The sequence below is a fragment of the Phyllobates terribilis genome, unplaced genomic scaffold (assembly GCF_046119375.1).
Source record: "Phyllobates terribilis strain yellow unplaced genomic scaffold, ASM4611937v1 Scaffold_11__3_contigs__length_659146591, whole genome shotgun sequence".
In the NCBI taxonomy this organism is placed as follows: domain Eukaryota; kingdom Metazoa; phylum Chordata; class Amphibia; order Anura; family Dendrobatidae; genus Phyllobates; species Phyllobates terribilis.
In genome coordinates, this window is record NW_027362771.1 from 227,206,376 (window position 1) to 227,278,464 (window position 72,089).

Sequence of the window (72,089 nt, forward strand, 5' to 3'; positions counted from 1 at the left end):
TTTGGGGCTATTGGCAGAGTCTTTAAAAAACAACCAGACTCGGGAAGACCTAACAGTTGTACTGGCAACTTCCTTCTTGTTGGTGTTATTGGGAACAGTTGCCTGCCTTCTGTCTGCGGCAACCACACTGCTTCTTCCTGCCTGTTGGGGTGCTCTGCCTCTCTCCCCCTGTGTGCTGATGTCCTCACTCTGCATGTCCTCCTGCCAGGTGGGGTCAGTTACTATATCATCCACCACCTCGTCTTCCACTTCCGCACCCTGGTCCTCCTCCTGACTTTCTGGCAATTGTGTCTCATCATTGTCCACCTCTTGTGACACTTTCCCACCGTTGCCTTCATGTGACCGTGGCTGCTCAAAAATTTAGGCATCGCTACAAGCGATCTCCTCTTGCCCCGCTTCAAGTGGACCGGGCGAGAGGCCCGAATCTATAAATGGAAAAGTGAACAGCTCTTCAGAGTGTCCAAGTGTGGGATCAGTTGTCTCTGGGCACTCGGCATGGTGGGAGGAAGGAGGATCAGGGTGAGGAATATGCGGTCCAGACTCACAGCTACTGAGACTTGACCGTGTGGAAGACAGGGTGGTGGTGATGGTGGCTAAGTGACTGGTAGCATTATCCGCTATCCAACCAACAACCTTTTGACACTGCTCTGGGTTCAATAGTGGTGTGCTGTGGTCCCCTAGAAATTGGGACAGGAAGGTCAGGCAAGAAGATGTGGGAGTTTGTTGTGGCACAATTTCGGCTTGCCCACGGCTTGTCCTCGGTCTCTGCATGCACCATTACCATCACGTCCAGTTCCCCGTCCCTTGCCATGTGCCTTGCCCATTTTAAATGGAGGACAGTATCTTCCACGCTCACTACAAATGACTGAGTTTGGAGTGAATTTATATGTGATCTGTGTGATGGAGAAAACAGAGTTTTAAATACCTGGCCTGTAGGTAAGTAGTTTGAACAGCAAACTGCTGTAAATTACTTTAATGACACACTAAAGGAAATTTTTAACGGAGGCCAGAAATGGCAGTATTTTCTGACAACATATATGTGATCCGTTTGACAGAGAAAACACAGTTTTAAATAGCTGGATTTCTAGCGCTCTAATATGGAAAGGAACTGGCTGTATTCTGCAGTGCCAACAAGCCAACGGCGCAGAAAAAATGGTGTTCTCTGGATTGCTTTTTAAGCAAATAATGAGGATAAAGATTCAAAGAAAAGTACAGTACAGACGAAAAGTTTGGACACACCTTCTCATTTAAAGATTTTTCTGTGTTTTCATGACTAGGAAAATTGTACATTCACACTGAAGGCATCAAAACTATGAATTAACACATATGGAATTATACACTTTGCAAAAAAGTATGAAACAACTGAAAATATGTCTTATATTCTAGGTTCTTCAAAGTAGCCACCTTTTGCTTTGATGACTGCTTTGCACACTCTTGGCATTCTCTTGATGAGCTTCAAGAGGTAATCACCGGAAATGGTCTTCCAGCAATCTTGAAGGAGTTCCCAGAGATGCTTAGCACTTGTTGGCTCTTTTGCCTTCACTCTGCGGTCCAGCTCACCCCAAACCATCTCGATTAGGTTCAGGTCTTGTGACTGTGGAGGCCAGGTCAACTGGCGTAGCACTCCATCACTCTCCTCTTTGGTCAAATAGCCCTTACACAGCCTGGAGGTGTGTTTCGGGTCATTGTCCTGTTGAAAAATAAATGATGGTCCAACTAAACGCAAATCGGATGGAATAGCATGCCGCTGCAAGATGCTGTGGTAGCCATGCTGGTTCAGTATGCCTTCGATTTTGAATAAATCCCCAACAGTGTCACCAGCAAAGCACCCCCACACATCACACCTCCTCCTCCATGCTTCACAGTGGGAACCAGGCATGTAGAGTCAATCCGTTCACCTTTTCTGCGTCGCACAAAGACACGGTGGTTGGTACCAAAGATCTCAAATTTGGACTCATCAGACCAAAGCACAGATTTCCACTGGTCTAATGTCCATTCCTTGTGTTCTTTAGCCCAAACAAGTCTCTTCTGCTTGCTGCCTGTCCTTAGCAGTGGTTTCGTAGCAGCTATTTTACCATGAAGGCCTGCTGCACAAAGTCTCCTCTTAACAGTTGTTGTAGAGATGTGTCTGCTGCTAGAACTCTGTGTGGCATTGACCTGGTCTCTAATCTGAGCTGCTGTTAACCTGCAATTTCTGAGGCTGGTGACTCGGATAAACTTATCCTCAGAAGCAGAGGTAACTCTTGGTCTTCCTTTCCTGGGGCGGTCCTCATGTGAGCCAGTTTCTTTGTAGCGCTTGATGGTTTTTGCAACTGCACTTGGGGACACTTTTAAAGTTTGCCCAATTTTTCGGACTGACTGACCTTCATTTCTTAAAGTAATGATGGCCACTCGTTTTTCTTTACTTAGCTGCTTTTTTCTTGCCATAATACAAATTCTAACAGTCTATTCAGTAGGACTATCAGCTGTGTATCCACCTGACTTTTGCACAACACAACTGATGGTAACAACCCCATTTATAAGGCAAGAAATCCCACTTATTAAACCTGACAGGGCACACCTGTGAAGTGAAAACCATTTCCGGTGACTACCTCTTGAAGCTCATCAAGAGAATGCCAAGAGTGTGCAAAGCAGTCATCAAAGCAAAAGGTGGCTACTTTGAAGAACCTAGAATATAAGACATATTTTCAGTTGTTTCACACTTTTTTGTTAAGTATATAATTCCACATGTGTTAATTCATAGTTTTGATGCCTTCAGTGTGAATGTACAATTTTCCTAGTCATGAAAATACAGAAAAATATTTAAATGAGAAGGTGTGTCCAAACTTTTGGTCTGTACTGTATTCCTAGCCCATGGACCTTTGTATAGAAATATCTAACAGCAGCAGAAGGCAGAATTGGAATGGAGCCTCTTGTGCTATATGCTCTGCAGTCTGCTATATACACTGCCTGCCTATGCACCCTGCCTGCCTGATATCTCTGCACATGGATTAGTCCTCAGAAGGACTGTTTGTTAAGATGGATATGTGTAATGTACGGTTTTTCTCCCTACACTACCTAATACACAAGCAAATCTTTCCCTGATGCAGCAGCAGCTCTCCTTGCACTGTCTGATCCAGAGTGACTGTGACGAGCATGGCGGCGCCAGGTCTGATATAGATCTGATGATGCTGTGCGGCCAGTCAATCACTGTAATGCCCACAACCAACATGGCTACGGCATTACAGTGCATGGCAGGCAATCCCTGCATGTTCATTGGCTCTCTAAAGAACGCCAAACATGCAGGGAGGGGACCCGAATTCCCGCCCGAGCAACACGGAAATACTCGGCGATCGCCGAGCATCTCAAGCAGTGAGATGCTCGGGCGAGCACCGAGCAGTAGCGAGCATGCTCGCTCATCACTACTCACCTCCTATGCTGGCACTGTTCCCGCAGTGTTTGCGCTAGCTTTCACGCAGCTAATGTGAAGATTTTATGTCATGTGAGCCCTATGCCCAATCAGCGACAGCTTCACTGTCCCCACTTTGGGATGTATAAGTAATCAACAGACAGTGTGAGCTGTGGATGGCCGCTCGCTTCCTGTGAATACTTCTATGTCCAAAGGCAGGGACAGTGAACCCGGCGCTGATAGAGTACAGGGTTGCTTTATAATGCTTGTACACATACCTCCAAGGTAACAACCTCACATGAGCCGTGGAAGAGCAAGTGTCGACACCGCTGGAACAGCGCTGGCACTAGTGAGTATCAACTTTTTTATTTTAATGGGGTCAAACATAGGGGATGATAAGGGGTAGGCCAAGTAGTGGACAACCAACCCTTTAAGTTCTTTAATGCAAACACAGCTTTAGTAATGTTAAAGAGAACTCAACCTTTATGACTGTGGATAAATGGATGGTAACTGGAAGGTTTAAAAATGTAAAAAGAGAAAAAAATCATAGAAATTCAAATCACTTACCTTTTTCCCCTAATAAAAATAAAGAAGACGTAATCTTAACAGTGATACCGAATACTTGGCAGGTGTTCAGCAGCAAGGAACACATGACTTGGGAGAGCGAGTTCAGCAACATGGAACACAAGATTGGGAACAGATTCCGCATCAGGAAGCACATGACCGGAGAGAGCGAACAGCAGCAGGGAAAATTCTCATCCAGCTGAAAGGTATTTTGGGAAATCCCATAGAATCCTTGGGTGACTAATACAATCATACAATATGTATACTTGTGATGGCCGTTTTTGATCAATTCGGGCAAATAGAAATTGCACACTATTAGAATTCACCAGGAACTGCTTATTTTAGGTAAGCAATCCAATGTGACATTTTCTACTTGATCCAAAAGATCAACTTTTCCCATATATTTCTATATAGTGCTATCATATTCCACAGTGGTTTAGAGACATCCTCATCATCTGTATGCATTTGGAGTATGGGAGGAAACACAAACACAAGGAGAACATACAAACTTCTTGCAGATGTTGTCCTTGTTGGTATTTGTACTCAATACCCCCATGCTGCAAGGTTGCAGTGCTAACCACTGAGCCACCATGCAGCCCACTATAGTTTTGTTGGTTATGCTCATAAGCTGGAAAACATCTTGGCAGCGCTTAAGCTCACAAGAACGAAGACTGATGGTGAGTTGTAGATGCAACATTCTGTCCCATTGCAGTCCAAATGCTGACTTTTCTCATACAACATCAATTGGAATAAGATGCAAAAAATCATATTTTGCACCTGGAGTGATGTTGCTTAGGGGATTAGACATCCTAAAAATCAGAGATCTCATAAACGGAATTGAAAATCTACAACCAAAAATATTAACTGTTATGGCAGTGGTGGAATGTGCAGATCACTGGCTCAATTGGACAGGATAGAGGATCAGAGCAAAAGGTTTAGACAAACGAATGGTCAGAATGAGGTTCAAGGTTAGGCAGCGATTAGTGTTGAGCGAGTATGTTCTGTTTGTTTTCCCTGTGCCTAATGCCTTGCTTATTGATCTATCACTGCTAGTGTTGAGCGAGTATGTTCTGTTAACCCTTTCGCCGAGTATACTTGGGCGAGCACCGAGTAGTTACAGCTGCTCGGTGTTATGTTTGAATCACTCCCGCATGCATGATTTGCGACAGTTTGACAGCTTTATTACATGTGAGGAATGATTGTTTCTTTTGCATTCCTCACATGTAATAAAGCTGTCAAACAGTCGCAAATCATGCACACGGGAGTGATTTAAACATAACACCGAGCAGCTGTAACTACTCGGTGCTCGCCCAAGTATACTCGGCGAAAGGGTTAACAGAACATACTCGCTCAACACTAGCAGTGATAGATCAATAAGCAAGGCATTAGGCACAGGGAAAACAAACCACACAGAGCTGAAGCTATGTCTGGCAGCTATTTGGGACTGCCAGCTCAGTTACCTCCCAGAGAGCTCAGCACCTCCCAGTCTCAAATTGGACAGCCGAGCTGTCAATAAAAACAAAGACAGCTCAGTTTGCCCCTGCACCAGACTGGACAACTGAGTTGTCAATCGCTGCACAGACAGCTCAGCATGGCCCTGCACCAGACTGGAAGACTGAGCTGTCAATCACTGTGTCCTAAGACACACTGAGGAGTGGAGTCCTTACAGTGTGTATGTACATATATCTCTATGGCTAAGCTGTAATGTTTCATTATCCAAAATCAGAACAAAATGGCTGATGCATTCCCTGCTTCTGTTTTTATACAGCCTGTGATAGTCCCATCTATTTGGCTGTGCTATACCATGTGATGTGAGAGAAATTTCACTGCACACTCTAGATACAGGGTGATGCAACATTTTTGTTCAATAATGCAAACAAAGGAAATTCATGGTGAAATTGTGACAAAATTTAAAAACGTTTCACCATTAAGAAACCAGCCAACAAAGCAGCCTCTCCATACCTTCTGAATCTTGTGACTCTCTATTGAAAGGGTTCCCCTTTTCCCCCATTACCAATGACATTATGATAAAGACCCTGATAAGGTCGAAACATTGTTAAATTTTGTCGCAATTTCACCATGAATTTCCTTTGCTTACATTATTGAAAGTAAGTTTTGCATCACCCTGTACCTAAAGTGTGCGGTGAAATTTTTCTTGCCTTGGTTTAGGGGTCACATACCCCATTCCACCAGCACCTCACTCAGTGACCGAGAGCACGCCCATATTTTAGTATCTGTATACCATGTGATGTGATGGCTGCAACCCATTATGGGGAAACCCACCCAGCTATGCCTGAGGTCATGTAAGCTTTCTCTCGCTAATGAAATTTGCAACGTGTTAGATGGAGGCATCCATTTTAGCTGATTCATGTGAAGTGAATTGCAAAATATTCAAATTTGGCAGGTTCAGATAATTCCTAAAACTGATGCATGCATTTTATTCATATCAATTCGATTCACTTATCTCTAATATCTTATGGTATGAAGTATAACATTAAATATGAACATCCAAAAACACTAACAATCTGCCAAGCAAGAAATCCTATCAACTGTGTATTATGAGCTGAGCCTGTAACCCTGATACCAGCATTTCACTTGGGTGTCAAATTCTTAAAAATAGTATCACATAGAGTATGTTATGCTTGGGACCAGCTAATGAATTGGATTTAAAGCAAATAATTTAGAATTGTGAGGAGCTGGCCTTGTTCTAAAGATTTATTGGACCAATGAACGTAGAGAGGAGTCCGCGGCTCTAAGGAATGCAGACATTTTCCAGCACGGAGCACTGGTTACGTCAATCCTATTGATGTTTTATTAGACGTTCGCTTGCGCGTCAGTTCAACTTCAGGAAATAAAGGTAGGTTTCCATTCAGTGACAGTAAGCAGAGGAAGACTTGGAGGCTAGATCTTATGCATAATTATGGCTAGACCCAAGATTGGTAATGAAGAAAGGCCATCATTCCATTAATTTCATTAGTATCTCAGGAGCCTCAAGCCATTGTTCTAACAGCCACTAGTCCCATTGTGTGGATGGGGAAAGTAAACCCAGAGGAGCCATCACCACAGGGGGTCTCAAATACAGTCCAAGGTGATGGACTTCTGGAATATTCTTCATTCTTTCAGCTAAAAGCAAATGTTTAAGGGGGAGGGTGTGGAACACTTTTGCCCATTCAGGGGGCTGATCCCAGGGAGGGAGGAAAAGAAGCCACATGTTTAGTGAGGGAGTTAGTGGAATGATACTGAAGGGATAGAATCTAGGCTGAGGTCCTGGAGCCCATGTATGGATGGCTTATGGAGTTTGGAGATCGGTTGCCGACTGGGCTGGATAAATGTGCTACAGTTGTGGGATCTGTTGTCTCGATTTGATGTCATGCAAGGTGTAGGAAAGACTAAGTGCAACACAAAGGGAAGGGGGGAGGGAGCCCAGACTCTAGGGAAAAGGGGGAGTGGAGGCTGATCTGATATCATCCTGTCTCCCCTGACAGTCCCTATATTGGTTCGTCACCAATCGCCACACAGGAACCTAGTGTTATGATCTGCAACATGTACTAAGGAAAGATAAGGGAAAACTGTCCCTACAGTAAGACTAAGCTGAATCCGTACGATGTAGTGGGCTGCCTGATCCTAGCGAACAGACCCGCCTTAGTCCTCGGCTTGTCTGAACGAAGACCTATAGAATAAGGGGAGGGGTCCCTAAAAGAACTAAGGACTGGGACAAAAATGGGACACCTCCTAAACAGAGAAGTTGTTGCAGAACACAAAAAGACAAACAGACAAAAAATTACTAGAGGTCCCAAAAGGACCAAACGAACTGACAGAGAAAGGCACAGAAGCACCTGGCTAGAGAAACAGTCAAACACTGAAGTCGAGCACAGCCAAAAGGGCGGAGCTGGAAAATAAAGGCAGATGGTCACGTGACCAGAAAACACAAGATGGAAAAAACCAACAGGAGGGTTCTAACAGAACCCCCTCTTTTATGAGGATCCTCCTGATCCTCCAGGCCCAGGCCTATCCAGAAACCTCTTGTGGAAAGCTTTAACAAGCCTAGGAGCAGAGACATCATCTGTACTTACCTAGGAGTTGTCTTCGGGACCAAAACCCTCCCAGGAGACAAGATACTGTAATCTCCCTCTATGCCATCTAGAATTCAAGATACGAGAAATTTCATATTCGCCGTCTTCCACCACAGGAGGAACTGAGACAGTGGCATCCCTATCTGATACATCAGCCTTTTTCAACAAGGAAGCATGAAACACAGGATTAATCTTCCAGGAAGTAGGGACATCCAACCTAACAGCAGATGGGTTAACAACCTGAAGCAATTTAAATGGACCCACAAACTTAGGACCTAGTTTTTTAGAGGGAATCCTCAACCACAGGTTCTTTGAGGATATCCAAACCATGTCACCCACAGTAAACAAAACCTCCTTACGTTTCCAGTCAAAATACTTCTTGGACTTCTTGTTAGCCTCTTGAAGGTTGCAACGTACATTAGTCCAAACTCTCTCCAAATCACCGGAAAAATTCTCCTCCTCCGGCACCGCCGACCCCAATTTGGAGAAAGAACCAAAAGACGGATGTCTCCCAGTACAACCAAAAAAAAAAGGAGAACACCCAGAAGAGGAGGATATATGATTGTTAAGAGCAAATTCTGCAAGAGGCAGAAACTCAGACCACACCTCTTGATTGTCTGCCACAAAACAACGCAAAAACTGTTCAACATCCTGGTTCTTTCAGTTTGTCCATTAGACTCAGGATGATACGCAGACGAAAATGACAAATGGACTCCCAACCTGTCACAAAAGCACGCCAAAAGCGAGCCACAAACTGAGTTCCTCTATCAGAAACAATATCCGTGGGAACGCCATGGAGCTTGACAATCTCCTTAACAAACGCCTTAGCGAGTGTCTTGGCGCAGGGCAACTTAATGAATGGAACCAAATGACACATCTTACTAAAATGGTCCACGACCACCCAGATGACAGTAAAAGCCTCGGACACAGGAAGATCAGTAATAAAATTCATTGTGAGATGCGTCCAAGGCGCACTAGGAACCTCCAGGGGGCAAAGCAACCCCGCAGCAGGAGTATGTGAAGCCTTTGACCTAGCACACACAGTACATTGACGCACCCACTTGATGACTTCCTTCTGGCATCCAGGCCACCAAAAACTGCGACTGATAAGTCTCTTAGTCTCAGAAATTCCTGGATGACCAGCCAACCGAGACTCATGACACTCCACAAACAAATCTCTCCTAAAGGCTCTAGGCACGAACAACCTCCCATGGGGAGTGTTAGATGGAGCATCATCTTGAGCTTTCAGAATCCCATTCTCCAAAATGGAGTCCAATGCCGCCACCACAACTCCTTTCTGTAAAATGCTCTCCTCCTCCTCTGCACCGACCGTAGGAGAGAAGCTGCGAGATAAAGCATCGGCTTTAACATTCTTAGTACCAGGGATATAGGTACCATAAAAATGAAATCGAGAAAAAAAATATGCCCACCTAGCTTGACGGGCATTCAAGCGCTTGGCAGCATCCAGATAGATCAAATTCTTATGATCTGTGAAAACCTGAATAGGAAATCTAGCGCCTTCCAAAAAATTACGCCAATGTGCAAACGCGAGTTTAGTAGCCAGCAACTCCTGATTTCCAACATCATAGTTCAGTTCGGTTTCCGAAATTTTTTTTTGAAAAGAAGGCACAAGGATGTACTCCACCCTTGATCTCCTGAGACAAAACTGCTCCGACCCCCACCGATGAAGCATCGACCTCGAACAAAAATGGCTTGGTCTCATCAGGCTGCATGAGGATAGGGGTAGAACTGAACCTCGATTTGAGATACTCAAACGCTTCAATGGCCTCAGTAGTCCACTTGTCCGTATTCGCACCTTTCCTGGTGAGATCGGTCAGAGGCTTAACAATTATAGAAAAATTCTTAATGAATTTCCTGTAATAATTGGCAAAACCCAAAAATCTCTGTATAGATTTCAAACCAATAGGCCTAGGCCATTCCTGCACAGCCTGAACCTTCACCGGGTCCATCTCAAAGCCCTCGCTGGAGACAATGTAGCCCAAAAAACTAATTTTCTGCACAGCGAACTCACATTTGTCCAGCTTAGCAAAGAGTGAATTATCATCACTCAATAACTGCAAAACTTCACGTACACTTTGCCAATGGGACTCTAGATCTGGTGAATAAATCAAAATGGCATCCAAATACACAACCACATTCTTACCAATCAAAGGTCTCAGGATGTCATTAATAAGGTTCTGAAAAAATGCAGGTGCATTGGTAAGACCAAAAGGCATCACCAGATTCTCAAAATGACCTACCGGAGTGTTAAAAGCAGTTTTCCATGCATCACCCTCCATCACTCGTAACAAATTGTATGCCCCCGGGAGATCATTTTTAGAGAACCACTTGGCCCCCACCAACTGGTTAAACAAGTCAGTAGTTATCGGCAATGGGTAGGAATTGCGTACGGTAATCTTATTAATTTCATGAAAATCCAGACATGGAGGTAAACCCCCATCCTTTTTTTTAACAAAGAAAAATCCAACTGCTACAGGCGACTTAGAAGGTCTAATATGACCAGCAGCCAGGCTAGTCTGTATGTACTCCTCCAAGGCCTTTCTTTCAGGGATAGTCAGATTAAACAAGCGACTCTTGGGAATAGTAGCTCCAGGAACAAACTCAATGGCGCAATCATAATCCCTATGAGGAGGTAAAACTTGCGACTCCTCCTCTGAAAAAACCCTCCAAAAATCTTGAATAGGTACAGGTAATTCCCCTTTTTCCACAGCCGCAATGTGACCATTACAACATTTATCATAGCACTTCGGACTCCAAGACTTAATCACATTAGTAGACCAGTCCAGCAAAGGATTGTGCAGTTTTAACCAAGGCAATCCTAGAACGACCGGAGAGGGTAAATTATCTAATACAACCAAGTCCAAAATTTCTTGGTGAACTCCATTGATAGTGAGGGGAAATGCAGCAACCTTGTGAGTAATACATTTCAAGGGAGTATTATCAATTGCAATCACAGAAATAGGTGAGGACAAAGGTTTGGATTTCAATTTAAGGCTTTCCAAAAACCCTTTATCAATCACATTAAGTGTTGAACCACAATCCACAAATACCTGAAATTCAATCAAATTTTCCTGCAAATAGTACTCCCAGAAAGAAATACTCCTGCAGAGCGTAAACAAGCTATACTGGCGTAACTGTCCTTTTTTTTTTTTCTTTACTTAAACGAACCTCAAAATACTTAATCAAATGGTCAGCTTTACGACAATAAAGACACAATCCCTCGGCGAACCTCCGGTCTTTTTCCTGAGAGGGGAGCGACTTCACCCCAACCTCCATCGGTTCTCTGCCGTCATAGCAGATTTTCTGGGGACTAGAACCTGGCATTACAGGAGACTTTACCTCATTCTGTCTAAATCTCAGTCTCCTATCCACACGAACAGCTAATTGCATGGGATCCTGCAGAGTCTCAGGTGCGGGGAATGCAATTAGCAAATCCTTAACCCTTTCACTCAGACCAGCAAGAAGTAGACATTTCAGAGCTGGATCATTCCATTTAACTTCTGAGGTCCATCTTCTGAAGTGTGTGCAATAATTTTCAACATCACCTGACCCCTGATTCAAATGCCTGAGTTCTAACTCAGCAGATGAGATTCGATCAGGATCATCATATAATAGCCCCATAGCAGAAAAACATTCTTCTACAGACCTTAAACATGGATCATTAGGTTGGAGAGAAAAGGCCCACCCCTGTGGTTCTTTGCGCAAAAGTGACATAATAAAACCAATGCGCTGCGATTCATTCCAAGAGGACATTGGTCTCAAACGAAAAATATAACAAACAAGCATTTTTAAAGGAAAAAAAAATCTTGCTGTTTACCATAAAAAACATCAGGCAGTCCTACCTTGGGTTCCACAAAATGTGCTTCAGAATAGCTACTCACGTGTTGCTAGAGCTCGGACCCCTCCAGAGACTCCCTGCAGGCGTTCAGCCAAATCCTGGATGGAAACCATACTGATCCCCGAATTTCTTTCCTTTTAGTTTTTTTTGGGCTGGACTTACTGTTATGATCTGCAACATGTACTAAGGAAAGATAAGGGAAAACTGTCCCTACAGTAAGACTAAGCTGAATCCCTTCGATGTAGCGGGCTGCCTGTTTCTAGCGAACAGACCCGCCTTAGTCCTAGGCATGTCTGAACGAAGACCTATAGCATAAGGGGAGGGGTCCCTAAACGAAATAAGGACTGGGACAAAAATGGGACACTTCCTAAACAGAGAAGTTGTTGCAGAACACAAAAAGACAAACAGACAAAAAAGTACTAGAGGTCCCAAAAGGAACAAAGAAACTGACAGAGAAAGGCACAGATGCACCTGGCTAGAGAAACAGTCAAACACTGAAGTTGAGCACAGCCAAAAGGGCAGAGCTGGAAAATAAAGCCAGATGGTCACGTGACCACAAAACACAAGATGAAAAAAACAAACAGGAGGGTTCTAACTCCTAGATCCTGTATCTCCCTAGCGCTTGTCCCTGGATAGGGAAGGGGGGATGAGCACTAGTCAATCCCCACTAATAACTAAAGACAACAAGGGAGACAAACATGGGGGAAAGTAACTTAGCTTTAGCCGACTTCAGAGAGATAACTCCAAAAGTCCTCCTAGCACCACAGAAGAAGCTAGCAGTCTGAGAGCTCCAAGCATTCACAAGGAAACATGTAAGTATCACCGACCTGTCCCTGCTGCAAAGTGAAACTATTTATACACCCATTCACCCAGACCTAGGTGTCAATTAGAGCAGGAGGGAGGTAGCCGCTGGGTCCTAGCATGAGACAGATTTAGGAAAGTGTCTGTAATGCCAAATGAAGAGATCTCCAACCAACTGCAGGGCGACTGTCTGTCACATCTGACATACCCATGACATTTGATGAACGTTCTTAAGGACTATTGCTACTGAATACCTGTGCTTCTATTGTTTTATCTGTCGTATGGAGGAGAGTGGACTGTGCCTACAGACTATACTGGCTGGAGATTTGAAATCTGTGAGCCAACCAAAAGTTGGGAGACAGTGAGTATCGCCTGGTACAAAAGCAGTAGAACTACCGCCCCCGGGGAGGGGATCTTGTGGACTAGAGGCAATGTATTTTGGCCATTTACCTGGAGTTGTTGTAAAACCTTGGATGTAAGGAATAAAATATTGTTGCATCGTTAACCTGCCTAGGTGATTATTACAACCCACAACTTTAGATCTTCACAAGAATCTTGAAATAAGAATCACAATTTTTCTAGTAAATTGTATTTAGGTCTCATACGAGTATGCATATTATGTTTAGTCCATGCTTTATGTGTCTTGTAATAAGAATCACTCTCGTTTCACCTTTGAGGTGTTTCCAAAAAATAAATCAAGGTTACAAGCACAAACGATAGAAACAGGTGCAATAATGCAAACTGTATGGAGTTCAGGTAGCTGTATGCTATGAAGCATAAGCAGTCTGCTTGCAACCATATAATGCCTCTGTACAGCACATATAATGCACTAAATCGACAATATGCCATTCAATGGGCATGCCACAGTTTATTCCTGTGCAATCATAGGCTGTGTTATCCCTAATATGCTTCAGGACTTGTGCATGAGGTATATTTCAATAAAAGCGTACCACACTTGTTCTATGCTCATTTTCATTTTCGAGTGCAATTTGATAAAATATAACAGTGATCCTGATGTTGCTCTTGGAAGGCCATTTTACAGGTTCTTATCATCTGTTTGATGTGTAGAATATGGATTTTGATGGTTTAATTTTATTTTAGGTCACACGATAAAATGATAAGAACATTCTAACTAATAACTGTTCCATTAGCTTGTTTCGAGTTGCAGTCTAGCAGCCTCCAACATGTTGCCGTACATGCTATACTGTTAGCATAGTGAAAAACAAAGCTGTACGCTATTTCAACGAGTCCAACATGCTGCACTATCTCTGTAGGATGATGCGACCATCTTGTTGACTGATGCTAAATCTGTAAAAGTAATGCTAAAGAAACTCCGTGTACTTCAAAAATACCACTGTAGGGTATAAAAACAGCTATACAACATGTAAGATTGTCATACATAAAACCTCTTTAGGTACTTATATAATCACAATATAGCGTTTGTGGTAGCCCAATAGTAAATATATATAAATAGCGAGGGGGTTAAAAATAAACTTTATTATAATTCACTAAAAACATAAGGGAAGCACCCAAAGTGCAATGTGCTAGCAAGTCATAACATGTTAAAAAAAACACATAAGTGTATATCATATGGTGGAGTATGATTCTTCACAGCAATGAAAAACACACATCCAATAAGAGTGTCCCCTGTCAAACAAGAGCACTCATACAAAAAAACGTGACCCTGTCTTCAAGTATATCTGTTATTCAACTAAGAAATACACGAGGGAAAATAGTTATGGGTTCACTACAACATAAATGATCCAACCGGGTCACATAAGACACACCTTTGATGATCATCCCATAGAAACCATGTCAAAAGAAATTTCTACACATAGTAAAACAAGGAAGGCACATACAGAACTATACCAAGAGAGCGTACTGGAATAATATGTACAGGGTCATAGCAATAATGGAACAATCATAATTAGCAAGTGATCCCAACACTGCAAATATGTATAGATAATATCATGACCGCTAGAGAACGAAATGTGATCATGAATAATATTTACTGAAGACAAATTATTCCATGATCTAGGTGCATAGAGGAAATATGGAATGATCTCACCTTTTTCATGGAGATAGTGTCTCTCACACTCAATTTCGCCCTACATTGGTGGCAGTGTTCCGACAAGAAGGCTCCTGGCTCCCGACGCCTTTCCCATTACTCATCAGGGGAGTATACAGCCATACGTCCTATGTCTCTCCCTCCTCTAAAGATTATAGAGGGCTCGTATGGTCACTGAGCGTGACCACTATGTCTTTATACACATGCCGCACGCTGAATACCGGCGTGCGGCGCACTTCCGGTTCCAGGTGTGATGCAGGGGCACCCTTTGGGGATGGGGTAGTTGCCCTGTTTTCCTTACACTAATGAACAAATAAAGTAGCACACTGTAACACTGAGTATATAGATATGAAATATGAAATATGAATAGCTTAACTGCTGTAGAAAATAGAAATAAATGAAAAAAATTTTTTGAAAAATTTTTTTGCGCATGTAAATATGAAGTATGGAAAATGAATAGCATTACTGCTGTAAATAAATGAGAAATCTTAGCGCATAAATTGGCCAATTCATGTGTACCTGACAGCCGCGGTAAGAAACGCCTTACCGCGGCTGTCAGGTACACATGAATTGGCCAATTTATGCGCTAAGATTTCTCATTTATTTACAGCAGTAATGCTATTCATTTTCCATACTTCATATTTACAAGCGCAAAAAAATTTTTCAAAAAATTTTTTTCATTTATTTCTATTTTCTACAGCAGTTAAGCTATTCATATTTCATATTTCATATCTATATACTCAGTGTTACAGTGTGCTACTTTATTTGTTCATTATATATGGAGGTAGCTGCTCTTAGTAAGCACCTGCTCACACCTAGTTTTTGTAGTGGAAGTGCCGTCATTTTCTTTGTTTCCTTACACTAATGTCGGCCCTGCATTGATGTGAACAAAGCCTAATTTACAATAAATTCTTTACTACTTTTTCTTAAACTTGCCTGCTTTATAGTTTCTTCACATCATTCCACATTTCCTCTGCACCTAGATCATGGTATAATTCGTCTTCAGTAAATATCATTCATGATCACATTTCGTTCTCTAGCGGTCATGATATTATCTATAAATATTTACAGTGTTGGGGTCACTTGCTAATTATGATTGTTCCATTATTGCTATGACCCTGTACATATTATTCCAGTACGCTCTCTTGGTATAGTTCTGTATGCGCCTTCCTTGTTTTACTATGTATAGAAATTTCTTTTGACATGGTTTCTATGGGATGATCATCAAGGGTGTGTCTTATGTGACCCGGTTGGATCATTTATGTTGTAGTGAATCCATAACTATTGCCCCTCGTGTATTTTTTAGTTGAATAACAGATATACTTGAAGACAGGGTTACTTTTTTTTTGTATGAGTGCTCCTGTTTGACAGGGGACACTCTTATTGGATGTGTGTTTTTCATTGCTGTGAAGAATCATACTCCTCCATATGATATACACTTATGTGTTTTTTTACACATGTTATGGCTTGCTAGCACATTGCACTTTGGGTGCTTCCCTTATGTTTTTAGTGAATTATAATAAAGTTCATTTTTAACCCCTTCGCTATTTATATGTATTCATATAATCCTTCTTTTGATATATTTACTGTAATGTAGGAAACATTAAAAACAAAACTCTTGCCTCTAATTCTTACTTTGCACTGAAGTTTCTTGTGCTGTATCAATCTTTAATAAGAATGATCATTATAAAGCATGTAATACTGGTGTGCTGTGTATATAATAAATAATTGAGTATACTGTGTCCATATCAGGCCATGCCAGAGATGTTAAAGGATAGTAAAATTGCAGGTTATATAAGCAGATTTGCATGATTAACAGGGCAGTCTAGAAGCGGTATCCTTATTTTGTATTTCTAGGACAGAAACAGGATACATTATAGCCCTTTGTCTATAGTGAGCACATCTATTAGTTCCTCAATAACCATTTTATAATGTCCATGATGTTCCTTTTTTTTGAGTTGACACTAACGTATGTTGAGAACTTTCTGAACAAAGTGGTATTGAAAACACAAGCTGCATTTCATATGGATGTTTCTTGACCCTGAAGTGTTGTTTCCCGATGGACGTAGAGGATAGCTGATGACATTAGATTGTACCTTGTATCAAACATAAAGAAAGTGGAATATCTGGTTAATTCCTATTAAATGCTATAAGGCATTCACAGAAAGCATTGCACTAAGAGACATTTTCTATATTTTAAATTCAGTTCTGTCTGCTGTGTGATGCAAGTAAACACATCAAATTGACAGAAGATATAAAGTAAAAGCTTCTGCACACATCTATTTTTAAATTGTATCTGGAAGGAGCATGAAAATGACTAGAATGATGTGAAGAAATTATAAAGCAAGCACGTTTGAGAAAAAGTAGTAATGAATTTATTGTAAATTAGGCTTTGTTCACATCCACGCAGGGCCAATATTAGTGTAAGGAAAACTGGGCAACTACCCCATCCCCAAAGGATGCCCCTGAATATGTGAGCAGCTAGGTAGTTGAACACCGCAAGAATAGATTGTGATGCAGTCTGTGTGTCGCTTTCCAAGACAAAAGATGCAGCCGAAGTCATGAGTCATGACTTGTTTGGCAGGTGGGGGGACATAGAGTGGACAGTAGTTCAGACATATGCATAGATGATAGCTATTCAGCTGCCAGCTAGCTTGCTCAATCCTATGAGATGTTTACTTGTGTTCCATCACAGTGACTGAGCAAATGCAGGGTTATTCTGGCTGATGTTTCCTGTAGTAGAGGGTGGCTGAGCCATGGTCTTAAGAAATCTCCTGCCCACCCTAAGGCTATGAGGTAATGAGGTAAGTGAGTCAGGGTCACACTTGACACAGACTGTAGGGGTTGTATTACTGCCAATGCAATTGCTTCACAGGAGTAAGAAGAAAGAGGTTGAACACATGGTGACTGTGTGTGTTCATTCAACCATTCAATGTGAATGTGGTTACCAGAATGGGGTGCATTTTACCGGAATAGGGGGCATTATACCAACATGGGGAGCATTTTATCAGGATGGGGGGCATTATACCAGGATGAAAGATATTATACCAGAATGGGGACATTATACCAGAATGGGGACAGTTTACAAGAGTGGGGACATTATACCAGAATGGGGAAACATTATACCAGAATGGGGGGACATTATACCAGAATGGTATACCAGAACGGGGATAGGATACCAGAATGGGAGACATTATATCAGAATGGGAAACATAATACCAGGATGGGGGACATTATATCTAAATGAGGACATTATATCAGAATGGGGATAGTATACCAGAGTCGGGACATTATACCAGAATGGGGGGCATTATACCAGGATGAAGGACATTGTACCAGAAAGAGGACATTATACCGGAATGGCGATAGTATACCAGAATGGGGGACATTATACCAGAATCGGGGACATTATACCAGAATGGGGGACATTATACGAAGATGGGGGACATTATACCAAAATGAGGACATTAACCCAGACTGAGGATATTATACCAGGATGTGGGGCATTATACCAGGATGGGGGGCATTATGACAGGATGAAGGACACTATACCAGAATATGGACATTATACCAGAATACGGATAGTATACCAGAGTGGGGACATTATACCAGAATGGGAAACATAACACCAGGATGGGGGATATTATATCAGAATGGCAACTTTATACCAGGATGGGGAACATTATATCAAAATAAGGACATTAACCCAGAGTGAGGATATTATACCAGAAAGTGGGGCATTATACCAGGATGGGGGACATTATACAAGGATGGGGGATATTATACCAGAATGGCAACATTATACCAGGATGGGGGACATTATACCAAAATGAGAACATTATACCAGAATGGGAATAGTTTACAAGAGTGGGGACATTATACCAGAGTGGGGAAACATTATATCAGAATGGGGGGACATTATAGCAGAATGAAGGACATTATACCAGAACAGGGATAGTATACTAGAATGGGAGACATTATATCAGAATGGAAAACACAATACCAGGATGGGGGACATTATACCAAAATGAGGACATTATGCCACAGTGGTAACATTATATTAGAATGGGGGGCATTATACCAGGATGGGGGACATTATATCAAAATGAGCACATTATATCAGAATGGGGATAGTATACCAGAGTCGGGACATTATAGCAGAATGGGGGACATTAAACCTGGATGAAGGACATTGTACCAGAATGGGGATAGTATACCAGAATAGGGATATTATATCAGAATGGGACGCATAATACCAAAATGAGGACATTAACCCAGACTGAGGATATTATACCAGGATGGGGGACATTATACCAGGATGGGGGACATTATACCAGGATGGGGAGCATTATACCAGGATGGGGAGCATTATACCAGGATGGGGGGCATTATACCAGAGTGGCAACTTTATACCAGGATGGGGAACATTATACCTGGACAGGGGACATTATACCAAAATGAGGACATTAACCCAGAGTGAGGATATTATACCAGAATGTGGGGCACTATACCAGGATGGGGGACATTATACCAGGATGGGTGCAACATCCCTGGCGGAGTGCTAGCATGGCTTACCGCCTCCCACCATGCAAGACCGCCATCCTACCTATCATTCCACGCTGCACACTTTGCTCCAGAACCTGCTGTGTGCATGTCTCTTGTCTGATCGCTTAGGGCGGTGGCGCGGTTACTGCCTGATTCTTATAGTTACTGTGTGCGCACTCCTAATGCGTCCCCAGCCTATTGTTGGGAGTCACTCGATACTTAAACCCCCTCCACCCAGTAGGAGGTGCCAGAGCAACACTTTCTTTCAGTGTGTTCTGTGCAACTGAGTTGCCAGGTCCTGTCCTGTATCTTGTCTGTTTCCGCCATCCTGGGGGCTGAGTACCCAGGCCTGTTACCTGTATCTGTGACTTCTAGTCTGTACCGCCACCCTGGGGGCTGTATACCCAGGCCCGTTACCTGTATCTGTGACTTCTAGTCTGTTTCCGCCATCCTAAGGGCTGAGTACCCAGGCTCATTCCTGTATCTTGTTCCTGTCTGAACAGTGTCCTAGCTCGTTACTTGTTTGTCTCTATGTTTGTATCTTCCCTTTTCCTGCAGTGTCTGAACCCGCACCTAACGCCAACTCGTTGTCTCTGTACTTCTGTTTGTGAGTTTAGTATCCACTCGATACTTTATTGTAAGTACCTTCTGTGTATCTGCCTACCGCACTTGTGGGTTTTGCTCTGCTCTGCTTGTCTACCGCACCTGCGGGTTTTGCTCTGCTCTGCTTGTCTACCGCACCTGCGGGTTTGCTCTGCTCTGCTTGTCTACCGCACCTGCGGGTTTTGCTCTGCTCTACTTGTCTACCGCACCTGCGGGTTTTGCTCTGCTCTGCTTGTCTACCGCACCTGCGTGTTTTGCTCTGCTTGTCTACCGCACTTGCGAGTTTTGCTCTGCTCTGCTTGTCTACCGCATCTGCGGGTTTTGCTCTGCTCTGCTTGTCTACCGCATTTGCTGGTTTTGCTCTGCTCTGCTTGTCTACTGCACCTGCATGTTTTGCTCTGCTCTGCTTGTCTGCCGAAACTGCAACTTTGTTCCTGTATTCCAGTCTGTACTGGTCCCTATCCTGCCTGCGTTTCTACCTGCCAGTATCCACCTGTCTGTATACCAGCCATGCCTGCCAGTACCCACCTGTCTGTATACCAGCCGTGCCTGCCAGTACCTACCTGTCAGTATGCCAGCCTAACCTGCCTGTTCCTGCATTCCCCGGTGTGGGTCAACAGCTGTGACCGGGGTCTGACCTGGAGTAGCACCTGGTCCCTCTGCTCGGTTCCTCCCTGGTTCATGGAGTCGACTGAGCCGCCGTGCGACCTTGGTCGGACTGAGTTGATACTTAGTCACGCCCCTCCAGGCACTCCTCGGTTCATGGTCCAGTGAGATCACTAACCACGCTCACGCCAGTCAGCCCAGGCATGTGCATAACAATGGGGGCATTATGCCAGTATGGTGGGCATTATGCCAGGATGGGGGGCATTATACCAGGATGGGGGACATTATACCAGGATGGGGGACATTATGCCAGGATGAAAGACATTATACTAGAATAAGGACATTATGCCAGAATGGGGATACTATACCAGAATGGGGATAGGGATAGTATACCAGAATGGGGTCATTATAGCAGAATGGGAAACATAATACCAGTATGGTGGACATTATACCAGGATGGGGAACATTATACCAGGATGGGGAACATTATACCAGGATGGGGAACATTATACCAGACTGCGGGACAGGGGACATTATACCAAAATGAGGACATTAACCCAGAGTGAGGATATTATACCAGAATGTGGGGCACTATACCAGGATGGGGGACATTATACCAGGATGGGTGCAACATCCCTGGCGTAGTGCTAGCATGGCTTACCGCCTCCCACCATGCAAGACCGCCATCCTACCTATCATTCCACGCTGCACACTTTGCTCCAGAACCTGCTGTGTGCATGTCTCTTGTCTGATCGCTTAAGGCGGTGGCGCGGTTACTGCCTGATTCTTATAGTTACTGTGTGCGCACTCCTAATGCGTCCCCAGCCTATTGTTGGGAGTCACTCGATACTTAAACCCCCTCCACCCAGTAGGAGGTGCCAGAGCAACACTTTCTTTCAGTGTGTTCTGTGCAACTGAGTTGCCAGGTCCTGTCCTGTATCTTGTCTGTTTCCGCCATCCTGGGGGCTGAGTACCCAGGCCTGTTACCTGTATCTGTGACTTCTAGTCTGTACCGCCACTCTGGGGGCTGTATACCCAGGCCCGTTACCTGTATCTGTGACTTCTAGTCTGTTTCTGCCATCCTAAGGGCTGAGTACCCAGGCTCATTCCTGTATCTTGTTCCTGGTTCAGTTCCTGTCTGAACAGTGTCCTAGCCCATTACTTGTTTGTCTCTATGTTTGTATCTTCCATTTTCCTGCAGTGTCTGAACCTGGTCCCTCTGCTCGGTTCCTGCCTGGTTCATGGAGTCGACTGAGCCGCCGTGCGACCTTGGTCGGACCGAGTTGATACTTAGTCATGCCCCTCCAGGCAATCCTCGGTTCATGGTCCAGTGAGATCACTAACCAGGCTCACGCCAGTCAGCCCAGGCGTGTGTATAAAAATGGGGGCATTATGCCAGTATGGTGGGCATTATGCCAGGATGGGGGACATTATACCAGGATGGGGGACATTATGCCAGGATGAAAGACATTATACTAGAATAAGGACATTATGCCAGAATGGGGATACTATACCAGAATGGGGATAGGGATAGTATACCAGAATGGGGTCATTATAGCAGAATGGGAAACATAATACCAGTATGGTGGACATTATACCAGGATGGGGAACATTATACCAGGATGGGGAACATTATAGCAGGATGGGGAACATTATACCAGACTGCGGGACAGGGGACATTATACCAAAATGAGGACATTAACCCAGAGTGAGGATATTATACCAGAATGTGGGGCACTATACCAGGATGGGGGACATTATACCAGGATGGGTGTAACATCCCTGGCGGAGTGCTAGCATGGCTTACCGCCTCCCACCATGCAAGACCGCCATCCTACCTATCATTCCACGCTGCACACTTTGCTCCAGAACCTGCTGTGTGCATGTCTCTTGTCTGATCGCTTAGGGCGGTGGCGCGGTTACTGCCTGATTCTTATAGTTACTGTGTGCGCACTCCTAATGCGTCCCCAGCCTATTGTTGGGAGTCACTCGATACTTAAACCCCCTCCACCCAGTAGGAGGTGCCAGAGCAACACTTTCTTTCAGTGTGTTCTGTGCAACTGAGTTGCCAGGTCCTGTCCTGTATCTTGTCTGTTTCCGCCATCCTGGGGGCTGAGTACCCAGGCCTGTTACCTGTATCTGTGACTTCTAGTCTGTACCGCCACCCTGGGGGCTGTATACCAAGGCCCGTTACCTGTATCTGTGACTTCTAGTCTGTTTCCGCCATCCTAAGGGCTGAGTACCCAGGCTCATTCCTGTATCTTGTTCCTGGTTCAGTTCCTGTCTGAACAGTGTCCTAGCCCGTTACTTGTTTGTCTCTATGTTTGTATCTTCCCTTTTCCTGCAGTGTCTGAACCTGGTCCCTCTGCTCGGTTCCTGCCTGGTTCATGGAGTCGACTGAACCGCCGTGCAACCTTGGTCGGACCGAGTTGATACTTAGTCACGCCCCTCCAGGCAATCCTCGGTTCATGGTCCAGTGAGATCACTAACCACGCTCACGCCAGTCAGCCCAGGCGTGTGCATAACAATGGGGGCATTATGCCAGTATGGTGGGCATTATGCCAGGATGGGGGGCATTATACCAGGATGGGGGACATTATACCAGGATGGGGGACATTATGCCAGGATGAAAGACATTATACTAGAATAAGGACATTATGCCAGAATGGGGATACTATACCAGAATGGGGATAGGGATAGTATACCAGAATGGGGTCATTATAGCAGAATGGGAAACATAATACCAGTATGGTGGACATTATACCAGGATGGGGAACATTATACCAGGATGGGGAACATTATACCAGACTGCGGGACAGGGGACATTATACCAAAATGAGGACATTAACCCAGAGTGAGGATATTATACCAGAATGTGGGGCACTATACCAGGATGGGGGACATTATACCAGGATGGGTGTAACATCCCTGGCGGAGTGCTAGCATGGCTTACCGCCTCCCACCATGCAAGACCGCCATCCTACCTATCATTCCACGCTGCACACTTTGCTCCAGAACCTGCTGTGTGCATGTCTCTTGTCTGATCGCTTAGGGCGGTGGCGCGGTTACTGCCTGATTCTTATAGTTACTGTGTGCGCACTCCTAATGCGTCCCCAGCCTATTGTTGGGAGTCACTCGATACTTAAACCCCCTCCACCCAGTAGGAGGTGCCAGAGCAACACTTTCTTTCAGTGTGTTCTGTGCAACTGAGTTGCCAGGTCCTGTCCTGTATCTTGTCTGTTTCCGCCATCCTGGGGGCTGAGTACCCAGGCCTGTTACCTGTATCTGTGACTTCTAGTCTGTACCGCCACCCTGGGGGCTGTATACCCAGGCCCGTTACCTGTATCTGTGACTTCTAGTCTGTTTCCGCCATCCTAAGGGCTGAGTACCCAGGCTCATTCCTGTATCTTGTTCCTGGTTCAGTTCCTGTCTGAACAGTGTCCTAGCCTGTTACTTGTTTGTCTCTATGTTTGTATCTTCCCTTTTCCTGCAGTGTCTGAACCTGGTCCCTCTGCTCGGTTCCTGCCTGGTTCATGGAGTCGACTGAGCCGCCGTGCGACCTTGGTCGGACCGAGTTGATACTTAGTCACGCCCCTCCAGGCAATCCTCGGTTCATGGTCCAGTGAGATCACTAACCACACTCACGCCAGTCAGCCCAGGCGTGTGCATAACAATGGGGGCATTATGCCAGTATGGTGGGCATTATGCCAGGATGGGGGGCATTATACCAGGATGGGGGACATTATACCAGGATGGGGGACATTATACCAGGATGGGGGACATTATGCCAGGATGAAAGACATTATACTAGAATAAGGACATTATGCCAGAATGGGGATACTATACCAGAATGGGGATAGGGATAGTATACCAGAATGAGGTCATTATAGCAGAATGGGAAACATAATACCAGTATGGTGGACATTATACCAGGATGGGGAACATTATACCAGGATGGGGAACATTATACCAGGATGGGGAACATTATACCAGGATGCGGGACATTATACCAGAATGGCAACTTTATACCAGGATGGGGACTTTAATCCAGAGTGAGGATATTATACCAGAATGTGGGGCAATATACCAGAGTGGTAGAAAATGCTAGGGAGCAAAAAGAGCACAAATAGGCTTTTAACCGATTAAATATAAGATAAAAGAAATTAATGCATGCTCACCTTGTGCTGTTGCACATTGCAACAATTGAATGGCATGAAATCAGCCGCTGCGGGACATAGGTCGTCAGTAGAGATGAGCGTTGTTCTACTCGAACTGTTCGCCAATCTCAAATTCGAGCTGTTTTGGGCGGTGTTCGAGCCGGTCGGCGAACACGAACAATTTGAGAAAAATTCGGCTGTTCGAGGTTATGTTTGATAACTGTTCGTGCACCAAAATCATAACTGGATTTTTTCTCAGTAATGATGAAAATTAATGTTAATACGCAGTTTGAGTGTACAGCGGGGCGGGGGGAGGGGCAGGGGATGGATCTCTGCAGGAACAATGAAGATCTCCATTTTTTTTTCTCTTTCCCGCATTTGCAGTGGGGAGGTGCAATCTGTCAGCCTATAAGCAGCGCACACACGGAGCGAAGTGCTTTTTTTCACACAAGCAAGGGCATGTGTGATTGGCAGTGTATGTCACATGTCCTTGCCCTATAAGACCAAGCCATTTTCCCCGTCGCCACCATTTTCTCACTGCTGCAGCTGCGTGTTAGACGGCACCGCTGTTGCTGTGTGCGCTATACCTTGTTAATTTCAAGCCAATTTTCGCACAAATATACAGATAGCTTGGGAGTAGGGAATAGTTGTGATTGCAGTCCTTTTAAGGACTAGGTTACAGCATTTCCTACGACTTTTATCAGGCAGGTCTGTGCTCTTAAATAGATAGATTGTGGGAGTAAAGACTAATTGTAATTGGAGTCCTTTTCAGGACTAGGTTACATCAGTTCCTATCAGTTTTTGCCAGGCAGGTCTGTGCCAGTGCTGTGCAAGTTTTTTTCACAGCATTTGGCTGAATCTAGCAAAGCTAATCCTTTTTGGCCTATTGCAGAGTGTGTTAGTCAGTGGAGTAGCCTATCTGTGTTGCAAGATATACCACCTGTGTATAGAATACCAATTTTTTTACTGCACCTAGTGAAGTAAAATCTTTTGGGCATAGCATCATTCTATTAGTCCATCTATACTGACCTCCATCAGGTTGCAAACTGAATATAATTTTTTTCTGCATCTAGCTCTGAAAAAATATTTGGGCTTCTAGCAGTGTGTGGGACTTGGTCTATTAGTCCATCTATACTGACCTCCATCAGGTTGCAAATTAAAAATAATTTTTTTCTTCATTTAGCTCTGAAAAAATATTTGGGCTTCTAGCAGTGTGTGGGACTTGTTCTATTAGTCCTTCTATACTGACCTCCAGCAGGTTGCAAATTGAATATAATTTTTTTCTGCATCTAGCTCTGAAAAAATATTTGGGCTTCTAGCGGTGTGTGGGACTTGGTCTATTAGTCCATCTATACTGACCTCCATCAGGTTGCAAATTAAAAATAATTTTTTTCTGCATCTAGCTCTGATAAAATATTTGGGCTTCTAGCGGTGTGTGGGACTTGGTCTATTAGTCCATCTATACTGACCTCCATCAGGTTGCAAATTGAATAAAAAAATTTTCTGCATCTAGCTCTGAAAAAATATTTGGGCTTCTAGCGGTGTGTGGGACTTGGTCTATTAGTCCATCTATACTGACCTCCATCAGGTTGCAAATTAAAAATAATTTTTTTCTGCATCTAGCTCTGAAAAAATATTTGGGCTTCTAGCAGTGTGTGGGACTTGGTCTATTAGTCCATCTATACTGACCTCCATCAGGTTGCAAATTAAAAATAATTTTTTTCTTCATTTAGCTCTGAAAAAATATTTGGGCTTCTAGCAGTGTGTGGGACTTGTTCTATTAGTCCTTCTATACTGACGTCCAGCAGGTTGCAAATTGAATATAATTTTTTTCTGCATCTAGCTCTGAAAAAATATTTGGGCTTCTAGCGGTGTGTGGGACTTGGTCTATTAGTCCATCTATACTGACCTCCATCAGGTTGCAAATTAAAAATAATTTTTTTCTGCTTCTAGCTCTGAAAAAATATTTGGGCTTCTAGCAGTGTGTGGGACTTGGTCTATTAGTCCATCTATACTGACCTCCATCAGGTTGCAAATTAAAAATAATTTTTTTCTGCATCTAGCTCTGAAAAAATATTTGGGCTTCTAGCAGTGTGTGGGACTTGGTCTATTAGTCCATCTATACTGACCTCCATCAGGTTGCAAATTAAAAATAATTTTTTTCTTCATTTAGCTCTGAAAAAATATTTGGGCTTCTAGCAGTGTGTGGGACTTGTTCTATTAGTCCTTCTATACTGACCTCCAGCAGGTTGCAAATTGAATATAATTTTTTTCTGCATCTAGCTCTGAAAAAATATTTGGGCTTCTAGCGGTGTGTGGGACTTGGTCTATTAGTCCATCTATACTGACCTCCATCAGGTTGCAAATTAAAAATAATTTTTTTCTGCATCTAGCTCTGAAAAAATATTTGGGCTTCTAGCGGTGTGTGGGACTTGGTCTATTAGTCCATCTATACTGACCTCCATCAGGTTGCAAATTGAATAAAAAAATTTTCTGCATCTAGCTCTGAAAAAATATTTGGGCTTCTAGCGGTGTGTGGGACTTGGTCTATTAGTCCATCTATACTGACCTCCATCAGGTTGCAAATTAAAAATAATTTTTTTCTGCATCTAGCTCTGAAAAAATATTTGGGCTTCTAGCAGTGTGTGGGACTTGGTCTATTAGTCCATCTATACTGACCTCCATCAGGTTGCAAATTAAAAATAATTTTTTTCTTCATTTAGCTCTGAAAAAATATTTGGGCTTCTAGCAGTGTGTGGGACTTGTTCTATTAGTCCTTCTATACTGACGTCCAGCAGGTTGCAAATTGAATATAATTTTTTTCTGCATCTAGCTCTGAAAAAATATTTGGGCTTCTAGCGGTGTGTGGGACTTGGTCTATTAGTCCATCTATACTGACCTCCATCAGGTTGCAAATTAAAAATAATTTTTTTCTGCTTCTAGCTCTGAAAAAATATTTGGGCTTCTAGCAGTGTGTGGGACTTGGTCTATTAATCCATCTATACTGACCTCCATCAGGTTGCAAATTAAAAATAATTTTTTTCTGCATCTAGCTCTGAAAAAATATTTGGGCTTCTAGCAGTGTGTGGGACTTGGTCTATTAGTCCATCTATACTGACCTCCATCAGGTTGCAAATTAAAAATAATTTTTTTCTTCATTTAGCTCTGAAAAAATATTTGGGCTTCTAGCAGTGTGTGGGACTTGTTCTATTAGTCCTTCTATACTGACCTCCAGCAGGTTGCAAATTGAATATAATTTTTTTCTGCATCTAGCTCTGAAAAAATATTTGGGCTTCTAGCGGTGTGTGGGACTTGGTCTATTAGTCCATCTATACTGACCTCCATCAGGTTGCAAATTAAAAATAATTTTTTTCTGCATCTAGCTCTGAAAAAATATTTGGGCTTCTAGCGGTGTGTGGGACTTGGTCTATTAGTCCATCTATACTGACCTCCATCAGGTTGCAAATTGAATAAAAAAATTTTCTGCATCTAGCTCTGAAAAAATATTTGGGCTTCTAGCGGTGTGTGGGACTTGGTCTATTAGTCCATCTATACTGACCTCCATCAGGTTGCAAATTAAAAATAATTTTTTTCTGCATCTAGCTCTGAAAAAATATTTGGGCTTCTAGCAGTGTGTGGGACTTGGTCTATTAGTCCATCTATACTGACCTCCATCAGGTTGCAAATTAAAAATAATTTTTTCCTTCATTTAGCTCTGAAAAAATATTTGGGCTTCTAGCAGTGTGTGGGACTTGTTGTATTAGTCCTTCTATACTGACGTCCAGCAGGTTGCAAATTGAATATAATTTTTTTCTGCATCTAGCTCTGAAAAAATATTTGGGCTTCTAGCGGTGTGTGGGACTTGGTCTATTAGTCCATCTATACTGACCTCCATCAGGTTGCAAATTAAAAATAATTTTTTTCTGCTTCTAGCTCTGAAAAAATATTTGGGCTTCTAGCAGTGTGTGGGACTTGGTCTATTAGTCCATCTATACTGACCTCCATCAGGTTGCAAATTAAAAATAATTTTTTTCTGCATCTAGCTCTGAAAAAATATTTGGGCTTCTAGCAGTGTGTGGGACTTGGTCTATTAGTCCATCTATACTGACCTCCATCAGGTTGCAAATTAAAAATAATTTTTTTCTTCATTTAGCTCTGAAAAAATATTTGGGCTTCTAGCAGTGTGTGGGACTTGTTCTATTAGTCCTTCTATACTGACCTCCAGCAGGTTGCAAATTGAATATAATTTTTTTCTGCATCTAGCTCTGAAAAAATATTTGGGCTTCTAGCGGTGTGTGGGACTTGGTCTATTAGTCCATCTATACTGACCTCCATCAGGTTGCAAATTAAAAATAATTTTTTTCTGCATCTAGCTCTGAAAAAATATTTGGGCTTCTAGCGGTGTGTGGGACTTGGTCTATTAGTCCATCTATACTGACCTCCATCAGGTTGCAAATTAAAAATAATTTTTTTCTGCATCTAGCTCTGAAAAAATATTTGGGCTTCTAGCAGTGTGTGGGACTTGGTCTATTAGTCCATCTATACTGACCTCCATCAGGTTGCAAATTGAATAAAAAAATTTTCTGCATCTAGCTCTGAAAAAATATTTGGGCTTCTAGCGGTGTGTGGGACTTGGTCTATTAGTCCATCTATACTGACCTCCATCAGGTTGCAAATTAAAAATAATTTTTTTCTGCATCTAACCCAGCCAATAGTTTTGGCCTAATACCACAGTTTGGCCACTCAGCTCTGCTCGGTTACCATCCATTGTTTTTTTGTGCAAACAACTCCAGAGTTGTGAATTAGTTAACCACCAAAATGAGTGGAAAAAGGCCTGCTGCTGGTGGAAAGGGGAATAGGCGTTTTGGGAAGGGGAAAAAAGGTTGTGTCCGTGGGGTAGGTGCAGAAGAAAGACCATCTTCCAGCCAAACTAAAATGTCTACTTCTTTTAGCGGACAATGTGATAAGATCCCTTTCTTACGGCCACGCCAATCGCTACAAATTCCAGATGAGGCACAAAAACAGCAGGTGCTTCAACGGATATCAAGTGCTCCTTTAAGTGGGCTCTCCTCCACATCAACTTCAACATCACAAATACTCCAGTCCTCAAAGTGTCACCCAAATCGCACTTGCTTCCTCACAGCTCCCAAATCTCCAGCTGCCCGTCTGAGTATGAGGTAGAACAGATGGTTGAGTCTGCAGAGCTGTTTACTCATACTATAGCCTGGGAATCAGAGGTCGACTCCAGCGCTTCTGTGAATCCAGACGAGGAAATGATCTGCACTGATGCCCAGAATCTTTATGAGTCGGATCCAGGACCAGACGCAGAAGGTTCTGACCATAATGTAGACCCTCATTCCCAAACTGTAACTCCTGTTGGTGGAGACAATGAGGAAGACGATGATAAGACTCAAATACCTGATTGGAGCGACAACTTTAGTTTTTTGTCAGGGCAGGAACAGGTTGGCTCTGAGGACGACGGGTGTGATAACGCACAGGGTGATGATGATGAGGTCGGAGATCCCACTTACTGTCAACCCACAGTCAGCCAAGAGATGAGGTCAGCAGAGGAGGTGGAGGAAGATGCTAGTGACGACGAGGTCAGGTTGCGCCTTCCTGGACAGAGACGTAGTACTGGAAGCACGTCAACAACTGCATCCTCAAACACAACTCTGCCTCTCACCACAAGTCGTGGTGGCTCTTCAGGTCGCATGGGTGCTAAGCCTTGCATAGCCTGGGCATTTTTTCAGATCGATAAAGATGACCCAACTCGTGTTATCTGTAACATTTGTCAGCAAAAGCTAAGTAGAGGCCAAAAAATACATAGTTTGAGTACTTCATGCATGAACCGGCACATGGACATGAAGCATAAGTTGCAGTGGGAAGCTCAGTGTGCTACAATGCGGTCTAGCCGGCCGGGCCAACCACCGTCTGCCATATCTTGTGCATCCGCGGCCTCTTCATCCTCTGTGACTGGAGGGACAGCAGTCACACCTGTTTTGGGGCGCAGACCTGCCACCTCTTTACCCGCAACAGCCAGCGTGATTGGCAGGTCATCATTTTCTTTGGAGGTGGTAACACCAGCTGGTCTTGAGCGCTGTCCGACATCGATAGCACCACCTTTGGATCAAGGCAACCTAACATGTCCGCCTGCATCTTCCTCACAGACCGGCAGTTTGCCGGGGACACCCTTATCAACCCCGTCTAAGCACAATAGCCAGCCCTCGGTCCCTCAGATGTGGACAAGTAAAAGACCATTTCCTCCTAGCCATGAGAAAGCTAAGAGGTTGAATTTCACCATCTGCAAGCTCTTGGCTACAGAAATGCTGCCTTTCCGCCTGGTGGACACAGAGGATTTTCGAGACCTTATGTCCGTCGCAGTGCCCCAGTACCAGATGCCCAGTCGGCACTACTTCTCAAAGAAAGGTGTGCCTGCGCTCCACCAGCATGTCGCACACAACATCACCGCTTCTTTGAGAAACTCTGTGTGTGACAGGGTGCATTTCACCACAGACACTTGGACGAGTAGGCATGGACAGGGGCGTTACATGTCGCTGACTGGGCACTGGGTAACTATGGTGACAGCAGGACAAGGGGCTGCTGTCCAAGTCTTGCCGTCCCCACGAGTTGTGCGTCAATCCTCTTTATGTCATTTTTCCTCCACTGCTTCTGCCTCCTCAACCTCCTCTCGGTCTTCCACCTGCACCCAAAGCCTGTCTGGTCATGCCACAAGCTTTCTAACTGCGCAGAAGGGATCCTGCACACCTCCTTACTATGCTGGCAGTAGGGCTCAACGTCATCAGGCGGTTTTTACATTGAAATGTCTGGGAAATGTGAGTCACACAGCTGAGGAGTTGTGGTCAGCTCTGGAGAACCAATTTCATGAATGGTTGTCTCCACTGGACCTGAAACCAGGGAAGGCCGTGTGCGACAATGCTGCAAACCTGGGTGCGGCCCTTCGCCGGGGCAATGTCACACACGTGCCTTGTATGGCTCACGTGTTGAACCTGGTTGTCCAGCAATTTTTAGCCCACTATCCCAGACTAGATGGCCTTCTGCAGAGGGCACGGTCGCTGTGTGCTCACTTCCGCCGTTCGCATCCCGCAGCTCAGCGACTTACATCTCTACAGAAGTCGTTGGGCCTGCCACTTCACCGGCTAAAATGCGATGTGCCTACCCGGTGGAATTCAACTCTGCACATGTTGCAGCGACTGTGGCAGCACCGACAAGCCCTGGTGCAATACGTTCTGACGTATAGCCTGGGCCAACGAGATTCAGAGGTGGGGCAAATCACGCTGGAGGAGTGGTCTCAGATCAGGGACCTATGCACCCTTCTGCACAGTTTTGAAATGGCGACGAAGATGTTTAGTGCTGACGATGCCATTATCAGCATGACTATTCCGGTGATTTACATGCTGGAGCACATGTTAAACAGAATTCGGAGTCAGGTGGTGGCACAAGAGGAGGTGGAGGAAGTAGAGGAGGAGGAGTTCTATGCGGAAGGGCTAACATCTGCAAGGTCCAGACGGTCGGCAGCACCAGGGCGGCAGGCATGTGAGGGTGGGGGAGATGATTTTACCAGGGCGCATGGTAGCAGCCAAACTAGTGAGGAAGGTGCAGGAGCCCAGGAAGAAGTGGAGGACGAACTGATGGAAGACTCATCAGATGAGGGAGACCTTGATCACATTTCTGTTGTGCGAGGTTGGGGGGAGAGGACAGAGGAAGGAAGCATGATTGTTACCTCGCCACCAACACAACAGGGACTTGGTGCTCCTGGATGCGCAACACACATGAGTGCCTTCTTGCTGCACTACCTGCAACATGACCCTCGAATTGTGAGAATTAGAAATAATCCTGACTACTGGGTTGCCACACTGTTAGATCCCCGGTACAAAAGTAAATTTGCAGAAATTATTCCTGCCATAGAAAGGGATGCACGCATGCAGGAGTATCAGCAGAGACTGTTGCAGAATCTTACATGTGCTTTTCCACAAAATACCAGTGGTGCACGTAGTGAATCTCACAGTTCCAACTTGCCAACCGTGGGACCGTCAAGTGTTCAGCACTCAAACCGTAACAGAACCACAGTATCTGCTGGTAACATCAATTTTGCGGAATCATTTCACCACTTTTTTAGCCCATCCTTTGCAAGGCCACAGGAGACAAGAAGTCTGACACATAGTCAACGCCTAGAGACGATGGTACAGGAGTATCTCCAAGTAAACATTGAAGCCACGACTGTGTCACTGGACCCTTGCTCTTTTTGGGCTTCCAATCTGGATAAATGGCCGGAGCTAGCCACTTACGCCTTGGAGATCTTGTCATGCCCCGCAGCCAGCGTTCTGTCTGAACGTGTGTTCAGCGCTGCTGGTGGTGTGCTGACAGATAAGCGCACGCGGCTCTCCACTGATAATGTAGACAGACTCACGTTCATAAAGATGAACAAATCATGGATCCGAAATGACTTTTCTACCCCTGTGTCATCCTGGGGAGAGTAAAAGCTTGATGATTGGTTAAAATCACCCTACCAACCGTTTTAAGCTTTCAAATTACTAATCATGTTTATCTGTATCTTGACTGGAAAATAATTTGGGCTTTGTAGCAGTGTGCAGCACTGATCCTATTAGGCCATCTATAATAAGCTTCACCAGATTTAAAATTAAAAATAATTTTTAGCTGCATCTAGCCCGGAAAATAATTTTGGGGCTCCGAGATGCGCAAGACACATAAGTGCCTTCTTGCTGCACTACCTGCAGCATGACCCTCATATTGTCAGAATTCGAAGTAATCATGACTACTGGGTTGCCACACTCTTAGATCCCCCAAACTTTTCGATCAACCTTTTCATTTTAATAAAGACCAAAAAAATGGTCATTTTTGAAATTATAAGCATTAGCAGGTTGTTAGAAACTGAAATCAAACAGTTTTCAACTCAAAACTTTATTCTAGGTGATGTTACATTTTCACATAGGACCCCTTGTTCGAAAGGAGCTTTTGAACTCTCTCGTCCATTGAATTTGTCAGGTTTTGGATGGTTTCTGCTTCAATTGTTTTGCATGAGGACAGAATACCCTCCCAGAGCTGTTGCTTAGATGTGAACTGCCTCCCGCCATCATAGACACTCCTTTTAATGATGCTCCAAAGGTTCTGAATGGGGTAGAGGTCAGGGGAGCATGGGGGTCACACCATAAGTTTGTCCCCTTTTATGCCCATATCAGCCAGAGATGCAGATGTTTTATGTGCAGCATGAGATGGTGCATTATCATGCAGAAAAATGATCTTGCTGTGAAATACACGGTTCTTCTTCTTGAACCATGGCAGGAAGTGCTGTTTGAGAAAATCCACATACATTATGGAGTTCATCTTTAGCGCCTTCAGGGATCCTAAAGGGGCCGACAATCTCTCTCCCCATGATTCCAGCCCAAAACATTACTCCACCTCCTCCTTGTTGGCGCTGTAGCCGTGTTTGCGTGGGGTGTCCATCAACCAGCCATCCTCCACTCCATTCATCTGGACCATCGAGCGCTGCACGGCACTCATCCGTGAACAAAACAGTTTTGAAATCAGTCTTCATGTAATGTTTGGCCCACTGGAGCCGTTTCTGCTTGTGTGAAGTGGATAGAGGAGGTCGACAAGATGGCGTATGCACAGCTGAAAACCTCTGAAGGACCCTGCATCTTGTTGTTCGGGGGACGTTGGAGGCACAAGCAGCTTCAAAAACTTGTCTGCTGCTATGACAAGGCTTTTTTGCCGCTGCTCTTTCAGCCTGACGTAATTGCCTGTAGGAAAGAGTCCTCAATTTGCCCTTATCAGCACGCACACGTGTGTACTGTGAATCAGCTACATACTTCTTGATTGCCAAGACACTTCATCCTGATCATCGCACAATGTTGATTGTAGTCATGCCTTGACCTAACCACTCCACAATTTGTTGCTTCTCAGCAGCCGACACATCCTTTTTCTTTCCCATTTTGGCAGAAAATGTAGGCTGCTTAATAATGTGAGAGAGCCTTCTTAAGTAGTCTTGCCTTTCATTGGACACACCTGCCAAACTAATTAGCACAGGTGTCTGCAATTGCTTACAGTGATATAAAGAGCCCTGACACACATCACCATCAATGAGTTTAACTGACAAACAAACAAATTCTTCCCTTATCACTCCTAAACACTTTTTGCATAATAATTTGGAACGCGGTGTACATGTGCTTTTCCACAAAACACCAGTGGTTCACGTAGTGAATCTTACAGTTCTAACTTGCCAACCGTGGTCTGTATGGAATTGTTCAATAAAGGGCCCAAAATTAAGATAACATAGATGGGAGAGGTCTCTATGAATAGGAATTCCTAAATATTTGATACCCTGTGAGGGCCAGGCAAAGGGAAAGTTGGACTGGATGGAATCCTATATGGATTTAGGGAGGGAGACATCGAGGGCCTCAGACTTCGCTGCATTGATTTTAAAATTTTACCATGTAACAAAGTGATCTATTTCAGCCATAACAGCAGGGATGGATATATGTGATTGAGTGATATATACTAGGACATCATCAGCAAATAGAGAGCACTTGTACTCGGTGCCTCCCACCTCAATCCACCTAATATTGGGGTTATGGCGAATTGATGAGAGCAGGTGCTCCATCACTAGGATGTATAAGAGAGGGGACAGAGGACATCCCTGCCTTGTCCCATTGGTGATTGTGAAAGGTGATGAAAATGTTCTGACGCACCCCCTGGGCCTTGGGACACCCGGAGCCGGACCCTTTTTGGTGGATGCTGGTGGTTGTAGTCTTCGTGGCGGCGATCCGGTTCCGTGGCTCAGGGCGGTCAAACCAGTGGCGGAACTATTTATGTGGTTTTGATGTTTAAATGTCCGACTACGCCACCCGTGGATTGCGGTCAGAGTGAACCGCCGCTACAGGGCAGACCGCTAAGGCTGGTGTTGTGGGTGCAGCAGAGCGTAGCATAACTCCCCACGGGAGGAGTATAGCCACAGGGCAGTGTATGCGGAGGATGGGGGTGATGGTGCAGGGCAGCAGCAGTAACGACACGGAGTCAGTGATGCAGTTCAGGGCCTTTACTCACAGTTCTTATTATCCAGACCACGTCTGCAGGTAACGGCTGCCCACGTCGTACTGTGCTCACCAGGTGAGGGGCTCAGACAACACCCAGATAACTTTGGAGCGCTTCACAGGACCCCCTTTGTGTGTCCTTTGTCTGGCCTTTCTTACCAACCCTTCTGTCCGGCTGCCTCGGGCCTCCTCTTGGTAAACTTGGCGCCAGTTTCCCTGACCCTATGTGGTGCCTTCCTAGTGGGTGGAGCAAGGGGCTGCACCACATAAAATGTCAGAGCCTCCGGTTTCTAGCTGAGGGTCGTTTCCTGCCTCCACTAGTTCGGGGACCGGTCTCCCCCTTTGGCCTGACCCCTCCACGCAGGTGGATTCGGGCGTGCGGTGGCGACTCGCCCGTCCGCACCCCTGGGATCCCTTCATTCCTCGTTCCTGGAGCCTTCTCCGCTCCTCTTCCTTCCTTCTCCCTCTTGCAGGCCTGGGCCTCTGTTACTAGGCCCGCCTCCGGAGCAGAGCTCATGCAGAGCCCCTGCTCCCTGCCACTTCTGCTCAGACTTCTCTGCACTGAACTAAGATGGTGCCCACCTTTTATACTCCCTTCTCAATGCACCCAGGAACTGCTTCCTCCCTGCTCCTGCACTGCAGGGTTCCCCTTCCTCAGTGTTCCCTCCCCCCACTCCAGCCAGGGACAGGGACTGTCGTGCCCATCTCAGGGGCATATTGGTCGCCCTGCCCCACGGCAATGTGGTGTAATGCATGCAGGTGTCGGGTCCTGATCCACACTCCATCCTTATCTGAGAGTGAGATATCACACCTCTGGGTGAGGTGCAATACGTCTATAGCAACCGAGCCCTCGGTGCTACAGTTCCATTTATCTTCAGCCTAGGTGACGTATTGTGATACAGGGCCGTGATTTTGGCTATAAAAGGGTCCCCTAGACCCCTACCCCAAGCTTTTTAAGAGAATCATATATGGCGTGCCAGGAGACTCTATGGAATGCTTTCTCAGCATCCAACGAGAGTATCTACTTACAAATTTTTAACTGCATCTAGCCCAGGAAATACTTTGTGCCTAGTAGCAGTGTCTGCTAGTCAGCGGATTATCCCGGCTGTTAAGCAAGCTACACCACCTGTAGTTTGGACACTTAATTTTTTCAAAGGAAATGCTTCGGGACCACGGGATACTTAGTGAAGAGCATCAGGAGGCACCCCAAGGCATAGGGGCTGGGACTGGCACTAGGATGCCTTGCGGTGGACAGCCGAGCTCGATCCTTATAAAAGCTTTTTAACTGCAGCAGCTTTAGTGGACGCTACTGGAGCTGGAATTACGCGGCTGCTGGCATGAGACTTGCCCTCCAATAGATCCTTGTAAATGGATTTAAAGTGTATTCATTCAAATTAGAGGGACAATTTAAATTAAAAAGCTTAGAGCTGCCTCCACCACAGGGGGGCTCTCTCGACCCACCAGCGGACAGGCACCAGTATTGGGAGAGGGGGGCTGGCCGTCAGGGTTCACCGCGGCTCTGGCACAAACCCGGCGACACGGAGGTGGCACGGGCAGGAGCGGACTGGCCGTCTCGGCTTCTCACTTTTTGGATTTTAGAAGGGCATGACATGCCTATATCTGTGTCTCCCCCTCCTTTTACTCCTCCACCTCTTTTCTTTTCGCATGACTATATGTACTTGTCACTTTTCCATGTGTTAGTTGTGTCTTCTGAGCAGTTTGTCAGCTTTTGGACACCTTTGAAGGTGTTTTCTATGTGTTTCTATGTGTTTTTGTTTGCCTGCCATTGGTTTTAACGGTGTTCGAAGGTGTTCGACGAACAGTTCGACGAACAGTTCGGCGAACACACGGGTGTTCGACGAACCGAACCGAACTCGAACACTACGGGGGTGGCTCAACACTAGTCGTCAGACCAAAAGAAAATGCTGCCTGGATAAATTGTGGTTTCCTTGCGCTGCTGGTGTATACTCATAAGGAGAAGCTTGTAGGTGATAGTGGGGAACATTACACCAGGATGGGGACATTATACCAGAATGGATGGCATTATACCAGGATGGAGGACATTTTACAAGGATTGGGGAAATTATAACAAAAAGGGGCTCCGGATGGGGGAGAATATAACAAGAAGGAGCCAGGACGAGGGACTTACATGGGGGTGAAGCTGTATGTCTTTATAGGATCTAGAACGCTACACGGGCCCTTACAGCATGCAGGTGTAAGCCCAGTTCCAAACTTTGCACCAGGGTCGATCAGACACTAGTTACACCACTGGTTGCAGCTTACTGTAAGTGCTATGAACTAGAAGTCCAGCATATTCATGAGCTGCGAGATCCCTCTGGCTGCTAATTGACAGCTTTCATCCAATGCACAATAATAAACTGTTAATTTAGGTAAAATACAGCATATTTCCACAGAAAAATTACATCCAGCTGGCCTGTTACCCTTGCATGTCTCTCTCGGAGAAGGCAACATAAAGGTGCTTGCAGATGCCTTTTAATAATATAATTTGTGAATAACACACTTTACCGCACATAACCAAAGATTTATGCATGTAAATATGTGAACATCAAAAAGGGAGCAGGACTTATTAACACTCGTGTTTGTGTGTGTTTCAGCATGTGCAGCTATTTTTTATATGTCCTTCCCATCATCCAGAGGGATAATAATTTCAACTTTCAGAAAATTCAATGGATAACAGTGCTTATATGGCCACAACTCCTTTGATGGTGGCCATGACGCCAAGCAGGGTGGTCAGGCTCTCCCATTCTTGAAATAGATGTGAGACTGCATCTATCAGTCACTTAGGGCATACTGTGTGATATGCTATAAATGTCTGATGTTAGAATTCCCTTTCATCTGTTAGTGTACACTTTAAGAGTATGTTCACGTGTTAGTGCTAGAAGCCAACATTGTGCTTTATAAATACAGAAATACAGTACAGCTTCTAGGTCTAAAGAAATAATCTAAAATGTAGTTTTAAAACACCCTTTAGTGGAGTTAGCTGAAGTGAAGGATTTAGGGCTCCCGTTTTTATTTTTTTCCCTATGGCTATATTTCCTCTAGAATCAGCCCTGCATCTACGTTTTGGCATCCATTAAAAATGGAAACCATAATGCAGTTACAAACATCAATGGTGCCAAATTGACCACGTTAAATTATAATGTTTTTTTTCATATAATATCATGGGGTATGTGTGTGTTTTTTTCCAGAAAAAATTACTATATTCACCCCTATTTTGCCATCTAAGCTGACAAAGTTTGTGTCAGGGGCTCCACATGGAGTTTCTGACTCAGATTTGAGCATAGCTTTACATGGCTGGCTGACTATATTGAAACAGGATCTGAATGAGCCTATACTTACATGGTACTGGCTATAAAATTTTGCTTTCATGGCTATAAAACAGATTATAATCAGTTTAGCAAAATTTCATAGAGGATCAAGATGGATCCTTCCTCTGGCCCATGTGCTCCAGTTGTAACCTTTGCATTTGCTGCTTCTGCTCTCCAGGCTTTGACATTTGATACATACATGACTAGTGATGACCGAGCACTAAAATGCTCGGATGCTCGATGCTCGGGTCGAGCAAATTGGAATGCTCGGGTGCTCAACCCGAGCAACGAGCCCAATGTAAGTCTATGGGAAACTCGAGCATTTTTCTGGCGGCCCCCTCCGGCGGTCTGCAGAGGGCCTAAAAATTGCCCAAATCGATGGGAGCAGTGCTCAAATGACATGGGAACAGCATTGGGAAGACCCCTGGAAGCATTTCTGACTCCCAGGTCACTGCTGTCAACAACGTTGTCAGAGGTATTACGCCACTTCTACAGACAGATTTTTTGGGGAAATATGTTAAGCAACATCTTTTCCAGGGTAATGACTTGTATATAAAGCAAAATAAATAACCAAAAACAAAAATACTCCTCCACACCCTGGGCTATGTTCACACATAGTGTTTTTGATGCATTTTTGCACTTTTGCATTGCTTTCAACCAAGACAAATGCATTCACTGGGAAATGTCATTTTAACATTTTACAACCTTATCTGGCCATGCAGTGTGTGTCACATCATTAGATACATGCATACAGTGCTGAAAAGACATGGGAACAGCATGGGAAAGACCCGGGGAAGCATCTCTGACTCACAAGTCACTACCTAAAAGTGTGCCCATCATAAGTGATCCTTGGCGCATGCAAAGATGCCTCCCACCATGCACCTGTTGTTGCAGACTTTCAACAATCACCGTCCACGTTCTTGTCCCAGTGCAGCGTTCAGTTGTCCCTACCCCATTCCTTGCAATGTAAGCACAAATATGCAGCCAGCCACCCACCCACCTACAGGCTGCAATACTATACTGTCAAATTTTTGACAGTCGCTTGCACTTGAAATGTGGCCTTTTAGGCTCGTGGAGGAGGAAGCTGTCCACAACCTCATGCCGGCGGTGGCCGGGTGTCCATACTCAGTCCCCATCCACCACTATGTCTCCTGGTATCTTCTTCGCCTTCCACAAGCACGGGTCCCACAACATTACCCGTGCCCTCCCCAGTGGACTTACTGAGAAGGACCGCCTAACCACAAACACGTGGTCAAGTAAATGTGGCCAGGGATGGTACGGAGCCAGTCCACAGTTTGTCGGTGAGTTGTATTTCGCCACAGCCATATTCTTTAGCTTGGTGAAAGGACTTGAGAAACCGTATCTACTCCAGCTGTCATTTCTTGACTGTGTGGAAGACAGGGTGGTGGTGGTGGCGGCTAAGTGACTGGAAGCGTTATCTGCTATCCAACCAATAAACTTTTCACACTGCTCTGTGTTCAATAGTGGTGTTCTGCGGTACCCTATTAATTTGGACAGGAAGGTCAAGCAAGAAGATGTGGGTGTTTGTTGTGGCACAATTTCAGCTTGCCCATGGACTCGGCCTCTGCATTGCATGCATTGCACCATCACCATCACGTCCAGTTCCCGTCCCTTGCCAAGTGCCTTGCCTATTTTAAATGGAGGACAATTTCTTCTACGCTCACTACCAATGGCTGAATTTGGAGCAAAGTTATATGTGATCCGTGTGACGGACAAACCACAGTTTTAAACAGCTGGCCTGTAGGTAACTATTTTGAACAGCAAACTGATGTCAATAGCTTCACTGACAGACTGAAACAAATTTTTAATGGAGGCCAAAAATGGAAGTATTTTCCGAATATGTATATGTGATCAGTATGACGGAGAAAACACAGTTTGGAATAGCTGGCTTGTAGGTAACTATTTTGAACAGCAAACTGGTGTCAATAGTTTCACTGACACACTGAAACAAATTTTTAATGGAGGCCAGAATTGGCAGTATTTTCAGCGCAATTATATGTGATCCATGTGACGGACAAACCACAGTTTTAAATAGCAGGATTTTTAGCGCTGTAATATGGAAAGGACCTGGTTGTATTCTTCAGTGCCAACAAGCAAATGGCGCAGAAAAATGGTGTTCTCTGGATTGCTTTTTAAGCAAATAATGAGGATTAAGATCCTCCCAAAAAAATTATTCCTGGCCCCTGAGACCTGGGCCTAAGTCTAGAAATATCTAACAGCAGCAGCAGACAAAACTGAAATGGAGCCTCTTGTGCAATATGCACTGCCATCTGCTATATACACTGCCTATAGCAAAATATCCCAATAACATATTGTTTGTGGGCACATAGATCCGTCGGGACCGGTTGTGCACCACTGCAAACAAACAACTCCAAAAACACATAAAATAAACAAAAAACACGGAGTCTTTCAAAATATATATAAAGATAAATATAACTTTATTAATTCATACATTTTATCAACACATATGGATAAAAGAAGGGGGAAAGGGACATGAACAGGAGGGATATGGAAAGTAGCAACAAGGGTGCAAGCACTGCCAGGGAGATGTGTAAGCCTGCAACAGACTAGCGGCAGGGGAAAGCTCAGGCTCAAGCTTAATATAAAACTAGGCAACCTCTCATAGCCTCATGGTCAATGACCGGTGGATTTAATATTATTTGGCCATAATGGCAATACAAAGATAGAACCTAGAGCAGAAAACCCGGTCAGAGCATGTAACTCCAAACAATGTGGATGAACAACAGCATTGCTTACCCTGTCTAGGTGCAGCAAGATGTCCAGTGACTAATAACCACTTCCCAACGCGCGTTTCGCGTGGAAACTATGTGGCTTTTTCAAGCCACATGCCTGCCTATATACACTGCCTGCCTGATATCTCTGCAAATGGATTAGTCCTCAGAAGGACTGTTTGTTGAGATGGATATGTGTCTCTAATATAGTTTGGTATACATACACTCACTAGAAACAAGCAAATCTCTCTCTAGCTCAGCAGCACCTCTCCCTACACTGTCTGATTCCGGAGTGACTGTGACAAGCACGGCGGCGACAGGTCTGATATAGACCTGATGACGCCGTGCAGCCTTCCAATCACTGTAATGCCACAACCAGCATGGCTGCGGCATTACAGTGAGTGGCAGACAATCCCTGCATGTTCATTGGCTCTGTAAAGAGCGCCAAACATGCAGGGAGGGGACCCGAGCTCCCGCCGAGCAACCCCAGAAATACTCTGTGAGCGCCGAGCATCTCGAGCGGTGAGATGCTCGGGCAAGCACCGACAAGTAGCGAGCATGCTCGCTCATCACTATATACTGTGTGCAGAATTATTAGGCAAGTTGTATTTTAGAGGATTATTTTTATTATTGATCAACAACTATATTCTCAATCAACCCAAAAGACCCATAAATATCCAAGCTTAATATTTTTGGAAGTTGGAGTGTTTTTTTTTTTAGATTTGGCTATCCTAGGAGGATATCTGTTTGTGCAGGTAACTATTACTGTGCAGAATTATTAGGCAACTTAATAAAAACCAAATATAATCCCACCTCACTTGTTTATTTTCACCAGGAAAACCACAAAATTTAGAAATAAACATTTTTGACATGCAAAAGCAAAAACCCAATAAATTAGTGATCAATATAGCCACCTTTCTTTATAATGACACTCAACAGCCTTCCATCCATAGATTCTATCAGTTGCTTGATCTGTTTTCGATCAACATTGCGTGCAGCAGCCACCACAGCCTCCCAGACACTGTTCTGAGAGGTGTACTATTTTCCCTCACTGTAGATCTTACATTTTATGATGGACCACAGGTTCTCTATGGGGTTCAGAACAGGTGAACAAGGGGGCCATGTCATTATTTTTTCTTCTTTTAGACCTTTACTGGCCAGCCACGTTGTGGAGTAGTTGGATGCATGTGATGGAGCATTGTCCTGCATGAAAATCATGTTTTTCTTGAACGATACCGACTTCTTCCTGTACCACTGCTTGAAGATGTTGTCTTCCAGAAACTGTCAGTAGTTCTGGGAGTTGAGCTTCACTCCATCCTCAACCCGAAAAGGTCCCACAAGTTCATCTTTGATGATACCAGCCCATACCAGAACCCCACCTCCACCTTGCTGGCGTCTGAGTCGGACTGGAGCTCTCTTCCCTTTATTGGTCCTGCCTCTGGCCCATCAAGAGTCACCCTCATTTCATCAGTCCATAAAAGCTTTGAAAAATCAGTCTTAAAATATTTCTTGGCCCATTCTTGACGTTTTATATTATGTTTCTTGTTCAAACGTGGTCGTTTTTCAGCCTTCCTTACCTTGGCCATGTCCCTGAGTATTGCACACTTTGTGCTTTTTGATACTCCAGTAATGTTGAAGCTCTGATATATGGCAAAACTGGTGGCGAATGGCATCTTGGCAGCTTCACGCTTGATTTTCTTCAATTCATGGGCAGTTATTTTGCGCCTTTTTTGGCCACGACACTTCTTGCGACCCTGTTGGCTATTTTCCATGAAACGCTTGATTGTTCGGTGATCACGCTTCCAAAGTTTGGAAATTTCAAGACTGCTGCATCCCTCTGCAAGGCATCTCACAATTTTGGTCTTTTCAGAGCCCGTCAAATCTCTCTTCTGACCCATTTTGCCAAAGGAAAGGAAGTTGCCTAATAATTAAGCACACCTTATATAGGGTGTTGATGTCATTAGACAACACCCCTCCTCATTACAGAGTTGCACATCACCAGATTTACTTGATTGGTAGTTGGCTCTCAAGCCTATGCAGCTTGGAGTAGGACAACATGTATATAAAGTATCGAAGTGATAAAAATACGCATTTGCCTAATCTGCACGCGGTGTACATGACTGCTAAAATATATAATATTACGTGATCTTATATTATTGGCTGCATTTTTGGCTTATATTTTATTATATTTGATTAAAAAACGAATCTCTTTCCATCAAAGTATGTTGCGTTGCTTTAATCGTTATGAGGAAGTTTCAGTCAAGTATCTATCCAGCTGGGATATTATTTGCTACATACAGGCTGCAGAACTTTGCCAATTGAAATTGATTTCACATTTTTTCCCTAGAAAACGATACATTTAGAACAATAATGAACTAAACCAAATCCGTTGTAAGTACCATTAAAAGTGTGTATATATATATATATATATATATATATATATATATATAAAAAACATTTTAAGTGACTGCCAGATTGTTGTATAATGGAAGAAAATTATATTCAAGTGAACAAAAACTTTTATCTTCCATTAGCTGTACAGCTAAATTGTTAGTTCTCTTTGATTTGTGTTTGAGTGAAAAACATACTATGTGAATGTCGGTGTTTTAAGCACCAGAAGCAAAGTATGTCTTATCTATTATACATTGCAAACACAGTTTGTCTGTACTATTATTTGCCAGTTTTAAAATGCGTTTGTCAGCTGTCTTGACCCTGCCACTTGATCCTGCCAAAGACCTTGCCAGCTTCTATAGAATGACTGCCTGTTCCTTGCCCTCTACTCCATTCATATGCCAGTTACGATGTACCCTCCTAGATCTAAATAAGGTTGACTTAGCTGGATAAGAACCCAGTCTGATCTTCTGCACTTACACACAATACAACCCTAATCAATCTAGTAGGTATTACTTCAAGCAACTTGACATCACAGTTGATTAGAGATATTGAGCAATAAGAACCTATGTGTAATGGATCGTATTAACCTTATTTCTCACCACTCTAAACCAGCAGGAATATTGGGTGTTAATTTCTAAGTGACCATACACCTCAAGATACATTAGGTTTTGAACCATATCCTCGTGGATGCTAAAGGTATTATTAATAGTTAATATCTAATGTTGAGCGAGCATGCTCGACACTGCTCGGTACTTGCCCGAGCATCTCGCTACTCGGGATGTTCGGCGAGCACCGAGCATTTCCGGGTTACTCGGGCGGGAGCTCAGGTCTCTGCCCTGCACATTTGGCGCTCTTCACAGAGCCAATGAACATGCAGGGATTGCCAGCCAGTCACTGTAATGCCGCAGCCATGTTGTTTGTGGGCATTACAGTGATTGGCTGGCCGCACAGCATCACCTCGAGTATTTAAAACCGGGCGCCGCCATCTTGCACACAGTCGCTCCGGACCAAACAGTATAGGGAGAGTGCTGCTGAGTTAGGGAGAGATATATAGTGCGAAATAGGTAGTGTAGGGTCTCTAAAGCCTGAAAAATCAAACAAACAGTCTTTCTCAGGACTATTATCCATCCCAGATATCAGGCAGGCAGGCAGGCTGTATAGGAGATGCAGTGGTTATACCAGCAAACGCTGCATTACAGTCCTGTGTTCTCCTGCTGGTCAAGTTGCTAGACTTATCCTCCGGTCTCAGGGGCCAGGAAAAATCCTTTTTTTTTTCATCTAAATCCTGTATTTTTTTCCCTCAGTCAGACTGTACAAATACGCGTCTTATTAACCTTTTGGTATTCCCACACCCCACCAAAAAAAAAATAAATTGAGTGTGTCTGTGACTGTTCAGACACCAATAGATTTGTTTATAAGAGTCTGGTATAGGCCAGATAACTAGAATTTTGGTTTTGCAGTTCCACGGTTCAAATCTCTGTATTATCCTGCTTTTGGCATTTTTACTGTAAAAAAAAAAGAAATAGTGTCTCTCTGACTGTTCAGACACCAATATATCTGTTTAAAAGAGTCTGGTGTAGGCCAGATAACTAGAACATTGGTTTTGCAGTTCCACGGTTCAAATCTCTGTATTATCCTGCTTTTGGCATTTTTACCGCAAAAAAAAAGTAATAGTGTCTCCCTGACTGTTCAGACACCAATATATCTGTTTAAAACAGTCTGGTGTAGGCCAGATAACTAGAACTTTGGTTTTGCAGTTCCACGGTTCAAATCTCTGTATTATCCTGCTTTTGGCATTTTTTCCGTAAAAAAAAACAGTAATAGTGTCTCCTTGACTGTTCAGACACTAATATATCTGTTTAAAAGAGTCTGGTGTAGGCCAGATAACTAGAACTGTGATTTTGCAGTTCCATGGGTCAAATCTCTGTATTATCCACCTTTTTGCCTTTTTACATAAAAAATAAAAACAATTGAGTGTCTCGCTCAGTGTTCAGACACAAATATAACTGTTTAAAAGATTCTGGTGTAGGCCAGAGAAATAGAACTGTGGTTTTCCTTCCACGGTTCTAATCTCCTTTTTATTACCATTTTTCCATTGATAGTGCGAGTGTAAGCTATTTTAATTCATTTACAATGGGCAAGGCGCGTGGCAAGGGACGTGGAACTGGACGTTCAGGTGATGGTGCGTGTAGAGGACGGGGCTGTGGCCAAGGTGAAAATGTGCTACAACCAACAGCCACATCTTCTCGCTCCCACTTCATGACCGAATTACTAAGGAAGCACACTACAACACCAGTATTGCGAACTGATCAGTGTGAACAGGTTATTAATTGGATAGCAGATAATACTTCCAGTTACCTGGGCACCACCACCTCCGGTCTGTCTTCCACACGGTCAAGTTTTAGTAGCCGTGAGTCTCGATCGCATACTCCTCTTCACCCTGATGCTCCTTCCTCCCACCATGCCGAGTGTCGTCAGACAGCAACTGATCCCACACTTGGACACTCTGAAGAGCTGTTCACAGGTCCATTTCCATATTTGTGCCCCTCACCTGCTCCGCTTGAAGTAGTGGAAGAGGAGATCCCATGTAGCGATGTCCAAATATTTGAACAGCCACGGCCAGAGGAAGTCGACGCTGGCAATTTGTCACAAGAGGTGGATGATGACGAGACACAATTGCCACGAAGTGAGGAGGAGGATCGTGGTGCACAAGTGGAAGATGAGGAGGTGGTGGATGATCTAGTAACTGACTCAACGTGGCAGGAGGAAACGCAGAGCGAGGCCAGCAGCACACAGGGGGAGGGAGGCAGAGTACACCAACAGGCAGGAAGAAGCAGTGTTGTGGCCGCACACAGAAGGTGGGCAACAGTTCCCCGTAACACCAACACGAGGGACGTTGCCAGTACAACCGGTAGGTCTTCCAGAGGCTGGAATTTTTTTAAAGACTCTGCTGATAACCCCAAAAAGGCCATTTGTACCACCTGCCATGCCAGCATCAGCAGGGGTGACAAAACTACCAGCCTGACCACGACCAGCATAATTAGGCACATGGCAGCAAAGCACCCAACTTTGTGGGGCGAACCCCAGGGTCCACGACCAGTGTCAGCGGGTGTCACCACTGCTTCTTCCGCTGTTGTGCATGTAATAGAACCCCCTGTTGTGCCTGCAAGGCAATCCCCTGTCCTTACTGCATGCAAAGATGACCCCTCCTTTCAGTCTTTACTTGTTTTGGCAGTTTCTCAAGAAACAGCATCAACGTCTACGTCCACGTCCCATGGCAGCGTTCAATTGTCCATATCCCAGAGCTTTGAACGAAAGCACAAATTCGCAGCCAACGCCCCACAGGCCACAGTCCTTATGGCGGTGGCCGTCCCTCGGTACTCGGTCCCTAGCCGACACTATTTTGCCCGGTGTGCCATGCCCGCACTACACAAGCACGTGTCCCAAAATATCTGCCGTGCCCTCAACAACGCAGTTACTGGGAAAGTCCACCTGACAACGGACACGTGGACAAGTGCTTGTGGCCAGGGACAGTACATCTCCCTGACGGCACACTGGGTAAACATAGTGAAAGCCGGGACCCAGTCGGACCTTGGGACGGAACACATCCTCCCCAAACCGAGGATTGCGGGCCCTATGTCAGTCAGAGTTGCCCCCACAGTGTACAGCTCCGCCGCATCATCCTCCTCCTCCTCATGTTCAGCCTCCATCTCAAATATCACCACATCAGTTACAAGCTGGAAGCACGGCAGTACTGCCTCATCCAAGTGGCAACAGTGCTGAAACTCATAAGCTTAGGTGATAAACCTCACACTGCTTGTGAGTTGTAGACAGCTGTGAAAGAGCAGGCAGATCTGGGGCTGAGACCGCTGAACCTACATCCAGGCATGGTCGTGTGTGACAATGGCGGTAACCTGGTGACGGCTCTGAGGCGAGGCGAGATCACACACTAACCATGCCTGGCTCATGTGCTTAACCTCGTGGTCCAGCGGTTTCTTAAATCGTACCCCGAGTAGCCAGATCTGCTCGTCAAAGTACGCCGCCTGTCAGCTCATTTTCGCAAGTCGGCTGCAGCATCCGCCGCCCTTGCTATGTTGCAGCAGCGTTTGCAGCTTCCGGCACACCGACTGGTGTGTGATGTCCCCACACATTGGAACTCTACCCTCCACATGTTGCAAAGGATTTGTGAGCAGAAGAGAGCAGTTGTGGAGTACCAGCTGTAACAAGGCCGTCGATATTCAGGTCTGACTCCACACATAAGACCTCCGGAGTGGACCTGGATGTCTGCCATATGTACCATCCTGACAAACTTTGAGGAGTCCACCAAGATGGTGAGTGGCGATGACGCCATCATTAGCGTCAGCATCCCACTTGTCTGTCTTTTGCAACTCTCTCTGCAGAGAATTAAAGAGGAGGCATTGCAGCCAGAGTATGATGAGATGGATCAAGAAGCGGTAGCGGGCGATTACACACAGCCCAGCCTCATCTCATTCCAACGTGCATTGGGGGACAATGAGGGAAAGGAGGAGGAGGAGGAAGAACAGGAACTGGTATCATGCGCTGTAGACGGTAGTACCTGTACAACTGTCATACCGTCGGTTCAGCGTGGGTGGCCTGCGGACAGGGGGGAGGAGGAGGAGGATGAGGAGGAGAGCATGGTCGCGGAAGTCTTGCCCGTTACCAGTCTGACACGCATGGCTGACTTTTTGTTATGCTGCCTTAACCGTGACCCTCGCGTTGTCAAAATGTTGGGTGACAGTCATTACTGGTTGGTGACACTTTTAGACCCCCGCTACAAGGAGAACTTTCACTTTCTTATTCCTGAGGTGGAGAGGTCTACAAAAATGGGGCAGTACCAGAAGGCCCTTGCTGCAGAACTGTTCAAAAAATTCCCATCTGAACACGCTAGCGGCAGAGGTCACAACCAAGGCGTACAGGCGAGAGAGACGCAACTCCAATCCAGCAGAGACAGGGTAACACTGTCAACATTCTGGGACAGTTTTCTGAGACCCGCCCAGCTTACAGGCCCTGAGGCGCGGGGTACTCTCACAAGGAGTGGAAAGTTTCAAAAGATGGTGAGGGAGTACCTTGCCGACCATACCAGCGTCCTCCGTGATTCCTCTGTGCCTTTTAATTATTGGGTATCCAAGCTGGACACTTGGAATGAACTCGATCTGTATGCCTTGGAGGTCCTGGCCTGCCCTGCCGCTAGCGTGTTATCGGAGCGTGTTTTTAGTGCTGCTGGGGGAATTATAACTAATAAGCGCATTCGCCTGTCAACTGACAATGCTGACAAGCTGACCCTTATCAAAATAAACAAGGGCTGGATTGGGCCAGACTTCTCATCTCCACCAAAGGACAGCAGAGTAACATAAAGTCAAATTCACTGTGTTATTTCGGGAGGTGTATTCCCATGCACCGCTTCACACCAACACATGGGTAAACGCTTCCTCATTTTGTCTGTTTTTTGCTCTTCCCCTTATCCTCAGACTCCACCACCACTATACCACAAGGGTGACCGTGGTCCGTGTTGCCAGCATTGCAAGTTCCTCCGTCCTAATTTTTGGCAGCTTTTGCTTGGAAGGCATAGGCAAAGACTAAGGGAGACCCACTCCCCAATAATGGGAATAATGTTTTTAATATGCTGTACTGCAAGGCTCTTGTAAGGGGCATTAAAACCGTATTGTTAAGCTACTGTGAGCTCCACCACTCTTCCAAGGGGCAATAAAACCATCTTGTTAAACCACTCTGACCTCCACATCTCTTCCAAGGGGCATTAAAACTGTCTTGTTAAGCTACTGTGACCAACACCACTCTTCCAAGGGGCATTGATATTGTCTTTCTATTCCACTGCGACCTCCACAACTCTTCCAAGGGGCATTGATATTGTCTTTTTATTCCACTGTGACCTCCATATCTCTTCCAAGGGACATTAAAACCATCTTTTTAAGCTACTGCGACCTCCACCACTTTTCCAATGGGCACTAAAACCGTCTTGTTAAGCTACTGCGACCTCCACCACTCTTCCAAGGGGCATTGATATTGTCTTTTTATTCCACTGCGACCTCCACCATTCTTCCATGGGGCATTAAAACCACCTTGAAGAGCTACTGTGACCTCCACATCTCTTCAACCGGGCATTGATATTGTCTTTTTATTCCACTGTAACCGCCACCACTCTTCCAAGGGGCATTAAAACCGTCTTGTTAAGCCACTCTGACCCCCACGTCTCTTCCAAGGGGCATTAAAACCATCTCCTTAAGCTACTGCAACCTCCACCACTTCTCCAAGAGGCATTAAAACCGTCTCGTTAAGCTACTGCGACCTCCACCACTCTTCCAAGGGGCATTAAAATTGTCTTGTTAAACCACTCTGACCTCCACATCTATTCCAAGGGACATTAAAACTGTCTTGTTAAGCTACTGTGACCTCCACGTCTCTTCCACGGGGCATTGATATTGTCTTTTTATTCCACAGCAACCTCCACCACTCTTCCAATGGGCATTAAAACTGTCTTGTTAAGATACTGCGACCTGCACCACTCTTCCAAGGGGCTTTAAAACCATCTTGTTAAACCACTCTGACCTCCACGTCTCTTCCAAGGGGCATTAAAACCGTCTTGTTAAGCTACTGCGTCCTACACCACTCTTCCAAGGGGCATTTAAACCAACTTGTTAAGCTACTGTGACCTCCACCACGCTTCCAAGGGGCATTAAAACCGTCTTGTTAAGCTACTGTGACCTCCACGTCTCTTCCACGGTGCATTGATATTGTCATTTTTTTTCTACTGTAAACTCCACCACTCTTCCAACGGGCATTAAAACTGACTTGATAAGCTACTGTGACCTCCACCACTCTTCCAAGGGGCATTAAAACTGTCTTGTCAAGCTACTGTGATTTCCACCACTTTTCCAAGGGGCATTAAAAACATCTTGTTAAGCTACTGCGACCTGCACCACTCTTCCAAGGGGCATTAAAACCGTCTTGTTAAACGACTCTGACCTCCACGTTTTTTCCAAGGGGCATTAAAACCATCTTGTTAAGCTACTGCGACCTCCACAACTCTTCCAAGGGGCATTGATATTGTCTTTTTATTCCACTGCGACCTCCACCATTCTTCCAAGGGGCATTAAAAGCATCTTGCTAAGCTACTGTGACCTCCACGTTTCTTCCGCGGGGCACTGATATTGTCTTTTTATTCCACTGTTTCCTCCACCATTCTTCCAAGGGGCATTAAAACCGTCTTGTTAAACCACTCTGACCTCCACCACTCTTCCAAGAGGCATTAAAACCGTCTTGTTAAGCTACTGTGACCTCCACCACTCTTCCAAGGGCCATTAAAACCGTCTTGTTAAACCACTCTGACCTCCACGTCTCTTCCAAGGGGCATTAAAACCATCTTGTAAAGCTACTGCGACCTCCAACACTCTTCCAAGGGGCATTAAAACCATCTTGTTAAGCTACTGCGACCTCCACCACTTTTCCAAGGGGCATTAAAACGTCTTGTTAAGCTACTGCGACCTCCACCACTTTTACAAGGGGCATTAAACCGTCTTGTTAAGCTACTGCGACCTTCACCACTCTTCCAAGGGGCATTAAAACCGTCTTGTTAAGCTACTGCAACCTCAACCACTCTTCCAAGGGGCATTAAAACCATCTTGTTAAGCTACTGTGACCTCCACCACTTTTTATTCCACTGTTACCTCCACCACTCTTCCAAGGGGCATTAAAACTGTCTTGTTAAAGCACTCTGACCTCCACGTCTCTTCCAAGGGGCATTAAAACCTTCTTGTTAAGCTACTGCATCCTCCTCCACTTTTCCAAGGGGCATTAAAACCATCTTGCTAAGCTACTGCGACCCCCACCACTTTTCCAAGGGGCATTGATATTGTCTTTTTATTCCACTGCGACGTCCAACACTCTTCCAAGGGGCATTGATATTTTCTTTTTATTCCACTGTGACCTCCATGTCTCTTCCAAGGGGCATTTAAACTGTCTTGTTAAGCTACTGCGACCTCCACGTCTCTTCCAAGGGGCATAAAAACCAACTTGTTAAGCTACTGCGACCTCCACGTCTCTTCCAAGGGGCATTAAAACTGTCTTGTTAAGCTACTGCGACCTCCACCACTTTTCCAAGGGGCATTGATATTGTCTCTTTATTCCACTGTGACTTCCACGTCTCTTCCAAGGGGCATTAAAACCGTCTTGTTAAGCTACTGTGACCTCCACGTCTCTTCCACGGGGCATTGATATTGTCTTTTTATTCCACTGTAACCTCCACCACTTTTCCAAGGGGCATTAAATCCGTCTTGATAAACCACTCTGACCTCCACGTCTCTTCCAAGGGGCATTAAAACTGTCTTGTAAAGCTACTGCGACCTCCACCATGCTTCCAAGGTGGATTAAAAACGTCTAGTTGAGCTACTGCGACCTCCACCACTCTTCCAAGGGGCATTAAAACCGTCTTGTTAAACCACTCGGACCTCCATTACTCATCCAAGGGGCATTAAAACTGTCTTGTTAAGCTACTCTGACCTCCACCACTTTTCCAAGATGCATTAAAACCGTCTTGTTAAGCTACTGCAACCTCCACCACTCTTCCAAGGGGCATTAAAACCGTCTTGTTAAGCTACTGCGACCTCCATCACTCTTACTAGGGGCATTGATATTATCTTTTTTTTTCCACTACGGCCTCCACCATTCTTCCAAGGGGCATTAAAACCGTCTTGTAAAACCGCTCTGACATCCACGTCTCTTCCAAGGGGCATTTAAATCATTTTGTTAAGCTGCTGCGACCTCCACCACTTTTATAAGGGGCATTGATATTGTCTTTTTATTCCACAGCGACCTCCACCACTCTTCCAAGGGGCATTGATATTGTCTTTTTATTCCACAGCGACCTCCACCACTCTTCCAAGGGGCATTGATATTGTCATTTTATTCCATTGCGACCTCCACCATTCTTCCAAGGGGCATTAAAACCATCTTGTTAAGATACTGTGACCTCCACATCTCTTCCAAGGGGCATTGATGTTGTCTTTTTATTCCACTGTATCCTCCACCGCTCTTCCAATGGGCATTAATACCGTCTTGTAGAGAAGGTTGAGGGGGGACATAATAAATGTGTACAAATATGTTAGGGGACAGTATAGAGATCTTGCCCGGGATTTGTTCAAAAGGAGGGATATTACGGTAACAAGAGGGCACTCACTAAGACTGGAAGAGAAAAGGTTTCAGCACCAGCATAGGAAGGGGTTCTTTACGGTAAGAGCAGTGAGAATATGGAATTCACTGAGTGAGGAGACGGTAATGTCGGATTCACTAAACCAGTTCAAGCGGGGACTGGATGCATTTCTAGATACCAGGCAGATTTCTGCATATACTTAAAAATAGAATAAAATAGTAGGTTGATACAGGGATTTATTCTGACTGCTGGTTTCAGAGTCGGGAGGAAATTTTTCCTCAGGTGAAGATTGGCCAAATCATTTGGGGTTTTTGCCCTCCTCTGGATCAACTTTAGCAATTACAGAACTAACAAGTCGAACTTGATGGACGCAAGTCTTTATTCGGCTTTACTTACTAACTAACTAACTAACTATGTCTTGTTAAACTACTCTGACCTCCAGGTTTCTTCCAAGGGGCATTAAAACCGTCTTGTTAAGCTACTGTGACCTCCACCACTCTTCCAAGGGGCATTAAAACCATCTTGTTAAGCTCCTGTGACTTTCACGTCTCTTCCAAGGGTCATTAATACCGTCTTGTTTAGCTACTCTGACCTCCACGTCTCTTCCAAGGGGCATTAAAACTGTCTTGTTAAGCTACTGCGACCTCCACCACTTTTCCATGGGGCATTGATATTGTCTTTTTATTCCACTGTGACCTCCACGTCTCTTCCAAGGGGCATTAAAACCATCTTGTTAAGCTACCGCAACCTCTACCACTTTTCCAAGGGGCATTAAAACCGTCTTGTTAAGCTACTGCGACCTCCACCACTCTTCCAAGGGGCATTGATATTGTCTTTTTATTCCACTGTAACCTCCACCACTTTTCCAAGGGGCATTAAAACCGTCTTGTTAAACCACTCTGACCTCCACGTCTCCTCCAAGGGGCATTAAAACTGTCTTGATAAGCTACTGCGACCTCCACCACGTTTCCACGATGGATTAAAAACGTCTTGTTGAGCCACTGCGACCTCCACCACTCTTCCAAGGGGCATTAAAACTGTCTTGTTAAACCACTCTGACCTCCATGTCTCTTCCAAGGGGCATTAAAACCATCTTATTAAGCTACTGCGACCTCCACCACTCTTCCAAGGGGCATCGGTATTGTCTTTTTAATCCACTGCGACCTCCACCATACTTCCAAGGGGCATTAAAACCGTCTTGTTAAGCTACTGTGACCTCCACGTCTCTTCCACAGGGCATTGATATTGTCTTTTTATTCCACTGTAACCTCCACCACTCTTCCAATGGGCATTAAAACTGTCTTGTTAAGCTACTGTTATCTCCACCACTTTTCCAAGGGCCATGAAAACCGTTTTGTTAAGCTACTGCGACCTGCACCACTCTTCCAAGGGGCATTAAAATTGTCTTGTTAAACGACTCTGACCTCCACGTTTTTTCCAAGGGGCATTAAAACCATCTTGTTAAACTACTGCGACCTCCACAACTCTTCCAAGGGGCATTGATATTGTCTTTTTATTCCACTGCGACCTCCACCATTCTTACAAGGGGCATTAAAACATCTTGTTAAGCTACTGTGACCTCCACGTCTCTTCCACGGGGCATTGATATTGTCTTTTTATTCCACAGTATCCTCCTTTTGTTGTTTTGTTAAGCTACTGCGAACTCCACCACTCTTCCAAGGGGCATTAAAACCGTCTTGTTAAGCTACTGCGACCTCCACCACTTTTCCAAGGGGCATTAAACCGTCTTGTTATGCTACTGCGAACTTCATTACTCTTCCAAGGGGCATTAAAACCATCTTGTTAAGCTACTGCGACCTCCACCGCTCTACCAAGGGGCATTAAAACCATCTTGTTAAGCTACTGTGACCTCCACCACTTTTTATTCCACTGTAACCTCCACCACTCTTCCAAGGGGCATTAAAACCGTCTTGTTAAACCACTCTGACCTCCATGTCTCTTCCAAGGGGCATTAAAACCATCTTGTTAAGCTACTGCGACCTCCACCACTTTTCCAAGGGGCATTGATATTGTCTTTTTATTCCACTGCGAGCTCCAACACTCTTCCAAGGGGCATTGATATTGTCTTTTTTTTCCACTGCGACCTTCACCATTCTTACAAGGGGCATTAAAACCGTCTTGTTAAGCTACTGAGACCTCCGCATCTCTTCCACGGGGCACTGATATTGTCTTTTTATTCCACTGTAACCTCCACCACTCCTCCAAGGGGCATTAAAACCGTCTTGTTAAACCACTCTGACCTCCACGTCTCTTCCAAGGGGCATTAAAACCATCTTGTTAACCTACTGTGACCTCCACCACTCTTCCAAGGGGCATTAAAACCATCTTGTTAACCTACTGCGACCTCTACCACTTTTCCAAGGGGCATTAAAACTGTCTTGTTAAGCTACTGCGACCTCCACCACTCTTGTAAGGGGCATTGATATTGTCTTTTTATTCCACTGCGACCTCCACCAGTGTTCCAAGGGGGATTGATATTGTCTTTTTATTCCACTGCAAGCTCCAACACTCTTCCAAGGGGCATTGATATTGTCTTTTTATTCCACTGCGACCTTCACCACTCTTACAAGGGGCATTAAAACCGTCTTGTTAAGCTACTGAGACCTCCACATCTCTTCCACGGGGCACTGATATTGTCTTTTTATTATAGTGTATCCTCCACCACTCTTCCAAGGGGCATTAAAACCGTCTTGTTAAACCACTCTGACCTCCACGTCTCTTCCAAGGGGCATTTAAACCATCTTGTTAACCTACTGTGACCTCCACCACTCTTCCAAGGGGCATTAAAACAGTCTTGTTAAGCTACTGTGACTTCCACGTCTTTTCCACGGGGCATTGATATTGTCTTTTTATTCCACTGTGACCTCCACCATTCTTCCAACGCGCATTAAAACTGTCTTGTTAAGCTATTGTGACCTCCACCACTCTTCCAAGGGGCATTAAAACTGTCTTTTCAAGCTACTGTGATCTCCACCACTTTTCCAAGGGGCATTAAAACCATCTTGTTAAGCTACTGCGACCTGTACCACTCTTCCGAGGGGCATTAAAACCGTCTTGTTAAACGACTCTGACCTCCACGTTTTTTCCAAGGGGCATTAAAACCGTCTTGTTAAGCTACTGCGACCTCCACAACTCTTCCAAGGGGCATTGATATTGTCTTTTTATTCCACTGCGACCTCCACCATTCTTCCAAGGGGCATTAAAAGCATCTTGTTAAGCTACTGTGACCTCCACGTCTCTTCCGCGGGGCATTGATATTGTCTTTTTATTCCACTGTATCCTTTACCACTCTTCCAAGGGGAATTAAAACCGTCTTGTTAAACCACTCTGACCTCCACCACTCTTCCAAGCGGCATTAAAACCGTGTTGTTAAGCTACTGTGACCTCCACCATTCTGCCAAAGGGCATTAAAACGGTCTTGATAAACCACTCTGACCTCCACGTCTCTTCCAAGGGGCATTAAAACCGTCTTGTTAAGCTACTGCGACCTCCACCACTTTTCCAAGGGGCATTAAAACCGTCTTGTTAAGCTACTGCGACCTCCACCACATTTACAAGGGGCATTAAACCATCTTGTTAAGCTACTGAGACCTTCACCACTCTTCCAAGGGGCCTTAAAACCGTCTTGTTAAGCTACTGCGACCTCCACCGCTCTTCCAATGGGCATTAAAACCATCTTGTTATGCTACTGCGAACTCCACCACTATTTATTCCACTGTTACCTTCACCATTTTTCCAAGGGGCATTAAAACCGTCTTGTTAAACCACTCTGACCTCCAAGTCTCTTTCAAGGGGCATTAAAACCATCTTGTTAAGCTACTGCGTCCTCCACCACTTTTCCAAGGGGCATTACAACAGTCTTTTTAAGCTACTGCGACCTCCACCATTTTTCCAAGGGGCATTGATAGTCTTTTTATTCCACAGTGACCTCCACCACTCTTCCAAGGGGCATTGATATTGTTTTTTTATTCCACAGCGACCTCCACCACTCTTCCAAGGGGCATTGATATTGTCATTTTATTCCATTGCGACCTCCACCATTCTTCCAAGGGGCATAAAAACCGTCTTGTTAAGCTACTGTGACCTCCACGTCTCTTCCACGGGGCATTGATATTGTCTTTTATTCCACTGTAACCTCCACCACTCTTCCAAGGGGCATTAAAACCGTCTTGTTAAACCACTCTGACCTCCACGTTTCTTACAAGGGGCATTAAAACCGTCTTGTTAAGCTACTGTGACCTCCACCACTCTTCCAAGGGGCATTAAAACCATCTTGTTATGCTCCTGTGACCTTCACGTCTCTTCCAAGGGGCATTAATACCATCTTGTTAAGCTACTGCGACCTCCAGATCTCTTCCAAGGGGCATAAAAACCGTCTTGTTAAGCTACTGCGACCTCCACGTCTATTCCAAGGGGCATTAAAAATGTCTTGTTAAGCTACTGCATCCTCCACCACTTTTCCAAGGGGCATTGATATTGTCTTTTTATTCCACTGTGACCTCCACGTCTCTTCCAAGGGGCATTAAAACCATCTTGTTAAGCTACCGCAACCTCTACCACTTTTCCAAGGGGCATTAAAACCATCTTGTTAAGCTACTGCGACCTCCACCACTCTTCCAAGGGGCATTGATATTGTCTTTTTATTCCACTGTAACCTCCACCACTTTTCCAAGGGGCATTAAAAACGTATTGTTGAGCTACTGCGACCTCCACCACTCTTCCAAGGGGCATTAAAACTGTCTTGTTAAACCACTCTGACCTCCATGTCTCTTCCAAGGGGCATTAAAACCATCTTATTAAGCTACTGCGACCTCCACCACTCTTCCAAGGGGCATCGGTATTGTCTTTTTAATCCACTGCGACCTCCACCATACTTCCAAGGGGCATTAAAACCGTCTTGTTAAGCTACTGTGACCTCCACGTCTCTTCCACGGGGCATTGATATTGTCTTTTTATTCCACTGTAACCTCCATCACTCTTTCAACGGGCATTAAAACTGTCTTGTTAAGCTACTGTTATCTCCACCACTTTTCCAAGGGGCATGAAAACCGTTTTGTTAAGCTACTGCGACCTGCACCACTCTTCCAAGGGGCATTAAAACAGTCTTGTTAAACGACTCTGACCTCCACGTTTTTTCCAAGGGGCATTAAAACCATCTTGTTAAACTACTGCGACCTCCACAACTCTTCCAAGGGGCATTGATATTGTCTTTTTATTCCACTGCGACCTCCACCATTCTTACAAGGGGCATTAAAAGCATCTTGTTAAGCTACTGTGACCTCCACGTCTCTTCCACGGGGCATTGATATTGTCTTTTTATTCCACAGTATCCTCCTCCACTCTTCCATGGGGCATTAAAACCGTCTTGTTAAACCACTCTGACCTCCACGTCTCTTCCAAGGGGCATTCAAACCGTTTTGTTAAGCTACTGCGAACTCCACCACTCTTCCAAGGGGCATTAAAACCGTCTTGTTAAGCTACTGCGACCTCCACCACTTTTCCAAGGGGCATTAAACCGTCTTGTTATGCTACTGCGACCTTCATTACTCTTCCAAGGGGCATTAAAACCATCTTGTTAAGCTACTGCGACCTCCACCGCTCTACCAAGGGGCATTAAAACCATCTTGTTAAGCTACTGTGACCTCCACCACTTTTTATTCCACTGTAACCTCCACCACTCTTCCAAGGGGCATTAAAACCGTCTTGTTAAACCACTCTGACCTCCATGTCTCTTCCAAGGGGCATTAAAACCATCTTGTTAAGCTACTGCGACCTCCACCACTTTTCCAATGGGCATTGATATTGTCTTTTTATTCCACTACGAGCTCCAACACTCTTCCAAGGGGCATTGATATTGTCTTTTTTTTCCACTGCGACCTTCACCATTCTTACAAGGGGCATTAAAACCGTCTTGTTAAGCTACTGAGACCTCCACATCTCTTCCTCGGGGCACTGATATTGTCTTTTTATTACAGTGTATCCTCCACCACTCTTCCAAGGGGCATTAAAACCGTCTTGTTAAACCACTCTGACCTCCACGTCTCTTCCAAGGGGCATTAAAACCATCTTGTTAAATTACTGCGACCTCTACCACTTTTCCAAGGGGCATTAAAACTGTCTTGTTAAGCTACTGCGACCTCCACCACTCTTGTAAGGGGCATTGATATTGTCTTTTTATTCCATTGCGACCTCCACCAGTGTTCCAAGGGGGATTGATATTGTCTTTATATTCCACTGCGAGCTCCAACACTCTTCCAAGGGGCATTGATATTGTCTTTTTATTCCACTGCGACCTTCACCATTCTTACAAGGGGCATTAAAACCGTCTTGTTAAGCTACTGAGATCTCCACATCTCTTCCACGGGGCACTGATATTGTCTTTTTATTACAGTGTATCCTCCACCACTTTTCCAAGGGGCATTAAAACCATCTTGTTAAACCACTGTGACCTCCACGTCTCTTCCAAGGGGCATTTAAACCATCTTGTTAACCTACTGTGACCTCCACCACTCTTACAAGGGGCATTAAAACCATCTTGTTAAGCTACTGTGACTTCCACGTCTTTTCCACGGGGCATTGATATTGTCTTTTTATTCCACTGTAACCTCCACCACTCTTCCAACGCGCAATAAAACTGTCTTGTTAAGCTACTGTGACCTCCACCACTCTTCCAAGGGGCATTAAAACTGTCTTTTCAAGCTACTGTGATCTCCACCACTTTTCCAAGGGGCATTAAAACCATCTTGTTAAGCTACTGCGACCTGCACCACTCTTCCAAGGGGCATTAAAACCGTCTTGTTAAACGACTCTGACCTCCACGTTTTTTCCATGGGGCATTAAAACCGTCTTGTTAAGCTACTGCGACCTCCACCGCTCTACCAAGGGGCATTAAAACCATCTTGTTAAGCTACTGTGACCTCCACCACTTTTTATTCCACTGTAACCTCCACCACTCTTCCAAGGGGCATTAAAACCGTCTTGTTAAACCACTCTGACCTCCATGTCTCTTCCAATGGGCATTAAAACCATCTTGTTAAGCTACTGCGACCTCCACCACTTTTCCAAGGGTCATTGATATTGTCTTTTTATTCCACTGCGAGCTCCAACACTCTTCCAAGGGGCATTGATATTGTCTTTTTATTCCACTGCGACCTCCACCATTCTTCCAAGGGGCATTAAAAGCATCTTGTTAAGCTACTGTGACCTCCACGTCTCTTCCGCGGGGCATTGATATTGTCTTTTTATTCCACTGTATCCTTTACCACTCTTCCAAGGGGAATTAAAACCGTCTTGTTAAACCACTCTGACCTCCACCACTCTTCCAAGCGGCATTAAAACCGTGTTGTTAAGCTACTGTGACCTCCACCACTCTTCCAAGGGGCATTAAAACTGTCTTGATAAACCACTCTGACCTCCACGTCTCTTCCAAGGGGCATTAAAACCGTCTTGTTAAGCTACTGCGACCTCCACCACTCTTCCAGGGGGCATTAAAACCATCTTGTTAAGCTACTGCGACCTCCACCACATTTACAAGGGGCATTAAACCATCTTGTTAAGCTACTGAGACCTTCACCACTCTTCCAAGGGGCCTTAAAACCGTCTTGTTAAGCTACTGCGACCTCCACCGCTCTTCCAATGGGCATTAAAACTATCTTGTTATGCTACTGCGAACTCCACCACTATTTATTCCACTGTTACCTTCACCATTTTTCCAAGGGGCATTAAAACCGTCTTGTTAAACCACACTGACCTCCACGTCTCTTTCAAGGGACATTAAAACCATCTTGTTAAGCTACTGCGTCCTCCACCACTTTTCCAAGGGGCATTACAACCGTCTTTTTAAGCTACTGCGACCTCCACCACTTTTCCAAGGGGCATTGATAGTCTTTTTATTCCACAGCGACCTCCACCACTCTTCCAAGGGGCATTGATATTGTATTTTTATTCCACAGCGACCTCCACCACTCTTCCAAGGGGCATTGATATTGTCATTTTATTCCATTGCGACCTCCACCATTCTTCCAAGGGGCATAAAAACCGCCTTGTTAAGCTACTGTGACCTCCACGTCTCTTCCACGGGGCATTGATATTGTCTTTTATTCCACTGTATCCTCCACCACTCTTCCAAGGGGCATTAAAACCGTCTTGTTAAACCACTCTGACCTCCACGTTTCTTACAAGGGGCATTAAAACCGTCTTGTTAAGCTACTGTGACCTCCACCACTCTTCCAAGGGGCATTAAAACCATCTTGTTATGCTCCTGTGACCTTCACGTCTCTTCCAAGGGGCATTAATACCATCTTGTTAAGCTACTGCGACCTCCAGATCTCTTCAAAGGGGCATAAAAACCGTCTTGTTAAGCTACTGCGACCTCCACGTCTATTCCAAGGGGCATTAAAAATGTCTTGCTAAGCTACTGCATCCTCCACCACTTTTCCAAGGGGCATTGATATTGTCTTTTTATTCCACTGTGACCTCCACGTCTCTTCCAAGGGGCATTAAAACCATCTTGTTAAGCTACCGCAACCTCTACCACTTTTCCAAGGGGCATTAAAACAGTCTTTTTAAGCTACTGCGACCTCCACCACTATTCCAAGGGTCATTGATATTGTCTTTTTATTCCACTGCGATCTCCACCATTCTTCCAAGGGGCATTAAAACCGTCTTGTTAAGCTACTGTGACCTCCACCACTCTTCCAAGGGGCATTAAAACTGTCTTTTCAAGCTACTTTGATCTCCACCACTTTTCCAAGGGGCATTAAAACCATCTTGTTAAGCTACTGCGACCTGCACCACTCTTCCAAGGGGCATTAAAACCGTCTTGTTAAACGACTCTGACCTCCACGTTTTTTCCAAGGGGCATTAAAACCGTCTTGTTAAGCTACTGCGACCTCCACAACTCTTCCAAGGGGCATTGATATTGTCTTTTTATTCCACTGCGACCTCCACCATTCTTCCAAGGGGCATTAAAAGCATCTTATTAAGCTACTGTGACCTCCACGTCTCTTCCGCGGGGCATTGATATTGTCTTTTTATTCCACTGTATCCTTTACCACTCTTCCAAGGGGAATTAAAACCGTCTTGTTAAACCACTCTGACCTCCACCACTCTTCCAAGCGGCATTAAAACCGTGTTGTTAAGCTAGTGTGACCTCCACCATTCTGCCAAAGGGCATTAAAAAGGTCTTGATAAACCACTCTGACCTCCACGTCTCTTCCAAGGGGCATTAAAACCATCTTGTTAAGCTACTGCGACCTCCACCACTCTTCCAGGGGGCATTATAACCATCTTGTTAAGCTACTGCGACCTCCACCACTTTTCCAAGGGGCATTAAAACCGTCTTGTTAAGCTACTGCGACCTCCACCACATTTACAAGGGGCATTAAACCATCTTGTTAAGCTACTGAGACCTTCATCACTCTTCCAAGGGGTCTTAAAACAGTCTTGTTAAGCTACTGCGACCTCCACCGCTCTTCCAATGGGCATTAAAACCATCTTGTTATGCTACTGCGAACTCAACCACTATTTATTCCACTGTTACCTCCACCATTTTTCCAAGGGGAATTAAAACCGTCTTGTTAAACCACTCTGACCTCCACGTCTTTTTCAAGGGGCATTAAAACCATCTTGTTAAGCTACTGCGTCCTCCACCACTTTTCCAAGGGGCATTGATAGTCTTTTTATTCCACAGCGACCTCCACCACTCTTCCAAGGGGCATTGATATTGTTTTTTTATTCCACAGCGACCTCCACCACTCTTCCAAGGGGCATAAAAACCGTCTTGTTAAGCTACTGTGACCTCCACGTCTCTTCCACGGGGCATTGATATTGTCTTTTATACCACTGTATCCTCCACCACTCTTCCAAGGGGCATTAAAACCGTCTTTTTAAACCACTCTGACCTCCACGTTTCTTACAAGGGGCATTAAAACTGTCTTGTTAAGCTACTGTGACCTCCACCACTCTTCCAAGGGGCATTAAAACCATCTTGTTATGCTCCTGTGACCTTCACGTCTCTTCCAAGGGGCATTAATACCATCTTGTTAAGCTACTGCGACCTCCAGATCTCTTCCAAGGGGCATAAAAACCGTCTTGTTAAGCTACTGCTACCTCCACGTCTATTTCAAGGGGCATTAAAAATGTCTTGTTAAGCTACTGCATCCTCCACCACTTTTCCAAGGGGCATTGATATTGTCTTTTTATTCCACTGTGACCTCCACGTCTCTTCCAAGGGGCATTAAAACCATCTTGTTAAGCTACCGCAACCTCTACCACCTTTCCAAGGGGCATTAAAACAGTCTTTTTAAGCTACTGCGACCTCCACCACTATTCCAAGGGTCATTGATATTGTCTTTTTATTCCACTGCGATCTCCACCATTCTTCCAAGGGGCATTAAAACCGTCTTGTTAAGCTACTGTGATCTCCACGTCTCTTCCACGGGGCATTGATATTGTCTTTTATTCCACTGTAACCTCCACTACTCTTCCAAGGGGCATTAAAACTGTCTTGTTATGCTACTGTGACCTCCACCACTCTTCCAAGGGGCATTAAAACTGTTTTGTTAAGCTATTGTGATCTCCACCACTTTTCCAAGGGACATTAAAACCGTCTTGTTAAGCTACTGCGACCTGCACCACTCTTCCAAGGGGCAATAAAACTGTCACTTTAAACCACTCTGACCTCCACGACTTTTCCAAGGGGCATTAAAACCATCTTGTTAAGCTACTGCGACCTCAACAACTCTTCCAAGGGGCATTAAAACCATCTTGTTAAGCTATTGTGACCTCCACGTCTCTTGCAATGGGCATTTAAACCATCTTGTTAAGCTACTGCGACTTCCACCACTCTTCCAAGGGGCATTGATATTGTCTTTTTATTCCACTGTGACCTCCACGTCTCTTCCAAGGGGCATTTAAACCGTCTTGTTAAGCTACTGTGACCTCTACCACTATTCCAAGGGGCATTAAAACCATCTTGTTAAGCTCCTGTGACCTTCACGTCTCTTCCAAGGGGCATTAAAACGGTCTTGTTAAGCTACTACGACCTCCATGTCTCTTCCAAGGTCCATTTAAACCATCTTGTTAAGCTACTGAGACCTCCACCACTCTTCCAAGTTGCATTGAAACCGTCTTTTTAAGCTACTGCGACCTCCACCACTTCTCCAAAGGGCATCAAAACCATGTTGTTAAGCTACTGCTGCCTCCACCACTTTTCCAAGGGTCATTAAAACCGTCTTGTTAAACCACTCTGACCTCCACATCTCTTCCAAGGGGCATTTAAACCATCTAGTTAAGCTACTGCGACCTCCACCACTTTTACAAGGGGCATTGATATTGTCTTTTTATTCCACTGCGACCTTCACCACTCTTCCAAGGGGCATTGATATTGTCTTTTTTTTCCACTGTGACCTCCACGTCTCTTTCAAGGGGCATTTAAACCGTCTTGTTAAGCTACTATTACCTCCACCACTCTTCCAAGGGGCATTAAAACCATCTTGTTAAGCTAGTGCGACCTCCACATCTCTTCCAAGGGGCATTAAAACCATCTTGTTAAGCTACTGCGACCTCCACCACTCTTCCAAGGGGCATTAAAACCGTCTCGTTAAGCTACTGTGACCTCCACCACTTTTCCAAGGGGTATTAAAACCGTCTTGTTAAACCGCTCTGAACTCCCCAGCTCTTCCAAGGGGCATTGAAATGTTGTTTTTAATTACCTGTAACCTCCACGACTCTTCCAACGGGCATTGCATTTCCTCCTAATTTTAGTCAGCTTTTGCTTTTCAATGCATAGGCGAACACTAAGGGAGACCCACTTCCCAATAATGGGTAGAAGGTTTTTAGTATGCTGTAATCCACGTCTGTTTCAAGGGGCATTGCAGTTCCTCATAATTTTTGGAAAGCCTTCCATTCACTGCTTAGGCCAGCAGTTTACAGGAGAACCAGTTGCTATAAAAGGAAAAAACCGTTTAGTTAAGTCCCTTTGACCTTCATGTCTCTTCCAAGGGGCATTGGAGTGCCTCAAAATTTTTGGTAGGCATTGCACTCACTGTATGCCCTATAACTATGTAGCCGAACCGCTCTTTTTGGTACAGAAACATATCCTACAAGACATGTGTGGTTGACTGGCCTGATATTGCTGTGAACGGTCCCTGTTCCTCCTGCTCTTTCTCCTTTGCCACCACCTCATCCATCATTCATCACCTGAAGCTTTGTTTTAACAGGAGTCATAGAACTGGGATAGTAGCAGGAAAACATCCAGCAATCCTCGGAGGAGGTAGGATATGCGCCAAAACGCTGAACACCTCAGGCCTAGCCGCTACTACATACATGCGCTAGCATTCCAAGGAACAGAAAGCTAAGGAGATGGATGGCCTCATGATCATGAATAATTTACTCGTTGTGTAGGACGCCGACCACTGCTGCTGTCTACCTTCTGAACTTTCTGTTGAAGCCTGATTGACCCAGGACTCGCAATCCTCTATGTCTGGAGGACGTGTTGCATCCCAGTGTCCAACTGTTTCCCGGCTTCCACAATATTAACCCAGCGTCAGTCAGATGGACCATCCCTGGCCACATTCACTTGGTTTGTGGTTAGGCTGTCCTTCAAATAGGGACGGCTGGGGACCGTTTATGGACACCCCGCCGCCCCCTGGCGGCTGGGGACCGAGCGTGGACACCCGGCCACCGGGAGGCCGGGGACTGAATATGGATACCAGCCGCCGATGCAGCCATGACATGGTGGCCGGCATCTGCCTCCACATGCCTAAAAGGCCCAATTTCAAGTGCAGGCAAGCTAGCAGTATGGTATTGCAGCCTGGGGGTGGGTGGGTGGCAGGTTGCACATTTGCACTTGCATTCCAAGGAAACAAAGCAGATGCTAACTTCTATCATCATCATCATCATGCTCCTCACCTTGGCACTCTCAACTCCCCTGATGGAGTAGTCAGGGCCCACCGGAGGAGTCTGGTGCTCTGGTGGGCTCGTCCAATGCTGCCCTAAAGCAGGCCAGGCTAAGAAAAGTGTGGGGGAAGTTCCCAGGAGAAATAGGGGTGGCTGGGGACCATTTATGGACACCCGGCCGCCCCAAGGCGGCTGGGGACCGTGTGTGGGCAACCGGCCGCGGGGCAGCTGGGGACCGAGTATGGACGGGCGGCTGGGGACTGAGTATGGATACCAGGCCGCCGACGCAGCCATGACATGGTAGCCGGCGTCTGCCTCCACATGCCTAAAAGGCATTTCTAGTGCAAGCAAGCTAGCAGTATGGTATTGCAGCCTGGGAGTGGGTGGGTGGCAGGCTGCATACTTGCTCTTGCATTGCTAGGAATCGGGGAGGTACAATTAAACACTGCCCTAGGACAAGGACTTGCACGGGGATAGTTGCAAGTCTGCATCTTCTGATGCAGCAAGGATCACTTCTGATGGGCCCACTTTTAGGCAGTGACCTGGGTGTCAGAGATGCTTCCAAGGGTCTTCGCCATGCTGTTCCCATGTCTTTTCAGCACTGTATGCATGTGTCACACAGCACATGGCCAGATAAGATTGTAAAATGTTAAACTGACATTTCCCGGTGAATGCATTTGTCACGGTTGAAAGCAATACAAAAGTGCAAAAACACATAAAAAATGCTACTTGTGAACATAGCCCAAGGGGTGGAGGAGTATTTTTGTTTTTGTTTATTTATTTTACCTTATACACAAGTCTTTACCCTGGAAAGGAAGTTCCTTAACATATTTCACAGGAAAACCGTTTCAGTTTAGTTTTTGAACGTTTTATTGTGAGCCTGTAAAAGTAGCTTAATACCTCTGACCACGTTGTTGACAGCAGTTACCTGGGGGTCAGAAATGCTTCCTGTGGCGATGCTCATGCTGTCCCCTTGTCTTTTGAGCACTGTCACTATCGTTTTGGGCACTTTTCAGGCTTTCTACAGACTGCCGGGGGTGCCGTCGCAAAAATGCTCGGGTCTCCCATAGACTAACATTGGGCTCGTTGCTGGGGTCGAGCACCCGAGTATCACGGTGAGCTCAGCCCGAGCTTCGAGCTCCCGAGCATTTTAGCGCTCGCTCAACACTATTAATATCCTAAATTATCAGAGCTGTTATATGTAATCAATTCCCATTGTACACCACTAGATGTTAAGTGCTGTACTATGTAACAATGTTTGACCATAGTACATGCAGAAATAAATTTTTTTTTATGTTATATACAGAGTGTACAGGACTCCACTATACAGAATAGGTATAAGGGACAACTCCAAATGTTCGTGATGCAAGGCTGAAAATGAATGCCCCTTCTTTGGAATTTAAAGAGACCTCAGGGTATAATAAACAAAAGATGTAGAAAAATGAAGCAACTAATTAATACTTACCTTTCCGCTCACCTGCTATGCTCACTGTCCCCCATACGGTCCTTGGTGCCTCTTATTACCACCGCTGCACACTGAACCGTGTTTTTTTATTATGCTAGGCTGGGACTTTTCTGTCAAAAGTCCTGCCATAGAGCGAGCGACAGGCCTTGTATGTCTCTACACATGCATGATGTAACGTCTTGGTGTGCAGGGCCCTTACAGCGCACTCCCTAGGTCAGTACTTCCTGCTATGTCTAGGCCCAAGATGTCGCTACAGATGCGTAGTCCTGGTATAGTGTAAAGATACAGAGCATGGCAGCCTGAAGAAGATATTCCAAGCATGGTACGGGGGAGAACAAGCAGCTGAGGTGTCCTGAAATGTGAGCAGGAATGTGAATATTAGTTTAATTAGTTTTAACCTTTTACTGGTTCTCTACAGTTTAGCAAAATGGTGGCTAGTCTGCTGCCATTTTGATAAATTCAAATGGAACGAAATAAAACACGTTGCATTCTGGAGAATATGGATTTATGTAAAATTCGAGTAGAATTGAATTCCACTCAACCCAACTCTAGTTATAACCGCTAGAGGAATTCTGGCTGCAACACTGCACTCTGCACATCTATACTCATTGTTGTGTATCACCAGCATGCTGTCCACCAGTGTTCCCTTACTTGGGGACAAGAAGTTGGTATTTCACATTAGACTGTCTAGTAATACTATTTCTACTGGCATTATCAGTGAAGCTTCCAATGTAGAGACTGGTTTGGAACCTGTAGTGACACCACGGTCATGTGACCATGATGTCTCTACAGGCCTTGCAGTCTAAAGAGCTTCAGGGCCTTTGGTGAAGGTGTTGCATTGAAAGATGAGAGTGCAGTGAAAGACAGGAGCACTGGACACTGAACCTCCTCCATCAGAGTGATAGAAGAGGTGATTGGCCAGTGCTCCTGTCCTCCTGCACAGAGCCTGAGGGGGAGGGAGAGACAGAGACTGGCACCTACTGAACTGCTCCTGCCAGCCTCCTCCTGCTCCTGTCAGCAATCCCAGCAGAGGAGAGGGCTGGATGGTAGCTGCTGGGACAGTGCTGCTGAGAGCAGGAGAAGCTGCAGCTCAAAGTGAGGAACATCTTCATTCCCTTCAGCATAAAGCACTGTGTGTATGTGAGGTGTGTGCAGTGTGTGCATATGAGGTGTGTGTAGTATGTGCTGTCTGTGAGAGATTTGTATGTGTTTATATAAGCATATAAGGAAAAAAAAAGGGAAAATTTCAGCCTACCATGCATATGCCATAAGGGTCCACTGGTGCACAGAAATCCTTGGTAGCAAATCCAGGGATAAGAAGCAGTAGGAAGTGGAATAGAAAAACTCCAGCACCTTCTCCATATCCATCACAAGAAATGTAAAGTTAAAACGTCCATTTTATTAGTTCGATTAAAAAAGCGCCATATGGAAGGCAGACCTTACGCGTTTCGAACCAAACAGGGGTTCTTAATCATAGGTTACATTGCTATAGTTAAAAGACATATATATACATATGGACTGAAAACAAAAGAGAAAATAGGGTGGAGACAACAAAGAACAGGAAGTTCATTAGTGAATGAAAATCCTCCTGAGGATAATTGCTCAATGATATGCATAAATTAAACTTATGTGCATGGTATGCTGGCAAATTAAGTACACCATTAGAAAAAAGTATCAAAAAATGTACATTAGATCATTGCGAAAATTACATTATACCCGGCCACATAGATGGCCGGGTATAGACACACAGTGGCAGTATGTGACACACAGTGTGTGTGTGTGTGTGTGTGTGTGTGTGTGTGTGAGACCACATTTATACATCCCGGCAATGCAGACGAGAGCTGATAGGTGTAAACATGTTGGCAATCATCCAACGAATGAGCAAAATGCAGCTCATTCATCGGGTGATTGGATTGTTTATAGCAGAACAAAAATCATTGTTCTCAGGAGCACATCGCCGGTGTACACTGAAGATGTTCTGCTGATAACATGATAGTGTATGGGGACAGATTGATCTACTAGTGATTGTTCTATGCCCATCATTCTTCCTCAGCCGGTGTAAAGAGGCTGGGAAACAACTATCGAATGACTTCAGGATTGTCGATCAAGCTCATTGAACAGATTGAACTCAGGGCATGTAAATACAACCAAATGTTTGAGCGTGATGGTGCAATATGTGAGCATTTAGGGCCACACATTAAAATTTTGCCTAGGGACCCACTTTGCCTAAAACTGGCCCTGTTAACACTATAGTAAAAGCTTAATCATTGAGTTAAGCTTGCAATAATTTTGGGCTATTTTTATTACCATGTTTTGTATTCCAAAGTAGCGCCCAAAATACAGAAGGTTGGGAACCCCTGCTTTACTCCATGCTTTCTTGGGCTATGTGCCCACGATGCAGAAATGCTCAGGATTTTTTCCTGAGTGTTTCTGCATCTCCCTGGCAGAAAAAAACGCATGCGGATTGTACATGCGTTTTCCTGCCAGAGACATGCGGATGTGAAGTGTTCTTCACATGCATTTCCGCATGCGGGTTGACAAGCGCTTTCCAAGCGATTTTAGCATCACTTGGAAAGTGCTGGTCAACTTGGTCACACTATATAAATCCATGCAACAGGCAAGGATTTATAGAGTGTGACCGAAAGAATGGTAAAAAATAAAAAAATAAATATATACTTACCCTCTGATGGCCCGCACTGTTTTGCTTCCCTCCGTTCTCCCTTGCCGGCAGCGGTACACTGAAGGACCTGCCGATGTCAGCGTCGCGTGACCCGTCACATGACTATGACATCAGCGCAGGTCCTTCAGTCCATCGCGTACTGCAGGCATGCCAGGAGGAGCGCACCGCGGGCCGCCGGAAGGTAAGTATATATTTATTTTTTATTTTATTCTTTTTTTTTTAACAGTTTTCTATGGTACCCAGGTCCGGAGGAGAGTCTCCCCTCCTCTAGACCTGGGTACCATGCGCACATTAGAACGCATGGAATGCGCATCTACATATACAGTGATGCGTAATCCATGCGATCTAATGCAAGTCAATGGCAGCGAAAACGCAGCACTTCCACAAAATAATTGGTAGTGCTGCGTTTTTTTCCGCAATGATAATCCGCAGTGGAAATTTCCGCAGCATGTGTACAGCACATGCGGATTATCATTGGGGAACATGGCAGGCCTTCTACCATGCGTTTTTTAAGTTTTTCTGCAGCGTTTTTGCTGCTGCGGAAACGCTTAAAAACGCATTGTGGGCACACAGCCTTATATTCACTTTTAACACTTGTTACCATCCATTTTAACAGGAAATAGTTACTACTGACAGTCATCAAATTCTTCATGTTGAACTGGCCTCAGAATGTAATAGTGGCTGCAGAGTGAAATAAACTTTTTTTTTTATTTCACCTCTTCGTTGTGGAGGTGTTAGCAATACAAATATTTGGCACCCAATGAATTGGCTTTTGTTCAGCCCAAGTGGATGCTGTCATATAGCAATTCATACAAGGAGAAGAAGTGAAAAGTATTTAATCACACCCTCTTGGGCTTAATGAAAGTTAAAGGGGTTTTCCTACGAATACAAATACACTAGATCTTGGAATAAAAATACGTTCCATTGTTGGGTGTGATTAAAAACAATGTTCCTGTTCTGAGATAATCTTATAAATGTGTCCCTGCTGTGTACTCTGTAATGGCTGTGTCTGACCATGCAGGAACATGGTCTGATCATACCACAGCTCCTGGACGCGGGAAGGAAGGGGGGGGGGGGGGGGGCTGGGTGGAGATTATACTGATAGCACAGCACATGATCACAGTTGATTCTGTGAGGTAAAATTTGTTTAAAACCTGGCAGAAATTTGTTTTACCTCACAAGAAGTATCCGCTGTGATCTTGTGCCGTAATATCTGTATACTCTTTTCTTTTTTTCTTTCTTCCCCTGCCCAGGAGCTATGGTACGATCAGACCATGTCCCTGTACGGTCAGACACAGACATTACACAGTACACAGCAAGGGCACAATTATAAGATTATCTCAGTACAGGGACATTTTTTTAATTCCAATTGTGGAACTTATTTTCATTCCAAGATCTAATGAATACAATGAACTTTTGATTGTGGGAAAACTCCTTTAACCCCTTTCCGACCTTGTCAGTAATAGTATGTAGCTGTGCCCTGGGAATTATGGACCAGCAACGTACTATTACGCATAATACGATCGCGCCCGCACACAAGCTGTGCGGGGCGATCGCCGCCAGGTGTCAGCTGTTTGTCACAGCTGACACCCGCTGCTATATGCAGGAGCACTGTTCACGGCATTTTAAT